This window comes from Polistes dominula, unplaced genomic scaffold (assembly GCF_049000335.1).
Source record: "Polistes dominula isolate Pdom_NZ unplaced genomic scaffold, Pdom_raw_medaka contig_28, whole genome shotgun sequence".
Classification (NCBI taxonomy): domain Eukaryota; kingdom Metazoa; phylum Arthropoda; class Insecta; order Hymenoptera; family Vespidae; genus Polistes; species Polistes dominula.
Window position 1 is genome coordinate 3353109 of NW_028300879.1, and position 61547 is coordinate 3414655.

General features: G+C 37.5%; 1 long non-coding RNA gene across 1 annotated transcript; it reads right to left on the minus strand.

The window, feature by feature from the left end:
• Positions 1-20752: 20752 nt before the first annotated feature.
• On the minus strand, positions 20753-50655 carry LOC149033630 (uncharacterized). The gene is made up of 2 exons (XR_016176517.1): positions 50241-50655; positions 20753-20969 (listed from the first exon to the last, which is right to left on the minus strand). It is a non-coding gene; the product is annotated as an uncharacterized LOC149033630 (long non-coding RNA).
• Positions 50656-61547: the final 10892 nt, after the last annotated feature.

Consider the following 61547-nt stretch of genomic DNA (forward strand, 5'->3'; position numbering starts at 1 on the left):
TGACCCCAGGTGTTCTCCTTCGGTGACTCCCGACACGATCCACGGTCTATATAACAAAAGGTTTCCAGAAGCACGAGAGAGAAGAAAAAAAAGAATAAAAAAGTAAAAAGAAAAAGAGAATCGACTGGAGTCCCAGGACGACAACAACGGGTGGTTAGAGGTATATAGGCATTGTCCAAAAAATATAGAACGAATTGGAGAAAGCGGAAAGCCGCGTAATATAAATGTTAATGTCGGGGGAAAAAAGAAAGAAAGAAAAAAGGAAGGAGTGAAACAAAGAGAGAGAGAGAAAGAGAGGAAATAAAATAGAATAAAATGAATAAGGGTAAGACATTACTGATGCGTACACATTCGTTGAGAAAAAATATGCTGGGAAATGCATAGAAATTCCAAAAGATTTACCAAAGCTAAAATGGGAAAGAAAAAGGAGAGTTGAGTCTAGTCTACGAAATGCACCCGTAGGGATCAAACTTGATAGTGTAACGCGAATAGGTTAGAAAGAAAACGTTGATTTAACGTAGGAGAGTGGGTAGGGGGAGGGTTTGGTGAGACGGGTTTCGCGTAAAAAGCCACGCGAAAGTCAGTCGCGTTTATGTAAGCCGCGTTCTTCGTGCAGAACATGTAACAAGGGCTCCGTAATAAATTTTGGCCCTCTCGAGCAGCCCGCAACAACGTTTTCGCCGCTCACTTTGCGTGGCTGTCCGGACAGAAAAAGAATTCCTCTTCTCTCTGGACCGTACGCGAAACGTTCACTGTTATCTTTTTTGTTTCTTTTATATTTTTCTTTTTTTATCTCTGTTTCCCTTTTCCCTCTTCCTCTCCTTTCCGACACAACACTTACGACCTTTTGAAGGTGGTTGATGGGCCCCCGCCACCACACCACACCACACCACACCACACCACCCCCGCACGCATCTTTTCATTTGCATGCTCACCACGTGATTCATGTCCGTTGAGGCGGACGCGTAGTCTCGCCTCCTGGGGCGGAGGACACGATCCAAAAGTCCAGAGGCGTTCCACGCGGTGAAAATCGCGTTTCGTGTTTCTACGTTTCGTATGCTGTCCCAACCCTACACACATACACTTCTTTTCTTTCTCAAGTTATTTACGTTCTCTCTCTCTTGCGAGTCTTTCGAGGGATTTACAGAAATATCTCTTTCTTTCTTTTTCTTAACACGGTATGCCAGATTTGTTTCGTTCTTTAAAACGACATACCAACCAAAAAAATGTCCAAACCAGTACGAGAAATAATAAAGATATCCCTATGTTTCCCTTTCCATCTCCTCTCCCTCCCACGAGTTTCGTTTCAATAAGCTACTGGATAACTTATCACCGAACAAAAGGAGAATACGTAAAATTCGAGGGGATACGTGAGACGACGATAAAACTATGTCTTTAGTATTCATAAGTATGTCGGTTAGACTCATAGTAGGAGAAGTGAATAAACTATAGAACGATTATTTAGAGACGCGCACGCGCCCACCTCGTTCAAATTACCCTACACCCATCGTTAGACTGATCCTGATTTCAATAATCACTTTGGAAACGATCCTTATCGTTAACTCGTTTCTTTAACAATTTTCTTTTTTATTTTTTTCATCCTTCTCTTCTCTCATTCATTTACATTCTTTTTCTCTCCTTTATTTCCTTCTTTTTCCGTAACGAAAATGACAACGCTTTTATCTCGATCAAAGGTACACGCGTATCGGCTTGCTGGTTGGTTGACTAACTAACTCGATGGGTCTCTCTCTTCTTCCATGTCCCATCTCGAAACTCGATACGACGAAATCGCGTTAACGATTTCCATGAGGAAAATAGAATATTTCGACTTTACCAACGAGGTTGGTCTTGATTAACTCGTCCGATAATCCCTTCGAATGGTCCGTTTTAAGCATCGTTCGGGCCTTCAACAGGTAGATGAAAATTCGAAATGCGACGTACTTTGGACTATGGTGATTCTCATTCTCTCTCTCTCTCGTAATCTCTGTTTCTCTCTCACTCTTGGAGAATGCACGCGTTGGTTCGAGGGAATGAACGAATGTGAACGAACGAATGTGAACGAACGAACGAACGAACGAACGTGTGGCTGGCCGAACGATGGCCCATTGGAATCTCCACGGTCGCATAATCCACCGACAATGGCCCCTCTAAACGGAGATTTGTCCGATGACAATAGAGAGACCCTATGGTTGAACCAACGTAGTTTGGGTAAACCGAAAGCTCACGCGTATACGCATTCACGTACTCACGCAACCAAGCATCCACGCAAAACCTTAATTCTGATTTATCGGTTATCCGTAAACGTTATACTGCAAAACGAAAAGTCTTTACCGGTTGGCCAAATTGTAACTATAAGATAGAGAGAGAAAGAAAAAAAGAGAGTAAAGGATGATTCTTTATTACCCTATTACCTCCCCGAGTAATCTAATCTCTAATGACAATGCTTTAAACCGTATTGCCAATGAATATCGTAAAATAGGGATTGAAAGGGGACGAAGACGACTCTTCCAACTTTTCTCCCTTTCATTGTCTCTCTTTCTCTCTCTTGTCATTTCTCTTTTCTATTCGCAAACGAAAGGATTAAACTTAAGAGCTTGGAATTGAAAAGCGACCCTACCACGGCTGTTCGTTGAATAAAACACTTTATTAGATTTTCCCCGCAACAGTAGCAAAAGGTAAGACTTTTGTGTAAAGTATATGATGCGAGAGAAGTGATACAAGAGTTGAAAATAAATTTTGTCGATCAAAACTACTACCAGGGAGGCGCGTGGCCCTTAATGAAATTTTAGAGAACCAAATACGTTGACTTAAGAAGTAAGCGAACGTACGAACGTATGAATGAGTGAGTGAGTGAACGAAATGAAAATGTGTGTGTGTATGTGAGAGAGAGAGAAGAGAAGTCCAAAAGTTATTACGAAGATATACAGTTTCGGTGGATGCCTGTCGACTCGAAACGAGGAAACCACGTCGTACTCGCGCTAGCACACAGTCGTGCATTACAACTAATCCTCTCCGCGCTTCGAAGTTACATCCTAATAAATCAAGGAGAACCGAGATGGAAGAGGTAGTAGATGCACCAGGCATCACGTTCTTGTTGTCTCTCTCTCACTCACTCACTCTCTCTCTCTATCTATCTATCTATATCTCACTTCTTCTCTGTGGACACCGAACAACCACCAAATTTCGAAAACGTGTCGATGCATACGAACATTGCCAATGCTGTCCATTTCGGTATGTTTCCAGTGGTAACGACAGACACACAACGCGGAACGAATATAATATTCTTCAAATTCGGGAATATCGAGCAACAATGCGTAGTCACGTGCCTGCTGTCTGGATACGAGTTACCTTTCCTGCAATCTGTCTCTTTCTCACTCAACCCCTTCTTTCTCCTCCTCTTCCTCATCCTTCCTCATCCCTCTGAAACTATCTCTTTCTCTCTTTCTCTCATTCTTGTTTGAAATTCATTTCAAAAGCTATACCAAAGTTCCAAACACGCGAACGCAACACTCGACCACGCGTTAAAAAGAGAACGAGAAAGAGTAATAAAGGAAGGGGAATGAGAAATACGCTATGGGAGAAACTCAGCGGGGACACCATTATTATGGTGGAAAATAGAAAAAAAAGGTGGTGGTAGTGGTAAACGTGAAAAAATGCGTCGACTTCTTTCGGGCTTTAATTCTTTGTTTGACCTGGGCACGAGTCGGGTCTTCTGGTACCTAGGTACTGTGGAAAAGCACTCGAAAAACATTCAAAAAGCATTCCTTTTAATTCTCGTTCGTTCATTCGTTCGTTGGTTCATTCGTTCGTTCGTTCGTTCGTTCGTTCGTTCGCTTACTCGCTTTTGCTGGACAACGAGGAAGAACTCTGTGCTCGGTGAATTTTAATGGAAAACGACTCTACTACTACATTCGGGTGCCGATTAAACACAACTGCATTCGAGGCGCGTCCCTTCGATGTAAACTATCGGCAAATGGGTTGTGACCGAAGTGCGATGCGTGCATCCCACTTTTTTTTACCTTTTTTCTGTTTCTAGAGTAACGATGATGAAGCGGAACTGGGAATACAAAAAAAAAAATAAATAAAATGAAAAAAACAAAAATAAATAAAAAAAAAAGATCAAGCCTTTTTTTTGCAAAAGATACGTCGTCGTTGGCATCATCGTAGCAACCGAGCGTGAAGGAGATAATGCCTTTGTATTGTGTATACAACATACACATATGAGTACTCTCTTTCTCTCTATCTATTCTTGTCTTTCTCTACTCTCTCCTATGTCTTTCTCTATCTTCCTGTCTGTATGTCTGTCTGTCTATCCGTTTGTCTCTGTCTCTCTTTAACTTTACGAACCCGACGAGGTACGATAAAGTGGCAGAGATAACAAAGGTAAAATAAACAGTCCGGTGATTTTGACTTTTGGACGTCAACGTCACCCGTTCGCCGTTGCAGTAGCAGCAGCATCCGCTGTTGTCTCCTCTCTTTCTTTCCTTTTATTCCTATTATTTTTTTTCTCTCTCTCTCTCCCTACCATTGTTATTCCTTTTCATTCTACTGGCAGAGATTTTTTTGTCTGTCTTCTATTTTTTCTTTTTTCTTTTTTACTATCGTTTAATTAGCTAATAAAACATTATGACGCTCGCAGCAGATACATTGTATAACGTTCGAACGTTATTACGAACGGCGACTGACTGACTCGTTAAACTTGTTTTTTGTGTGAAAAAGGGACGGTAACAAAAAAATATCTATATATGTGTGTATTTAAAAAAAAGGAATCAAAATAGAAAGGGGATATAAAAAAAAAAAAAGAAGTAAGAGGAATTTAATAAACGAGCAACCAAATGAGAGAACCACACGTATACACTTTCATACACAGATCTACAGAGAATGTTGCTTGTCCTTTCTTTTTATCTCTCTCTCTCTCTCCCCCTCTCTCTCTTTTATTCATCGACGGCATAAAAAATTTTTTAAACGAAAATTAACAGAGTAAGGTAAAACGCCAACGTTCACTCGGGAAAACGCATCACAGTCATTTTTCATTAGGAAAGCACTCGGTAGGACAACCGTACGAGAAAATAAAGAAGCGTGAAGAAAAGAACCAGAGAGAGAGAGAGAGAAAAAGAGAATGAAAGACGAAAAACAAGAGAGAGAGAGAGAGAGAATGAGAGAGAAGAAAAAAAGAGATGTGATGTGATAAAATGTTGGTAACCCTTTCTCCAGAATAAATTCTTTGTTTGACCTGCGCACTTCCACGGCGTAAAGAAAACCATTAATTTCAGCATCGGAATGGATAGACCGTAGTCCACCAGGTAGAAAATCGTTCCTAGCAGACGTATCGACAACCATCCTTGAGTTCTTTCGTCGATGTTTCCCCGTAGATTCTAATGGAACTTTCGTTAAATTCAACGTGAAAGTGTAGTTGCGTACAATACACACCATGTTTTTCTATACACTTTACGAAGGAATTCGTGGGGGGGAAAAAAGAGAACAGAAAAAAGATAAAAAGAAAGAAAGAATGTAACAAAGAGAGAAAGAAGAAAAATTCGATAAAAAGAACATAAGATAATTATTTTACTTTGAAAAAAAAAAAAAGAAATATGAAATAATTTATACATGCATAAAGTTCACAAGTACGAATTAACATTGATTTCGGTGTAATTTACCATGCGCCTACACACGAGAAGTGGTCAATTTATCTTGAGAAAAATTATTTAGTAGTTAATTTATCTACGATCGATAGAATAAGAAAAAAAATAAATAAGGTGAAGAAAAAAGAGAAAGAAGTAGATAAGAGGTAATGAATAATAAGATTGAAAAATATATAGTGGTGAAAACTTTCTAAGCACACTGTACGAATGTTATTTGAGTGTGTTGGTGTTAGATACAGCAGGTAGACCAAGGCGTTACGGTTATACTAATTACAATATATCTCGATCGAGGTACAACACCGTAATCGGCCGTAATTGTTGTCGGAGAGGTGATTAATTGTCCGAAGCCGGTGCGTGAACTCGCATGCGCGTTACGCAAAGGCAACCTGCACTGTGTCATTATAAATAATAAATCTAATCGCGCTATGCGGACACTCCGTTTATCATCAACTTAATTATCGATGGCTAGATTAATTACTATGCTGAGAAACAACGACAGCCATAGAACATCGGGTTCCTCTCTTTCTCTAACATAAGAGGAGGTTCATCTTTTTTTTAAACTCCCCTGTCATATTTCATTGGTTCTTCGTTATCACTGGTAAATATCTACAGACTGTAGAAAAAAAATGATACAAACGTTTACAAAACGGTTAGATTTGATTCGATTGGATTCGACTCGATTCGATTCGATTCGATCTAATCGAACCGATTTCCATGTACAAATATTTCCAATATTTCGTGGTACTCGACCATCCGCAAAATTCACGTTCATCCGACGATGATTCTCTCTTCTCGTGCAGCCATTCCACAAATTTCTAACGACCGCTCTCCGCCATATCGAGCGAGTTAACTTTTGCTCGTACGCGCAATCCAAATGAACGAGGTCGAACGCGAGAGAAATTTAGCCAAAGGTGCTGTGAAATATTCGCGGTCTCTGCTCTGCTGACTGTACTCGAAACGCTTCTCTATGCGCCAGTAAAACGTCCTATTCACTCCGCCCCCTGTTCATCCCCTTTCTTCCCTTCCTTTCCTTTTGCGAATATCTAGGTATACCGTGGTATCTTATAGGTATACGTTACTACGTCCCCAGTACTCTCACACAACCTTCCTTTTCTCTCTTCTACCTCTTCTACTCTATATATATATATATATATATATATATATATATATATATATATATCTACTATGTATTACATTATACACTCTCTACATACTACTATACTCACTATACTATTCGGTAATATGCCAGTAGTAAGGTAATGCAAATAACCATGCGATTAAACTCTAACCGAGAGGGTTACTAGCGAGAAACTCTCTATCTCTCTCTTTCTCTTTCTCTCTCTCTCTCTCTCTCTCTCTCTCTCTCTCTCTCTCTCTCTCTCTCTCTCTCTCTCTCTCTCTCTCTCTCTCTCTTTCAAATGTTACACCAACGTAAATGATTTTGCGGCTGACGAAGAGAAGAGGAATAGGTTGGGTTGTATAGTCGAATCAATGTATTGTACCTAACTACAAGAGAGAGAGAAAGTGAGAGATAGAATGTATAGTAATCATCGTTCACTACGAAACATAACTCGAACTATCAAAATAAAATGTTTATTTTAAGTTTTAAAGCAACAATTATGAAATAACGAATCTCATATATCTATCTTATTTTAAATAACACTTATTCATCACTCACTCTCCATCTTTTTCTTTCTATCTATCTTTGGTGTTCTTTATTTTTCTTTTTTAGAAGTATTACCAACACCGTCGTATTTAGTTAAAACAACCCGTCATGATGAAATCCGTTTTGATAGTGTTGGTATCTTATGGTATACATATGTATGTATTTTCGTGGCACGTGGAGCGAATGTGCAGGTTTAACGCAGCCAGCAGTTTCACGCCAAGCCGGGCAACTATGCGGATCACCGCATTGCACTCGAGGAATTCGAATGGACCCCGAACTACACACGTATCTTCCAGAATTTCACGCGTCGCGAAGCTATGACTTCGAGGTTACTCTTCTTCTACTTCTTCTTCTTCTCATGGCAACAGAGTAAAATAAAAAAAGTATCAAAGATACAAGGATAGGTAAGAAATAAAGTGAGAAAATAAACACGACGAGAGAATGTGTCGGCAAGTAAAAAGAGAAAATAAAATACCTAGTTTAATTAAGACTAATCATTGGAACGAAATAGTAACACCAACTAGTACGATAATTAACTACGTCGTCTAATTAATGTGCGAACCAAAGGAACAGGCTCACAGTCTGCTTATTACATTCGGTATCACGAGTGAAGTTTACTGTGTCATGTTCATTGTCTCTCTCTCTCTCTCTCTCTCTCTCTCTCTCTCTCTCTCTCACTCTGTCTTTCTTTCTCTGTAACTTAACGATACTCGAGAAGAGAACTCTCAGCCTCGGGCTATGGAACTTTATTGTACGACCACAAGCTTACTTTGAATTTATATGTCTCCTCTTTGACAAGTAGACGATGTTCTATATTATTCTTTGTCTTTTCTAAATTTTTTTCTTTGAAAATATAAGAGATTTCGAACATAGTATTATTTATCTCGAGAAATAAAGTTCGTTCATTCGTTTCTTCCTTTGATTTTCTTTAAAAGTTACTAATAGATCGTGATTTTTCGTCTAACTTTTTTCGAACTTGACCAACTGTAAAAGAAACGAAGAAAAAGTAGAAAGAATCTAAGAGAAAGTAAGTTGCTTACTTATAAAGTTCGGATTTTTGGTAAAACAAAAGGGTTACTCGTTCTAAGATTAAGATAGATCACAAATTCCGATATAGATATAAATATCTACTCGCATTTCAACGAGCTTGTTCCGTTTAACTGTCGATGTAACGAATGTGGGCCGAGTTCTACTCTCTTTTACAAAAGCAAAGTCTGAACGTTACTTGGGAAAACATCGTATCGGGCCCTTGACCAAACACTCGTTTCTACCGTCGTGAGTGATGTTTAGCTTGCCGAGTACTGTTTACATAGCTTAATCGAAAAATCATAAGTATCCTAGCACTAGAAGAAGAAGAGAAAAAAATATAAATACAAAAAGATGATTAACGTATCTAAAAGATACCGAAAGTATCATCGACGGTGTAGAATCTTCGTCACAATTTTACAAAACTCTTTGTAAAAAATTTTCCAAATAATTAGATCAAACAAATTACAAAACACTATAAGATTCTATATTGTATAGACTAGAAAATATTTATAAGAAAAAAAAATATATTATCTATCACGAGAAAGCATATAATATATAGGGGTATAGTTAACCGTTAGGTTAAGGATCGATAAAATTTCTATGCCAGCATGTTCTGACCAAAAGATTCTTCAATGAAAATTCCTCTGATCATTACTTATATGCTATGAAGTGGAGAATGAAGGATTAGATTAAGGTGTAAAATAAAACACGTGGTTGAGCCAAACAAAGAAACAATGCCTTTTTTATTGGCTCGTCAGGGAAAAGCCTTGCGGCATAAAAACCCTGGATGTTGTTTAATTATAAAAATGAGAGTCCACCACGTGGTATTACCACGCGGGAAAATACCGTCGATATAAAATGTATATAATGGAAAGATCTCACCTCTCGTTCGCTTCGCTTACTAACTTAACTTAACTCCTTTGATTTCGATATGTATTCACAGGCTTTCTATAATGGACTGGAAGAATGTCCTTTTGTACTGGCCCCGCAGGGTGTACGGACTGGATGTAAGAAGTGGGGAGGCGAGAGGTGGGGGTGACTAGAGGGGCGCTTCGGTAGTTACTAGTAGTTGATCGATGCTCACCATGAGTATCGATCGAGACCTTTAATCGATGGAGGTGGATGCGCGCGAATTTTGAATACTGCTAATTACCGTATGATCCTTTTGGATCGTACATACTCCCCCCGTTGAGAGTGTAACGATCAATGATATTCTTAATACATGTGTTGTGTTGTACGCTTATTCTCATCGATTTACAATGCTTTCGACCTAGGTCATTGAATCAGTTAAGTATATCGCTAGTTGTATAAATTATTGAACATGTTCATTCGATTGCTTGTGATATAACGCTAGACGTATTCGCTGAATCGCTCAGCGTATTTTCGCTGACTTAGTCAGCATTCTCGAATTATCGCTGGCCAGGCGCCTTACTTGTACGTACAAGGGAACCGTTGGGTCTTAAAGACAATGATTTAACAATGAACAAATAGTTGTTACATTGTGCTTGACAATTCCGTGGACCGTCTTCACGGTAACCACTCGTGTGTAGTTGAATTTTGTCAATGAGCATGACGGAGATATTCCTTTGATTTTGTGCTGGATTGGGATCCATTCTTGATGTTTCCTTGAAGACAATCGATTGGCGGGAATCTTAATGTAATAATTTTCCTCCGTCAATATCGTAAACGTTCCTTTAATCTAAAAGAAATGTGCAGGCGTTAGTATGGTTGCGTCATTTAAATCTGACGAAATGAGGCTTAACGGGCGTAAATTTAAAATAACTTCGATTTCGATAACGAATGTGGTCTACTTCTTCGTATGCGAAGAGCAGTTCGCCTACGTTTCGTCTAAAATGATGTTTGAACGATTTGACTGCAATTTCCCCCCAGACCTCTAAAATAAGGTAACAGGGGATGATTGAAAGGTCATGAGATTTTACAATCTACAGCGAAATCATGGCTCTTCGCCTTATACTCGTCCGACTCGAGCAAGGCATACAGTTTCTTTAACTGGGTATTAGCCCCGACGAAGTTGGTTCCATTATCAGAATAAACGTGAGTGGGAATAGTTTTCAACTTACAAACCGCCGGAAAGCGGCCAAAAAGGCATCTGTAGTCAGATCGCTGACTAATTCGATGTGTACAGTCTGGATAGTCATGCAGAGGAAGATGCACCCGTATATTTTAACGCGACCTTTATTACGGTACTTCTTTTCTTTCGCGTAGATTGGACCGAAGAAATCTACTCGGACGTGGGAGAATGCAGTGGCTTCCTGCACTCGCGAGCTTGATGAATTCCCCATTTTATACTGGATGCCGGATGCACGGAATCGAATGCAATGTACGCAATGACGCACGATTCTTCGCACTTGATTCTTACCGTCGAGGAGTCAAAAACGTTGTCGAAGGGCATAGAGGGTAGTCTGTATACCGGCGTGAAAGTTTTGTTCATGGAGCTTTTGGATAAGAAGATCAGTGACGTGATGATGTGAGGGCAATAATATCGGACATCTCTCATAGAAACTTAAATTCGCGTTTCGAAGTCGGCCCCCCACTCGAATTAAGCCTTCTTCGTCGAGGATCGGATCTAACGCGGCTAGTCTTGTGCTCTTGACTCCCCCCGCTGTTTCTACTCTTCCCCTTTCGGCGTGAAATTGTTCGCCTTGTACGATCTTTAAAACGCGTCGTTCCGTTTCTGTTATTTCCGCCGTCGACAATTCTCCCTTATACGAGTTAGTTTTAAGCCATCGTCGGCATCGAGCTACAATTTTCAATAATCGCGCGTAATCGGAGAATCGCTGAAATACATTTCCGGATTCGATTCGCGTCGTTAAAACCGACAATCCCTTTACGTCCGGCAATTAGAAAAATTCCCTTTCCATGCATCGTTCTTTTAGGAAATCGCGCAGAAGTTGTCCCCTAGATAAAGCGTTCGCTGGGTTGTCCTCGGATCGCACATGTCGCCATGTGATATTTTCACAGATATCATGTATTTCGCGCACGTGATTCGCCGTGTATAATTTTAACGTATTGGAGTCTCTTTTCAGCCAACCCAGTACAATCATCGAATCGGACCAAAAGGTTATCTTGTCGGGTTTCAATCCGCCGGCAGTTCGGACTTCTCTATATAATCGCGCGAGTGTTAATGCTCCGCATAGCTCTAAACGTGGTATAGTGGTATTCTTAAGGGGAGCGACACGACCTTTCGCGCAAAGTAGACGTACATATGTGTTACCGAATTTATCTCGCGATCTTACATATAAGCAGTCGCCGTAACCAGATTGACTCGCGTCACAAAAACCATGCACCTGCACGTCAATCGGGTCGTCGAGTGTGACGCGTCTTTCTATCGTTAAACTGTCAATTAATGTCAATTGTTCTGCGAACTTTATCCACGAGGTGTGTAACGTATTGGGTACCGATTCATCCCAGTCGATATGTGTTTTCCAGCAGTCTTGGATGAAGATTTTGGCTGTTAGAATGACGGGTCCTAGAAGTCCGAGTGGATCAAAGATCTTTGCGACTTCGGATAAAATTCGTCGCTTGGTAATTCTTTCGCGAATATCTACTGGCGCGACGGAGTAAATTAAACAATCATGATGTGCGTTCCATGAAATACCGAGTGTCTTTAAAATAGGATTTTCCCCAGAGCAGAGCTCGACATCGATGTTTTTTATGTCTAAATTTTCGAGTACCGGTCGGAAGTTAGACGCCCACTGTCATATATTAAGACCGCCTCGTTTTAACATTTCAATAGTCTGATCGCGTATCCTTCCGAGGGTTTCGATATTATTAGTTCCCGTAATGAGGTCGTCTACGTATAGATCGCGGTTAAGTATTTCGGCTCCGAGTGGATAATTAGCCCCTTTATCCTTCGCGAGTTGTTTGATGGTTCATATGGCAAGAAACGGTGCTGACGCTATTCCGAATGTTACCGTATTAAGTTCGAACGTGCGAATCTGTTCGTTATGTCACCAAAATATCCGTTGATATTGATGATCGTCTGGATGAATCCATATTTGCCGATACATTTTCTCAATATCCGCTGTTAATACGTACCGATATGTCCGGAATCGTAATAAATGTTCTACTAATGTGTCTTGTATTGTAGGTCCGACTAATAAGGTGTCGTTGAGAGAAAGTCTCTTATCATTTTTCGCGGAGGCGTCGAATACGACCCGTACCTTTGTTGTCGTGCTAGCTGATTTGATAACCGCGTGGTGGGGAAGATAGCAACTTCCTATAGGTTCGTTTTTGACGATCGACATATATCCTAAATCGATGTATTTATGTGTAATCTGTTCATATTCCTTCCGGAGTTCGATATTCGCGTGTAATTTCTTCCGGAGATTACGGAACTGACTATACCGCGTAGGTGACTGCAATCGTGGCTTTCTTCGCCGAAGGGAACACGCACGATATATCTTTACGATTCATAGTGTTTCGCAACTTAGACATAATGACTTTGCCTTCTATTTTGTTTACTAAATTCGATCGCGTTATCTTAGGAACGATGAGTAGCGAAAAGTTCCGCCTATATTTATCGTCTAATGATCGAATGGTTATCTCGATAACGTCTTTTGATCGAGTTCCGGTATAGTTGATAGCGTGCATGGAACTCGAATATGATTTGATCAGTAAGCGTGACTCTTTCGCGAAATTCTCAGTAATGAAGTGTGCGGCGGCACGCGTATCTAATACCACCCGACGTTGTCTGAGAGTTCCGTCTCCCTTTCTTACACGATACATGATACTCAGGAGAAATTGATTCAGTACACCGTGCGAATTGACATGAGACTCGGTGTTAGTCGCGTAAGGGTGGGTTCATTTGCGATGTCGACGCGGTCTCTTTCTTCGCGAAAAGGTAAACGCACAATATATCGCTCTGATTCATCGCGCTTGGTGTTTTAGACGTAATGATTTTCGCAGTCTATTTCGTTTTCCGACTCCGATCGCGCAATATCTCTCTATGATTGGAGTTAAACTATCGACTCCTCCTGCTTCGTTGATAGCAGTAACGCGCTTTTCATAAAAGGTTTCGTATTTCTCTACTAGTGGTGCAAGTCGTTCGTAGCGCCTTCTTATTTCCTGCTTATTTAGATTTCCTTCATTGATTAGATTTTCGACGTGCGTTAAACCCAATTCTAAAACTAACCGTTTTTGTTCGAGCTGTCCGAGCTGTTTTTGCGATGCCATCACGAACCGTTATTAACTATTCTACTCTTCGAAATCTACTCAAATGAATTTATGATATTATAAAAATTTCCTTTGCACGAGTATATGACCGCGCGTTGGGTTCTTGATCACGCGAGTACGGTCCTGCTGCCGTAAATCGTTGGAGGGGGTGTCCGTTTATTGTCAGTGGTAGCCCGATGGAGGGGGTATGCGATCGTCGCTAGCTGTATGCCGATAGATGGGATGTCCGGCGATGACGTCACGGCGTCTTCGTTCTAGTCGACCGTTCAAACAAAGGAAGGTGGCGTGGCGGTGAAGCCGCCGAAAATCTTATCGTTCTTTGTACGAGAATAAAGCGATTTCCGCGTGATTAAGAAATGACTATTTCGTGAATCTATACGTTTCTATCTTTGATATTAATAATTAAATTATTCATATATCGATTCAAAGCTTAATGTGAAATTTCTTACAAATGATGAATAAATGAATAATGATATTAGAAATTGCAAACTTCTACTGGATTCGAAGGTGCAGTTTCACTTGAAATATATGTTAATGAACAAAGGTGTGTACGCATAAGCGCACACACGGATAATTGAAACTACTTATCTCGTTTCTAGATCTTTCGTGATGATGGTTGAGCTGAGCGTTGAAGATGTTCGCAAGATGGCGGACTTTCTCGACTTCGTTGTTCTCTAATCGGTTTGCTCGGCGTGGTGATAGACTATTCACTGCTTCGTAAACCAGAAGTCGGGAACTCGCACCTTACAGGATTGCACCAAAATGTTCTGACCAAAAGATTCTTCAATGAAAATTCCTCTGATCATTACTTATATGCTATGAAGTGGAGAATGAAGGATTAGATTAAGGTGTAAAATAAAACACGTGGTTGAGCCAAACAAAGAAACAATGCCTTTTTTATTGGCTCGTCAGGGAAAAGCCTTGCGGCATAAAAACCCTGGATGTTGTTTAATTATAAAAATGAGAGTCCACCACGTGGTATTACCACGCGGGAAAATACCGTCGATATAAAATGTATATAATGGAAAGATCTCACCTCTCGTTCGCTTCGCTTACTAACTTAACTTAACTCCTTTGATTTCGATATGTATTCACAGGCCTTCTATAATGGACTGGAAGAATGTCCTTTTGTACTGGCCCCGCAGGGTGTACGGACTGGATGTAAGAAGTGGGGAGGCGAGAGGTGGGGGTGACTAGAGGGGCGCTTCGGTAGTTACTAGTAGTTGATCGATGCTCACCATGAGTATCGATCGAGACCTTTAATCGATGGAGGTGGATGCGCGCGAATTTTGAATACTGCTAATTACCGTATGATCCTTTTGGATCGTACACAGCACGTGCGAATAATAACAGTTCGAATAAAGTCAAATAAAATTTAACCAAAGGAAGTAATAATATCTTTTTTTTTAAAAAGGGATATAGAGTGAAATCGCTATTATACTTGGTATATAATTCGAAAGAGTTATTGCGACGGGTCCTTTCAAGTTATCGCTTGTAAATCTAATAGCTTCATTAGAACAAGGTACCTATCTATAAATAGATAGATATATCGAAGGACGATAGAGAAAAAGTGTTGTTTTGTTGGAACGATTCGAATAGTATAATATAAACGTAACGTGTTACCTTTTACTACCTACTAGAGGTATGAGAAAAAATAAAAGGAAAAAGAACAGAATAAACAACAAGAAAAAAAACTGCTAGATACGCAGCAGTTCTTCTCATAAATGTATCCCAAAAGAGAGAGAAAGAGAAAGAGAGACGTTAAGAAAATTTCTGACGACCGGTTGTCAATACCAATCAATGTATATCCATGTAAAACAAGAGGAGCTTGGTTTTGGTTCTCTCCAAAGGATGGATTTAGATGAGGGTTTAGATACATAGAGGGAAATCCGGACGCTCGTGTCCCTCATTATCTCGGCATCGGCCACGAGAAACGGGCCCGGTCCGAACAGGTACAAACACAGTGGTTCTCCTTTTTGAACGTGATCGAAGGAAGAACTACCACCACCACCAAACCATTAGGCCTTTTCTCTGGTTCTATTATACTATGCTCTAGGAAGCAAACGATCGAGCTTTCGAACGGAAATCAATTTGCCTAAACGACCCAGTGCCGGACCGAAACGAGTGGTACTTCTTTTTCTATAACGACACCTGTCATTTTCATGCTGAGAGAGACAAATATTTCTTATTGGGCTTTTGGAGTCAACCACAACCACAACCACCACCACCACCATCACCACAACCACTACCACCACCACCACCACCACCGCTACCTACCCTTCACTACCAATGAAACGCACTATTAATAAATCTTATGTAACTATATAACGTGTTTATAATAATAATTATTAGAACTGATGAGATTTTCATAGTCATCTTTCTCCTCTCTCTCCCGCTCTCTCTCTCTTTCTCTCTTCCTTCTACTTCTTCTTCTCTTGCTCGTTTACATCCAAAATACGAGACGATATTTCAAATATCAATGATGAAAAGCGACGATAGAAATCTCTAAATACAATAATTCATTCGTCTTTCATAGTAAATATATATATTATATATACATATATAGAGATACCTTCTTCCTTTTATAGAAAGACGAACAGTTCAAGCAACATTAATTATACAAATTTATGATAGAATTGCTAGCGTGTCGTTCGTATCGTCGCGAACACGAGCGGCTTTTAATCTTTCCCCCCTTTTCGAAAATGTTCGAAAGCATCTTCTGTTGTTCCTTCTCTCTCTCTATCTTTCTCTTTCTCTTTCTCTCAGGAATTGAGTAAAAGCGAAGAAGGATTCTCACCGAAATTCGAAGAGACGAATCGTGCATGCAAATCCTTTGAAACGTGAGAACGTCGGTGGATACGACCAAGATGACGACGACAACGACGAAGAGAAGAAGAAGAAGAAGAAGGGCGTTTTCCTTTCGGATCAGGTTTAAGCATGCATAATCTGTCTTAAGAAGGTATTACGTATTAATGGTTGGAGTTCCTCCTTCTTACCATTCCTGACGTAAAAAAATACGAGACAATTTTGTCCTCCCTCTCTTCCTTCTTTCTTTTTATTTTGTTTCTTTCAAATCCTTCGAACTTGACTTTTTTTTTTGTAACTTTCTTTTACAAAGCAACCTTACTTCTTCCTTCCTACTTATTCTGTTTTTTTTCTTTTGGTACTTTTTGTTTTTATCGCGATAGGGACCTGGACCACCGTACGTTCTCGTTCGCAGCAATAACTTTGCGCTAATGTATTTCGAGGATTTAATTATTCGCGGTCGCGCACGCCGACGGCATATTAATCGAATGCTAATCGAGCCACTGTTAATGGGTCCCTGTTATACTCGAGCGCGGATTTATCGACGTGCGATCTCATACGGCAATTGCCTCGACACCCTCGACGATGAGAACGACGACGACAACAAGAACGACTCTTTAAGAAAAGAAACGAGACAAAAATAAAGTTGAAATCCAACCAAAAAAAAATAACAGAAAAAGCAACTAAAAACCACCCTCTCGTCTTTGATCTTTTATTTTTTTTCTCTTACACGTCGACAGATTTTGTAAACCGTATCGATTTATTAAAATGATGTTACACATCTTACGACAAGGATGAAAGAGTGAATAAAAGAGAAAAAGAGAAAGAAAAAGAGTATGAGAGAGAGAGAGAAAACAGAGATTAAACGCGCCGTCGTTGAGCTCATCTAGATACCTAGTATCGCTGTGTTGTAATTTGTACCAATTAGATTAATGTGCCGATTTAATTAGTCCGTTCTTCCAGCGTCTGGGTCTCACTCTCTCTCTCTCTCTCTCTCTCTCTCTTTTACCCTCTCATACTCTCTTGGCCTCCCTTAACTCGTCGTGTACACGTCGCTATGAATATTTCGTGACGAGCCGTAGTAATGTAAGCTGAAAAAAATCCCTCGAGGTGAAGCAGAGTGTGTGTGTGTTTGTGTGTGAGAGAGAGAGAGAGAGAGAGAGAAAGAAAAAAGAACGTTCATTTGGATCATGCTCGCGTGCCTTTACTTTAGCAACGATCGTACGTAAAGTGTTAAAACGTTATAACATAGCTGCTAAAACTATGCTCAACAAAGTGTATCGACGCGAAGATAAATGCTTATATACGCGCGAGACGACATTAAAACGTACGACGTATGAATATCTATTTTCCCATCATCGTACTTGTAAAACGAACATTCCCTTCCTACCCTATACCTTCTCTTTTGCTTGTGTACACGCACACACACATACACTATTTCTCTTTTTGCTTACTCGTTTTCTTGATCGTTCAAGAAAATATCACTAAACACCTAAGATATTTTCAATGTACCAAGTTGTAATTTTCTTTAGCTACCTAATGCATCTCGTTATGGCACTTTTATCACGATTAACTATTAAAGTCGAGACACTTTAAAACCAACACCGTTTCTAACGATTAGAAAAAGAAAAGAAAAGGAAAAAGTGTATATAAATGGGGTTGGGGGATGTAAATGACATTGGATTAAGTTGATAGCTTTACTGAAGTGGCTCGTGGGGGAAAAAGAAAGAAAAGAAAATAAAAGATCGAGTCATTCACTTAAACTAGAATTGCATTTTATACTTTGATCGAATCCTTTTGAAGAAGAAGAAAAAGAGAAAGAAGAAGAAGAAACATACATGTTAGAGAGTACGAAAAGGGGAAACTTATCGGGGTAGAAGCAAGTGTGCATTCTGTATGCATCGCGTACTCTCATTCTCTCATATTCCACTTCGTAGCTCGTGTCCCCCTTTTTTTTTTATTTTCTTTTTTTTTCACCGTAATAAAAGCAAGACTTTGTTTTCTTTCGAAATGAGCCAAACAACAAAGCAAACAGTCATGAATCGTGAATAACCAAAGAGAGAAGAACAACCCTCTCGATATATCCCACTTGTAACGATGACTCGCTTCAATATCCTATTATTACGCCGAGATTTCGACTTATTGTTAGAAGAATATGAAAGAATAACGAAGAATATGATGACGTTTAACCCGATTCACTGGGACATTTCAAGGTAAACATGTTAATTATAAACGATCGAGGTATTTACCATGTTGAAAGAAAAGTTTCGTTAAATATTCGAAGAAAATGAGATTTTCCGAGCGAAACAGCGGATATACACGGTTATACCTTTTGTTTGTACTTGGTGCTCGGAAAAGCACCGGGAATGTGTGCACACGGAAGCTAGCTGACTTGCAATTAGCTTGAATAAATGAACGGAGAAAGAAAAGAAAATAAAAGTAGAAAGTGGTATGATAAAAATAACTCACAATTTTTCGGCGGGAAGAAGAGCACCCAGGTCGCCTGGTATTTGCGTCAGTCCTCGAAGAGAACAGTCGACCTCTTGACCTCCACAGGAACAAGCCCAAGGACAACTTGCCGTGTTGAGATCGTCCATAGTACCGGAAAGACTTCCAATGCCGAAACTGCCGATGCCGGTGCCAGGACCGTGAGATGCACCACTACCGAGAACTGAGAGTATCAGAAGTAGTCCCCAAGCGCAAACTACGGAACCGCAGCTAACGCTGAGGAAACGTAACGACCAGGAAGGCGTCATAACGCGGATCATTGCCAGCACTTTACGATTAACGTCCTTCACCGCAATATTCGGTCTTTCGAGGATTTTGGCGAAGCGACTCCCGACACGGCTCTTCGGCCGTATGTTATCTGGGTTGTACAGATCGTAGTAAGGACCCTCCGTCGCAATTCCGCTCGTACAAAGTCCACCGTAAACGTAGGGCACGTTTGGGGCAGCGGTAGGAGGAGCACTGCTAGCGCTACCACCAAAGCCAACAACACTAGAAGAACCACCACCACCACCACCACTACTACTAGCAACACCACTAATGACAGACGGTTCCAAGAACGAGGAAATCTCTTGTCCTTCCGCGGGAGGACAACCGAGTACCCGTACCGGACGAAGAATCGGATCCTGATCGAGATGTATGATAGCACACTCGATTTCCTCCGAGTGTCTCAAATCTCGACGATCCTCTGCTCGTTCTTCCTTTGGCTGTTTGTTGTCCCTCGAAAGTTCTCTCCTTCGAGCATGAACTCGACAGAGGCGATAATTCTGATTGATTCCAGGACGCCCTCCTCCTCCACCACCGCCGCCGCCGCCACCTTCACCTCTTCCTCCTTGATAACGTTGATTACGATGATGATGATGATGATGATGATGGTGGTGGTGTGGATGAAGATGATTCTTGCAATAGTAGGTTCTCTGTTGTCTACCTTCCTCGCAAATTCTACCACGGGAAGCCTCGACGTTGTCCAACGTTATTATTCTCAAAGATTTCGTATCGTCTTGGCACTGTTCTTCTTGCCTGGAAGAAGGTTGCTGCTGCTGTTGTTGTAATTGTAGTTGTAGTTGTAGTTGCTTCTGCTTTTGCTTATCGTAATGGTGATGGTGATGATGATGATGGTGGTGGTGGTGACGATAGTCCTCCTCCGCTTGTCTCTTTCGATGAACACAGACAGGGGTGTCCGGTGATGAACGACAAACTCGAATCGCGTATTCCTTCTCGTCTGTGGTTTCTAACTCAAAGTCCGCCAGCGCACTCGGAACAGAACCAGTAATATCTCCTAGTTCTCCCTCCGTTTTCTCCTCCAACCTTCCCTTTCCTTCCTCCTCACCTACTTCTTCTTCCTCTTCTTCTTCTTCTTCTTTTTTCTTTTCGTGTCTCTCTCGATTCGAATCAAGGGACTTAAACAACAAAACTGAAGTGGATGATGATGGCGGCGACGATGGTCGCTCGCAAACTAGACCATCCAGCAGGCCCTTCTGGGGGCCTTCTTCGTGGCCCCCTTCTTGTTCTGGTGGCCTCTCGAGCAAGCTGTCGTCTAACACTAACGGCACCACCCGTTCCTGCGCATCTTGGGCCACAGCTCTCGCTGAGCTTATCTTGATGCTGGTCTTTGGCCAAGTGTCTACCGTACCCAATGACTGGGTACGCGTGGCTAAGCTCGCTAGTTGATTTTATCAAGATAACGTTCAATCTAATATCATCCGTGCTCTGATTAACCAAGAAAATCGACACCGTTTCTCTTTCGATATAAATCGGTAATACGTATCTAATATTATCCTTTTAAATCTCTCTTTATTTCTTTTTTACTTTTCTTTTTTTTTCTTTTCTTTTTTTTATATATTCAATTTATATGAATCTTCTATTTATTTGTTATCTCTTAATAATGTTTTAAAACGTTTGCGCAAAATGAGACAAGTTATTAAACAAAAACACGTTGATCACGTACACGTACTTGGGGATCTTTCAAGAAGATGAATATATCGAATCACTATCAGATTTTTGATGATAAGCAACGACTGTTGTATTCTGAACGAATGTCGTTACACAGGCATTATCGAATGCGGCGAATTTGTTGAATTCCTCGTGAAGATTTCTAAGACCTTGCTGCGAGGCAGATGCATCACCTGGTGATAAGAAAAAGAAATAAAAGGAGTTAGAATAAAAGATATAAAAGAGGGTTTTTTTTCGATCAATCGATCGACCGATCGATCTCTCGAATCTCAAGGTTGTCTTTCCGAGAAACGACGACGTTATCAAGGCTTGCATATCGATCGAAACGATCTGATGCACGATCTTAGCGCTATATCTCGTTTCTCGCTAAGAAAACCGATTATATTATACATATAAAACAGATGTTATCTTCTCGTGAAACATTAATCGAGTATTTAAACGGGTGACGGCACTTTGTTTTGCACAAAAGAAAATAATACAAAATCATAAGAAACATCGTGATAGGCGTGGAAAGAAATAATATATTTTCTTAACCCTTTTCTTTATTAAAGTCTCTCTCTCTCTCTTTCATGTATTTACTCGACGTACGCAAAAATAAATGAGAAAAGTACAAATGGCGTGCAACTAAACGCAAAGATAGCGAAAGTAAAAGAGAATGAGAGAGGGCAAATGTCTCTAGCAAGGTGATTTTACTGCAAGTAATATTCTGTAAATCGGTCGTTTCAGCTAACCCCTCGTTTCTGTAATTTAAAAGCGAGCAAATGGCGTTCTTCGTAAGGCCGACGAAGTGAAATCGATACCCTGAAAGAGAAGGAGGCCTAACACGTTATCGTTCTCATCGAACTTTTCTGCCAACTAACGGGCACAATTTTTACATTAGCTTGACCGTATAGACCCGTAAAAAAAGCTTAGCAATAGGGATAGTAGTCGATAAGCCAAATGGAGCTTTAACCTCTAAATAAGCACGTTATACCCAAACACGCTGGTACTATATGATATATATACGCTCGTTCGTTATTTCTCTCTTATCCGTTATATAAACCTCTACTACCCATCCCTTTTTACGTCCCTTTAACATCGTAAATATTAGAAGAAGACTAAAATAATCAATAGGTCGATAAAATCGTGAGAACGATCGATCGTTACGAGTAAACTCATAAATCTACTTGAAGATGCCTATAATATCTGCTATGTATTGTAAATATATATAGTATATGTAGAAGAGTGAAATATGAGTTTTAATAAATAATGTCTGGAGAAGAGAAGAGAAACGCGTTTCTCTTCTTCGACCAAAGTAATTCGTGGAAATAACAGAAAAGTATGCGAGGCAAGCTTTTCGGACGAGAGCAAGCTGTGATTCGCTCGAGCAGACAGAACAGTTTTTACGTCCTGCAGGCGTACGCATAATACAGAGAAAAGCATATTTCCCTTCTTCGACGGTGTACTTCGTACGACGAAGGGATGAGGAATGGGAGAGGGGAGAAGGGACTACGTCGACGTTTCGGTTGGCGAAGCGAGTTCGTACCGAAGGAGGAAAGTCTGTGAGCTACGGAACACATTTGTATGTAGCTTCGTGGTTATACAACCACAATTCACTTCGCCAGACTATCCCCTATATTATTTTTCTTTTTCTTTCTCTCTGTACCGTTCGTTTCCGAAAAGAAACGCACGCTCCAAAGATGAGGAGACACCTTGCGTTCCTGAAGAAGGACGAGAATATGAAAGAGAGAAAGGGTAGAAGTAGAAGGACCAGTGACGCAGGCAGTTATAAAAGAGGGAGAACAGAAAGAGAGAAAGAGAAAGAGTACAGGGACTGCGTCTCGCTGCAATATCGGAAGTACGAGAAAAATATGCTTCCCAAGCACAATCAAGGACGTGAATGCATTCCATGCACGGTCGCAAGAGTTTCGAAGCATATTGGAATTTTTCCTTGGTATTTTCCACGGGCCTTTTTCCTCTTCCTCTATTTCTTCTTCTTCTTTCTTCTTCCTTCTCCTTATTCCATTCCCTCCCTCTTACATTTTTACCTTCTCCACTTCCTGTCTGAGAAACGTGCCTCGAACAAACCTAAGAACCGATGTCCTTCTCACATACACACACATACAGTGCGAGCAACTCTTTCGTTTTCTACGAAAGAAGCTACGATTTACCTTGCTTGCTTGTTTGCTTGTTTGTTTCCTTCCTTCCTTCCTTCCTTCTTTCTGTACGTTTCGCGATTTATCTCTTCTTCTACGGAGTTTCTTTCTTTAGAATAGAAAAAAAAGAAAGTAACCAACTACGTTCCTCATTCAATTCGAATAATGAAAAAAGGATTATTACGTCGATACGATTCTATCGATAATTGAAATTTCTCTGAATACTATCTGAGTCATCAATTTAGAGACTTTTCGACTATGACATTCTTATAGATTGTTTAGGAAAAGAAAAATAATGAAGGAAAAAACTTATAGATTCCTCCCATACACTTTCTTGATTACTTATAATAAACTAGAAAGTTGCGGTTTAGAAAATATAACTTTGTACTCGAATAAATGCGTTTACGCGAAATATTAGATTAACTTTGTCTTCTTGTGGATCGCTCAATTACTTTAACATAATAATGTCCTGATAAAAGGGTGGGAGTAGATACCGAGTACCTAATTAACTAACGGAGACCAGTAAATTCATTCACGTTGGCCTCTCTCTCTCTCTCTCTCTCTCTCTCTTTACTTCCTACCTTCTTGCTATTTTACCTTCCTGTTTTCTTGTCTTTTCGCCTGCCTGCCTGCCTGCCTGCTTGCTTGCTTGCCCTTTGGCCTCCGACCAGCGTTAAAATTCGTTGAAAATCTAATATTCTGTTGAAGAGGGAGTGAGAGAGAGAAAGAGTGAGTGAACGAGAACAGGGATCGATAATACGTTTAGTAATAGTTGGTACCGAACTTGGTTAGGTTGATGCCTTCCTGCTTCTTCCTCAATAGTACCTACACCATGTCTCACTGTTTAACAGACTCAAGTACCAGTGAGTTAAATAGATAGCCTTTACGATGAGAGATGGGTGAATGTATATATATATATATATACCACACACGTATAATATTCTCGAGCACTCTCCTACGGATAATATCGTCTGTGATGTGATATCGAAGTTAAGTTAAGGTTGTACCCTCCTGCCCTTCTCGTCAGTTCGCTTGCAAGAGCAAGCCCACCATCACCACCACCACCACTACCAAAAACCCTTTTGTTTCGAACACGAGAATGAAGTGTGATCAAGGGTAGAAGAGAAAAAGAAAGATAAAGAGAAAATGTTTAAAAAGGAACTAGGGAAAAGTCTTTCTTACTCCTTTATCATCTCTTTTACGAGTACTCCATATACTTAATTTTAACAACGTTAGGGCATATTAATTGAAGCAAAGTATCGTGCCAATAAATGGACTCGCCATATTTCTCCTACTTATCAACCTTTATACATTTTATCGAAGAACAGAAGAAGAAGAAGAAGGACAAGAGAGTACCGAAAGTACTTAACAAGATCGATTTCCGTTTTTGTCCTAGCAACGAGGGTAGAACCTAGCCATTGACACCAATGACGAAGCTCCGATAAAGGATAATTAGTTGAATTATTTTCAATTAGTTAGAAGTGAGTTCCTAGGAAAGAAGGGACCTTCAATCCATTTGATATTAATCGAAACGATCCTCTTGTAATAGAATGAAATGCTTAAAAGCTCGTATTAGAGGTAAAGAAAGAGAGAAAATTAAAAAAAAAAAAAGAGAAAGAGAGAGAGAGAAAGAGAGGGATTTTAAAGAACGCAAATATTTGAGGTTTAAACGATCGACTGTCACGCATGCATGTAGACTATCTTTTCCAGCCTGGATCGATCCACATGGAACGAGAGAGAATTCAACCCCTCGTCTCCTACCCCCTTTTTCCCGTTCCGTGATTGGCCATATGCGACAAGTTTGCCAAGCCATACTACAGTGCCGTTGGTGACGACTTTTAGCGCCCGATCGCGTAGTTTATTTGTTTAACGTATTAACGCTTTTAAAAATCGAAGGGACAACAAGAAAAAAGCATCGATAGATGTCCCTTGTCGCAAATAGTTCAAAGGGGGGAATAGGGGGTTTTATATTGACAAGTGTTAAAGATGCCACAACCCCTCACTGGATTAAATCACCGTATACCACGTGCGGCTTTATTCTTAATACGATGTTAAACGAGAAAACAAGATGTGTAACGTATGTGCTCATGTGTATCTTTATACAATTTGTAAACGTATGTTAGCTATTTAAAAGAATTTATGCAAACAAGAAGAATATATATACCTACGTATTTCCCTTTCTCTCTTGTTACGGATAAATGTTAAAGGACAGTTGTCTTTTCTAAAGAATGAGATAATATATATATATATATACATATCGAATAAAAAGACAATGTAAATATAACGTAAGCCCGTAAATTCCTGTTCCATTTTCTTTCTCTCATTTTCACGTACGGCTTTCAATGCTAGGTGTATATATATATATAGGTATACCAAAGTATATAAGCTTGAAGTAATAGGAAATAGTCTTTCGTGGCAAACAAGCGATAGATTTATAGTAGCAGACGTCTATATAAGAGTTGCAAATCTCTTTGACGTAGTAAAGGAGAAAAAGGGAGCAAGCAAATCAAAAGATTCAAGAAGAGCCAATAGAAGTGACTTCGAAATATTGCGTCCCTTATTGAAATATATTTGTAAGCCACTCTAAAAGACAATTTCGCTGAGAGAAAATATAGAATAGATCAGAGAAGAGAAAATAGTAGATATGTAAAAGAAGAAAAGAAAGTTAGAATACATATATATATATATCTCCAATAGGAAACCAACTTTCTCCGTATTAAGTAATACGAGACTGGAAAAAAGGGATCACCGCCGCCACCACCACAACCACCACCATCGTATGTAAGTGAAAGAAACATCGTTTAGTTTTACAAGTGGTCCTTTGGTAAGTTTCGGTTTCTTTTAAAGAAAAAAAATATTCCAGAAAAACTAAAATCGTTCGATCGAATTTTTGAACAGTTTCCATAAACCCTCGACTTCGAGTACTTCTCTCCCGAGTACTTTTAATTTTCTTTACTTAATAATAAAAGAACTCTTAAGAGCTATTGCTATAACAGTGCTGTTGCATATTCGCGTGGGAATTAAGAATTCATTGTTATAAGAACCTTCGTAGAAATGAATTCATTCGTTGAAAGGATGAGAATAAAGCTACCGTAGAAATCCCCTACTCTCGTACGTTTTGTTTTTTTTTTCTTTTTTTAAAAAGCGACCAAAGAGTCTCTCTCAGTGGTTCCACGAGTGCGAGAAACGTAACTCGTGCGAGACCCACACGTATTTCTCCATTTTCCACGAGTTCACCGTATGCCGCCTTTCAGCCAGACGCAACCCCAGACGATTCCTCCTTCTAACTTAACTCCATCCTCCTCCTCCTCTTACTTCTACTCTTACTCTTCCTCACCACCACTACTACCACCACCTTCTTTTCCTTCGTCTTCTCTTACAACGCGCGTATCCTCGGATCGGCCGTTCCAAACGCCTTCCGAGAAAGCCGAGAGATCCGAGGATTTTTCGTGAAAAACCTCGCTGCTAGAGCCAGTTTGCTTTGGAACAGGAGATGTTTGGTTAACATGTGTGCCTAATGGCCCGTGCGAAATGGATTTTTAAGGTTTTCGTTTTAACAGACGACAAGGCATGCGCGCCTCATCCAAGAAACCAACCAACCATTCAACGTGATTCGTTCGTCGAAGGAAAAACAGTTGAAAGAGAGAGAAAGAAAGAACGATGGATGCGTGGGAAGTTCGAAAATCGATCATCTTTATGTGAATTATATTATGACATACGTATATAAATAAACTTAGACACACCTATAAACGCATTTTTAATGACACTAACAATAAGTGTATCACATATGAAAAAATCCGATTAAAATTACACGATCACTTGTGTATATGTATATTATACTACTAAAATCTCTTTTCGTTATGATCGATATATCAACATACGTTTCAAGATCCTTTCTAAAGCATTTTCAAGCTCTCTACATAAACCATGTCTTGAAACGACATCTTAGAAATGGAACAGTACTTAACGGAAGTAAAGAAGAGGCTAACGTTCAGAAATACTATAATAGATATTACGATTATTTAATGTATGCTCTCGAGGGGACTTCACGTTATTTGAATCACTCTCATTCAACGTTGAATAAATTACGAGAGGATGAACATGATTATTAAATGAATTTCTATGAAGAAATAAAATTTTATCATCTCCTTTTTACCTTCTTCTTCTTCTTCGTTTATTTCTTTTTTTTTTTTTCAATTAAATTTAAAAACAAAATTATAAAAAATAGATGTAAAGTTGATATTAAATATTTGAAATGTCATTTTTTATTTCTATTTAGAAACGATCAAATGAAATACTTCGAAAACAAAAAGGATATATTTTTAATGGTCGAATTTAGTCGAAAGTAAATTCTTTTTTTCTCATCTAAAAGATAAATTCTTTGACAACGAAGGATATTATTCCTATTAAGGTAAAGTATTTTTGTGTGGTATTTGCGAAGAATACATCCTTATAGTCTTTTCAAAGTAACCAACGTTCTTCTGTATCTTTCTAAACCCTCTTTCTTTCTCTCATTTTCTTTCTACTACATAGTCCGATACCCCTCTTAAAGCTTTCGTGAGCTTACGTCGCGCGAGGAGGGCACGAAAGTAGGAGGAAGAGGAAAAAAAAAGGAAGGTGGAGTAAGAAGAGGGACCCTTTGGATATTAGGTTTCCCAGTGCGGTTTTCAACCACCTACTCGATCGGTTGATCGGCCGACTTTACCCTGGGGAAATCACACTAGATACGAATTGGCCTCCACCCTTCCACCCTCTCTCTCTTTTCCACTTTCTTCATCGGTCCTTCCTCTTTTACTTTCTAACGTACTTAAGAAAGAAAGAAAGAGATAGAGATAGAGAAAGTGCTTAGTACTTTGCGGTACACGGCCCTTGGCGACACCACGTAGACGACAACTACGACGAAGGTAGTAATGGTGACAGTGGTGGTGGTTGTGTGTATTAATCGAGCAAGGATCTTCTTTCATTCCTCACGGCATCCACTCATGTCTCATGGGACAGGAAGAGATGAGAAAGGATTACCGAAGAAGTAGTAGTATTTCGTGGTCGCTGTATCGACACTCTAGTGATTGGCGAAAATCGATATCGTATTTTACAATTTGTCAAAAGCTGACCGTTTTCTTTTAACTCACTCCCCCTTTTTCACATTTTAAGTACCACGAATAATTTCTACTTTTTTTCTGCATAATTTATAATGCTTCTTCTTCTTCATCTTATTTTTCATTCTTTCATTCTTTCTTTTAGTAAAGAAAAGCCCAATTTCGTCGCGAATGCAAAATGAATGAAGCTAGCTAATAGGAAAATATTTCTCTTAGCAAACTCTTTCTATCTCTCTATCTCTCTCTCTCTCTCTTTTTCTAACGTTGGAAACTAAAAGAATTATTATCGCTCTGCGTTTCATATATCAAGCCCTTATACGAATAAGAATTCAGTGTTAACGATGCGGTCGTATCGTAGCTACGCTAGACAAAGTACTCCGATATACTTTTTGCGCGTTAATGTACGCTAGTTCTGAAGCACGTTTCGCACAATCGGCCCCAGAAATCGCTTAATTTACGAGTGTACGATTTAAAAGGACACTTCGATCGATTAACGTTGCTTTATTAAAACGTCAAATTGTTCTTATTAAAAGAGAAAAAGAGAGATAGATAGATAGATAGATAAAACGACACGCAAACGCCGATTTAAATTCATTATGCGCATAAATTAAATTGCAAAATAAAAAAGAAATAGATAAAAAAAGGGGACAAAAGGGAAAATGTATAAAAAAAAAAAAATATACGAGGAATCGCTAATAGATAAAACGCACGATTTCTGTTAACACGATATATATATATATATGTCGGTAATATTGTAGAGCACTCGATAAAAAAAAAGGAAACACAATTAATTCTGAACATTCGAATCGAACGTTTCGCAAAACCTTTTACTTGTATTACTTCCATCTTCGTTATCGTTTTTCGAAACACCTAGTTGTTAAAAGATATTCGCTTAGAACTGCTAGTGTTTAAGATGGTTACCATTCGTTAACGAGTCTGCCTACTTTGTGGAAGCTTTGAACCAAAGCATCAAAGTCTAACTTCTACTAGAAGAAGTAAAATGAAACTCATCTCTCTTTCTCTTTCTCTCTCTCATTTCCTTTCTTATCTTCCTATCGTATGGAATTTCGTATTGCTCTCGGCCCTTTTCCCTAATACTACTACTACTACTACTACTACTACTATTACTACTATCCGTCTCTTTATTCTTTCTTCCCACTCTTGATCTCCCTTCGAGACTCTATAAAATAAAAGAAAAAAAGAAATAGAAGGAGTCTGCAGGCTATTAAATCTTACCGGGCCGGCAAAAACTCCTTCCGAATTCTATTTGTCTTTCCACCCCTCTTCCTATTCTCTACGAGAAGCATGGAGAAGAAGTCCGGCCACTTCCGTCAGTCTTCCAACCTCGGGCTCGAAGTTCCGGTGACCAAACGCTAATCGGTCTAGACTCTTCGTTCCCTTCTCTTTTCTATCTTTTTAGTTTTTTTCTTTTTCTTCTTTTCAATGAAATTCTCAGACCTTGTCGAGTCTCTTATACTTTTTTTCTCTTCCTTACTTAATCTTTCTCTCTTTATCGAGTTTTCTTTGAAAAGAGAGAGAAAGAGAATATGACAAAATACAACTTATCCTGGTAGTTTTACTAAAATACAAGATGACACGTCAGCAATTGCAATGGGGCACGGATGAAAAGTTTGCACGTTTTTTTTTTTTACGAAAATGAAACTAAATAAAAAATAGACCCTTCAGAAATTCCAATAATATCTCTACTACCATTACCACCATACATCATACAGCGCAACCCTTTTTCTTTGGAATGGATATCTCCTTTTTTTCGTTCTTTTTCTATCTATAAGTACTCCCTGTCAATGAATTAGATTTACAATAGCCTGTTCCCTTTTTTTCTTTTTCTATTATTCCTATTGTCCTGTCAGAGAAGCATCCGAACAACGCATGGAACTCGAACCATCACGATCGACAATTATGAGATTAATGAAATTCGTTTGGAACGTGGTTCAAGTCACTCTTGAAATATGTCAACGTATTATCGAGAGTACTCTCTCTCTCTCTCTCTCTTTTCCCTCTCTTCTAATGACCGAATGTTCAAGGTCCATTATCGACCTTAGCCATGACTACTCTCGCCAGTGTCAAAGATCAACACTTCACGAGGCTAATTAGTCGTCTACTCGAACTATACTAAAGAGAGAGAGAGAGAGAGAACTATTGTGCCACCCTGTGTTTCCCGGTCGAGCTTTGATAACAAAAAGAACCTGATTGAGATATTGATCAACATCGTTTTGACAACAGGAAAAGAAAAACCTAAAAAGAAAACCGATGGAAAATCCAATAATTATCTTTCTTTCTCTCTCTTTCTCTCACCTGTGATAATAAAAGAAAAAAAAAAGAAAAGGGAGGGAAGGGAATAGGTCGTTAAACTTTTTCTAAACGTATATCAACATTTTTCACCGCACTGATACCGAGGCACGAACAACGTCTAATATTTAATGTCATCATAGTTCAATATTGACACGACGCTGTCTTATCTCACGCAAGCAACATTAATCACGGTGCTTCTATAAGAGCTCGCGAGCAAGCTCGTAAGAAAATTGCTTCTGACGTCTCTTATACCCCCTCTCTTTTCACTCTTTCTTTCTTTCTTTCTTCCTTTCTCTGTTTCTTTCTCTCTCTCTCTCTCTCTCTCTCTATATATATATATATATATATATGTATATATGAGAATGAAACTGACGGATGAAAGGAATGAGGAGACTGATGGGAGGAACAGGGATTAGTGAAAGATAAAAAAGAATGTAAAGTATGGGAGTGACTCAGAGTCGATACTTTTTTACACCCCCCTTAACATTTTCAAGTTAAAGTACTCCAGCTGTTACGTGCTAATGGCAAATCTATAATAGCCTCGCGAATACCTTCAACTTCCACTACTCGCACCCTTTGTCCACTTTTTTTCCTATACCCTTTGTCCACTTTTTACCCAAACAAGAGGTCATTTCCAAGTGACGTCACTGTCCCACCATCACCACCACCATCACCATTATCTTACATGTATAGGATTACTCTTCTTTTTATACGTTTTTTAATCTACCTTATTTGTTTTGTTTTTTTTTTTGTATTTGTTCGTTTAAATTCTCGAAGAAACAACAACGTCCGGTAAATGTCGTCTCTCACAAAGCAATCGAAAAGATAACTAAGAAAAAGAAAATTCTCGTGGATCGATAGGTACGATTCAAGGTGATAATCTTTCCGAGGCCGAGCAAGCACAAGACGAGTATCTAATCTCGTAAGGACGGATGTGGCAAACACGGATATAGGGAATGGTACCATGTACTCATCGATAAATCGACTTCCTCGAACGTGTATCTTACCTTCGACGTATTTCACCGTGAGACAAGTTGCAACATTTCGTTCTTTACTTTCTTTCTTTCTGTTTTTTTCTCTCTCTCTCTCTCTCTCTCTCTCTTTCTTATTTTATTGAAATCACTTGAGAAAATAAGAAAGAACATATTATTTACGAGGATAAAATTTCTTTTTTTTTTTTATCGAAGATTATACTAATAAACTTATCCATACGATTGCGAAAAACTTGTTATAAAACAAAAAATAAAAATAAAAGAAGTGTATATTCTTATTGAGACAAATCTTTTCTCTCAAATATCACAGTGAGATCTTTTTAAAATGCATTGCACCGAACAGCAAGGTTAAATTTGTAAAACGTAACATGGGCAAAGGTAGAGAACAAAAAGAAAGATATGTGTAAGTACGAACGAGTGAGATCGTACGAAATGTTAAAGGGCTAGCCACGATATCAGTGAGTACGCATCGTTTTCACGGAATCCGTTGAATACCTTGCCAAGGTTTACGTTACGCGTTCCGGATCTGTCCTCTCTCTCTCTCTCTTTCTCTTTATCTTTCTGCATGACTTTATCTTCTCTCACCACAGTGCGTTATCCTCGTTCTGCAGTACAACGATAGTCACGCGCACCGTTATCATTTTATGAATAACAGTTCTCGAAATTGCCTTTCGCAAAGCGTGATACCCTGCTAGCTTCTGACCTGGTATAACTAACTACACCTCTTGTGTATTTAAGTATAGCCAATATCATGGAGTAAGTTTCACTGACCAAGCTGCTATAACGCGGTTCAGATATCGAGTGAAATAAAGCGAAGGGCTCGAGATCTCGCCAAGCGGATGGTTAAGTATAATAAAATAGTATCGATGAAATCGAAAGAAGAAATCTAATAAGAAAGAAACGCGAATTGTTCGAGCGTGTTACATTGGCGTTTACGTTAGATCAAGTATGAAATGGTTATATAGTTAGATGGTTGTGTTACTATTTCTGTTGCTACATGTTTATTACTTTTCTTAAGTGTATTAAAGCGTTTTCTCTCCTCGATATATTTTCATTCTATTAACTAGTTCTCGTTGAATTTCAAATAATATACTTCATAGAGATTACGCGATTCTAACAAACACGTCAGTGTTATGTTAAATTCTTATAATCGATGGTAATACGTATACAAATGGTATAGTTACAACGTTTTGTACAAAATTAACACGTCGATAACGGAGAAGTGTAAAATAATAAGAAAATAAAAATAAAAAAATGGAAAATATTGCTAAGTACCGATGAAAAAAAAAAAAAAACAACTTTTATTTAACATTTAATGTTAGACCGTACTTTGCAAAACTGCCCAACGATTTGCAGTTAACTCGCTTCAATGTTGAATAACACGCTCGTCGAGGTGTCGGTAACGTGTGTAACTTTGCAAGAACGCAAGATACTGCCGTAAGCTCTCTCGCTCCTTCAGATACATTTGATTAAATCCCTCGCGATAACGGACAGGCGTATATGCTAAACGGAAGGTTTTCACTAGGAAAAGGAACCAATTATCTTGATGCTATATGTTCATGAGAAAAGTGAGAAAACGTTGAAAGGTAATTCTATTTTAAACAAGCTGGTTAAGACGAATACGAAGTGTTGCATTAAAATACTATGTTATATATCTACACGAATATTTTCTTAATAAATTCTTCTCGAGAAAAAAGTATATTTTTCAAATTCTATTAAATTTAAATTACAAATTTTTAATTGATTTTAAATAATCTTCGATTTAATTCCTATTGAATTATTTAAAAAGAAAAATTTATTTTTATTAATAAACAAATAATATATAATCTTAACAAAAAAACAAATAAAAAATATTACAAATGTATTTCAAGATAAAGTATTTGCCGAGCAAATGTTAAACATGACACACTTTTCTTAACGTCACAATTAGTGCAACACGTTCCTAAAAAAAAAAAAAAAAAAAAGAAAAATGAGGAAACAATTTGTATACATACTTATATGGGTACTATACCTACATAATAATCATACGTTTTGCAAAAGGTTTCTCTTTGCGTGTCGCGTTTGCGCCGACCTTTTCTTCTTTCCTCGGTTTCGTTCATTTTGCCGATTTTGTCGGCATGCCACGCTCGCGTTTCAATTCTTCCATAGGTACGTACCTACCTACCTACATATACATATATATATGTATATATGCACGAGAGTAGCAAAATTTCATTTCTTTCTGGAATTTAGAATGACAGCAACATTTGCGCTCTTTCTTTCTCCCTTTTTCTACGCATTCGCGCAGAGATTCCATTCCCCTCTTAGCGCTTGGCGCACTTTTTCTACGTAAAACGTTCTAGCATTCGTAGCTCGTGTTACTCTTTTGTATACAATATATATATATATATATATATATATATATATATATATATATATATATATACATCTTCTGGTGAAAAATATTAAAATCTCCTTTGTCCTATTTTTTATATACTGTTCCAACGTTGATTAAGAATAAACTAACGTTATATTTTTCATGTCCGATTTCTCTCTCTCTCTCTCTCTCTCTCTTTCTCTTTCTCTGTAATATTCAAACATGAATAAAAAATAATTGTAAGAAAAATTAAATAAAAAGAAGTTTTTTAAAAGAAAAGGAAAATGCTTGCTTATCAAAAACCACGAGAACTTTTATATATATATATACATTTTTTCTATTAACAATCCCGGGACACAATGTGATTTCCCTTTTTATATATTCTAGCGAGTAGCCGTCATAAAACGAAGACAAACGGCGATCCGCAAATCTTTCGTGTCACATCCGTAACGGATGCATGAGTTTTCATAAAAGTTTCATCGCGACCCATCCAGTGGTTCGGACTGAATTTAGAATATACGCGTACGTGCCGCAAGCCGCGAGCACGAACACGAACAAGACCACGACTACTATCACGACCACCAGTACACATTTTTACGATGGCAAATGTATATATCATCCACGAGCGGACGCGTTTAAATGTCGTTTTAACTTCCTACTAAAAGAGATGCCACGCGTCGTCTAACACTATTCGTATTCTCGATTATTTTCCTTGACTTGAAGATCACATTTTTTCTTTACTTCAAGACGATTCATTTTTATTATTTAGAATAAGAAATTATTGAATATAATAAATATTTGTTGTATTTGAATATCGTACAATATAAAAATTTAATATCACATCGTTGGTTTCTAATGAACTGCGAAATTACTGAACCGATCTTAATGAAATTTTGTTTATTTTGTATGATTTTCTTCAACTTAGTACATAGAATAGATTTTATCGCAATTATTTTGTATTTTTTATTACTAATTTAAGGATTTATTATATAGAGGTTAATTAAGTCTCTAGATTCTGATGGTGCTGTATTACAATTAAATTATTTCAATTTACATACGACATAATCTAACTTTGTCTATTATTTCGTGTAATATTATTTGATCTATTCCATTGTAATTGTGGTGTTAGTTTATGTGTTGTTATAATTCACTAAATAGTTTATAATTATATTGAATCAACATTTTATATAAAAAAAAAACCACAGCAACGCGTAGCCAAAACATCCTAGTATGTCCTAGTATCCATGTTTAATTCGAATATTTCAAAAGAGTCAAACTAAATATAAATTCAATTATAATATATGAAAATATTTCTAACGATTTATATCACGTTTTATAAATTTGTTAATAATAATAAAAAAAATATATATATATATATATTTTTTCTCTTCACAAAATCGTTATCGAAAGTCCCACACGTCTTACAACGAATATTCGAAATACTTTGAAACAAGACTATCTCAGCACGATGTGACGTCTAGAAGCCACTACTATTCTAAGGATTCTAAAAAAGCCTTCGTGTAGTTTCGGCATGATAATAATGCATGGCTCTGCCGTAGGATGAAGTATGTACGTGCCACCGGCATACGTACACCCCCATCGTTCGCACGAATTCTTAGGCGGTTAAGTGTTGTCGTCGTCGCGCTTACATAGACATATGGGGTACACACGTGAAAAGAGAAACAAAGATAAAGAGAGAAGGAGACATGCCAAGCACGAGAAACACGAACGAGATGTACGCTTTTACGGTAAAGATAGCGATCGGGCACGAGTCTCGTAACTATATTTTTTATTCCAAGCAGGGATACTGCGATAACTTGGATCAGCCACCACGTATATTCCGTAGAAAAGAAGAAAAAAGTAAGATAAGAAAAAGAAAAGAAGGTAAAATAAAAATAAAAAAAAAACTATTCTTTTCCAGGAGATATATTTTTTAAAATCCAATTAACAATACACAATAAAACCAAAAGAAATCAAGAATATAATAAAAATGGGTTGACAAGAGTGATGAAGATAAGAAGAGTAAGATAAGAAAATAAAAGGAAGATATAGAAATGTGTCACAACTATAGTGAATTATGATAAATGATCTAACTGGTGAAACTGCGATTTTCTAGAACACTCTAGGATACCTGCACAGTGTATTCCACTTTTAACGTCATCCTTTTCGATCTTCCCTTGGGATTGGTCGCAATACATACGAAAAGAGACCGCGATATTTCGGGGGGAGGTGGTAGAGGGAAGGGAAAGGAACTAGAGAAAAATATTATATGCAGTTCGTGTACGAAAAGCCCGAAAAATAGTAAAGAGAAGGGAAGAATAGAGATACAGAAGCTGACCCTGATGTCAAATGGTAGGATATATACATGAGCTAAAAGTGGTAGGAGAAAGCGTTGATGCATTGGTAACTCGATCGTTCTCGAAGAAAACTGGGCCAACAAAAAAGAAAAAGAGGAGAGAGAAAGAGTGAGGGATAAAAAGAGGAAAAGATAGGATCTGTAAAGATGATAGGAAAATATTGAACGTGCTTATCGAATCGCGATAATTTACATTTTCAGAAAAGAACAGCTCTCTTCTATAACCTGAAATATACGTGCCAAAAATATGAAAGGATCGTGAAACATGTAATAAAATGAAAACCACTAAACGCAATTTCGTGGTGGTTTCGCTTCCTTTTTATATTATTATTATTATTATTATTATTATTTACTTGCCAATATAAAATAATATACTTGTTATGAAAAACGATCATTGAAGATATACACAAAGAACGTTGTGTTTCTTAACATCCCTTTCATTGCTGATCTCTCGCTTAATATCCTCGTATTTTAAACGTACACAGGTATGTACTTATGTTCAAGCATGTCTCGTAATTAACGATTATTAACGAGCTCCTCGGAGACCCGACGAGGGACCGGAAACTGTTATTGCTAAAAAAGAAAAAGAAAAAGAATACTTGGCAAAGAACACGAAGAAAGAATAAGAGAGAAAGAAAGACTATGTTTATCTTCATTTCTAGAAGACGAAGGAAGGAAAAACGTATTAAGAACTACGAGTCTTTTAAAAACCCATTCGAATGCGTTATATTATTTTGCATGGCACACAGAGTTCCTTTGAGTATCATGATCAGAGGAGAAAAATTGTTGCTCCGAAAAGATACGACTTAATACCACGTGCGACCTTTTTTTTCTCTCTTTATCTTAATAGTTGGCATATTCTGATGGGAGAAAAAAAAAAAGAAAAAAGTAAAGGACAGAAAACGTGCTACAGAAACGAAAGGAGTATAGATGGAAGAGAGAAAGAGAGAGAAATAGTAAGAGGAGGAGGAAGAGGAGAAGGAGGAGGAAAATACCCAGGGCAAAACAATTACCTACCCTTGATGCACGCCGGGGGCACATTTTCACCCCTCGTGAAACGTGGGAAGGAAAGCCACCGCTTGAGGTATGCGAACTACCCCCTATAGAGTGGAACATACATATATGTACCTATATACATATACACACACACACAAACATACAAAAACGTGGCCACACGAGTGAAGCTTTCGATGAAAATGAGCGTGTAGGTGATCCTTACGCCTACTACGTATAGGCATTCCTCATCCTCTCTTGTCGAGCATTACCAAGTCCCCACGGGAACCCAAGCTAGGGCTCGTTTTATGGAGTATAGGACGACGAAAGCGCGGAAAAACAGACAGGTGGAATCGTATACGTATATGCCATTCGGTAACGAATAAACGTGAGTAAGATAGTGAAAAAGAGAAGGAGAAAGAAGAACTGGAGAAAAGATCGATACGCGATGGTGAAAATATATGGTGATGCCCTAAAAAGTAGGTAGGTAGGAAGGACTCTTTCAGGTAACTGGACTCGGGCTACGGATGATGCTTAACAGTTTTATAAATTGAAATTTACGATCACCATTCTATCCCCTCTCTCTCTCTCTCTCTCTCTTTCTATCTTTCTCTCTAATACTCATTCCCTATCTTTCTCTTTTAGCATCGGTTCCACGGGGTACCATGAATAATTCAACCCCACCAAACCGGACTATAGGGCGGGCAGGCGACTTGCTTTCCTTTTCTACCTTTTTTCTTTTCCCCTATTTCTGTAAATTAAACGTGCCCCCCGAGGCGACACGTCGCGACGACGTCCGTCATTATCGGGATACACCACTGATCGAAAGAATTCACCCTCCTACTGTTAGCTTTTTTCTACTATACATTCCTATATGTATGTGTGTCACATCATTGCTTGGAAACTTGCCTAAAAAACTACAAAATATATACATATATGTACGTATACTACATACGAAGATTTTTTGAAGGAACTACGAGAGGAAAGAGAAAGGTTTTTTTTTTCTTTTTTGTAAAACCAAAAACGAGAAAAATAGGTAGAACAAAAATAAATCCTCAAAAATATATAATATATGAAAATTTCTCTGACGTTAATAGTGTGCCTATCCCTTTAACGACACCGCGTACTGGCACGAAAGTTCGTGCTTAGTAGAAACTATCATTATAACGATAGCTTATGAAAAAGAGAACGTTTCATTTCCGAGCACGTCTACACACTACCTGTTCTCCCTCTCCCCCCCCCTCCCTACTAGTACTAGCCAACGAAATTTTGCAAATTTTCGATCATACGAAGATTCCTCCTCTCTAAAACCTTACGTACCTTAAAAAAAAAATCTACTTCAAACTCAATGTGAAATAATTTATCAAATGCTCATTTATCTCTTTCCATTTTTTTTATTTAAACCACTTTCAAGATTGTGACAAAGAGTAGAGAATAAGTTCGGTTACGGGTAGTTTATCGACCGCATTGATCTTATGAGAAAAAGAGAAGAGAAGAGAAGAGAAGAGAAATAGAAATAGAAGGATAAAAAGAGAGAAAGAGAGAGAGAGAGTAGAAAGAGAATCACCAGTTCTCTTACTCTTCTATCTAGACTACTTACGATTTCCTACAAGGAAAGTGCCTAGAGTCGTAATCCGCGAAGCGTTTAGCTGTATTTCTCTGCGAAAGCTCGCGACACCGTGAAGTTAAGAAGACGACGAATACGAGTAGAAAGAGATGAAAAGAAAAATAAAGAGAGAGAGAGAGAGAGTAAAAGAGAGAGAGAGAGAGCAGAGTAGAAGGATGAAGGAAGGCGTGCTTGCGCGAAATAAGCTCGTCGTCAAGGGGGATGGAAGAGATTCTAGTATACAAGAGTGAGATAGATAGATAGATAGATAGAAAGATAAAATGAGAGAGAAATACTAGTCGAATCCTCTCGTTGCTGCTCCTTTATCGTTCTCGACTCTTTTCCTATCGTTTCGTACTTTTTCTCGCATATGCGAGTTTCGATAAAAGTATGAGAAAGTTGAACGAAAGGAGTCTTAACTCATCCTTCTAACCCCTGTCTCTATCTCTCTCTCTCTCTGTTCTTTTAGACGTTCGCTAAAAAAAAAATAATATAATAAAAGAAAAGAAACGAAATCTACTTGCTTACTCCCTCAGACGGTACCAGATTTCTTATCTCGCACGCTTCACAAACGTCGTCATTTCGAATCTCTCTTTTGACTCTGTTTCTTTCTCTCTGTCTTTTTCTCTGTCTTACCTTTGTTTGTCATGCGTAGCACGTATAACTTAACTTGTATAGAAATCAAAAGCAACTCTACGAAGAAGGGAGAGAATACTCTCTTTCACTCACAATGTCTGTCTCGTTCTCACGAAAATAACAAGAGAATAACTTTCTAATTTGATTAATTAAAATGTAAAACTTTTGTTGAATTCAAATGTTCGACTATAAATTTTCATAAAATAGACTTTTGAAATATTATGGACTTTGTAAGTAGCAAGGAAAACAACTTAATCATTAAAGAATCATGTATATACATCTTTATATATATATATTATATACCTGCTATTAACTATGCTCGAGATATCGTTTTAGAAATCATTCAAGAACGATAGATCCAAAATGAGATCGAAACGTTCACTCACTCACATCAGTTGAATACCTTCGGAAGCTGTACAACGTACGGTATACTTCGAATCTCTCTCTCTCTCTCTCGCTCTCGCTCTCATTCTATCTCGGTGGTAGAACACGTCGTCGCTTAATGGTATCGAAGTGAAATTAACGCGAACGTCGTCGCTAATTCCGGCAAAGCGCAGCCGCGGGCTGAGAACAGCTTACGAGAATAGAGATGCGTAATTGCATCGTGTATGTAATTTATGCACCAAGTACGGACCAAACAACGTAGTTGCAATTACATGTCCGTTTTCATACGTACGCATAGAAAAATATATGTATATATATATATATACATATATACATATAAATCCATGCAACATATTTTATACCTATAATCATAATCATTTCGTGTTATTCATGTTAAACATTTTCCTCGATCAATTTGTACTAACAGATTTCATTAGAAAATATTATAATAAATTACTTTTTTTTCAAACTAAACTTTATACCTGATTATCCTATAATCTTCATCCTTTTTAATGAACGTTTGTACCTATCAACCTTCCCATACCATTAACTTTCCCATTTTCTTTCTTAAATCCGTATGATCTCTAGCGTCGATAAAAACCACTGTTGAAAATAAAAACGAAAAAAAAAGATTACGAAGAAATAACGTTAACCTCTTTTCCTTACTTTGGGAATAGATAAGAAAAGAGACTTGCACACTTTTTCTTCTTCTTTCTCTTATCGGAACAAACAAACGTTCCAATGAAACGGAGAAAAGAAAAAAGAAAAAAGAATCCTGCTACGGATTCTCATAGTTTTCAACGATGATCACTGTGAAACTGGATAGGTGAAAATTACTCTAATATAAGATAACCCACCCTTCCCCTTCCTCGGTTCAAAGATTTTAAATTTAAATCGAACTACGTAAAAAGCTCACCTGAATATTTTTTCTCTTTCTCTCTTTCTTTCATTCTCTGTTCATTTTTCTTCTTTTTATTTTTCGAAACGTTTTACGACGCAAGTAATGCGAGAAATGTGCCGGTATTAACGTTTGAAGTCCGCCAAAGAAACTCTCTGCATTTCTCATTTAATCCCTTCACGGTTACTATAGTTCGATGAAGGTTCTAATAGAAATTGACGTTGTGTGTTACAACGACAACGACAATGAGAACGACGATGAGAAGAAATGAGGATGACAACGATAAAGACACGCCGTTTGTGATAATCAACCGAGACTTAAGTAAGTAAGTACTACTTAACTAAATAGAAAAAGAAATCAAAATAACTATAACTCGCCTATAAAAGAAACGACAAACCAACCTTTTTGAACCTGTATTTGAATTTTTTATTTAGGTATATATACTTAAATATATTTCATACATTGAAAGTCATTTTTAATTATACACGTCAATCCAAAACCTTATTTTCAGTACGGTTGATGTATATACTCGTCATTGTTTGATTTATATTACGCATAAGGTGAGAAAGTTTTAAAATCAAATTTTACAGTTAACTGGTTGAAAAGCAGAAAAGGAAAAAATGCAGAGAGAAAGAGAGAAATTTTGTCATAGTGAAAGACAAAAAAAACACACAGGGAAAAAAAAACACCGACTGTTGTTTTTCACACCTTTACGTTTGCAAGATACAGTTAAAATCGGCGTCAACATTTGAAACGCGAAAAGAATACATTTCTCTTTGGACTCTTTGGACGATTTTCAATGGTATCGACAAAAAGCACTTTGGTTAAAATATACTCGGCATTCAAATACCAACATAAGGCGTTTCTCATATCGTACGATAAATGCGTGCGATCGACGTATAAACATTTTCAACGTAAATCAAACACAACGTTTTACATACAACTAAACTGCTGCTAAATATATTTTATCAGCTATCACTCTTGCTTGCTTGTTAATTTCATACCAAATTTTGTACGAAGTTATCGTACGATGTATAATATAAAATTGATTAAAATAATTTGAATACTCTACTACCTTGAAAGAAAAAAAAAATAATATTATTCGATATTACGATAGTCGAATATAAATCGAAATAGATTCGCGTAAAATACGATAGAGATATATGTTCGTTCGCTTAACAAATTAATCCATCACGATCGGATCACAATGAAAATCTCTGCGTCAGCTAGCCATCGAATTCGGACTGCATACGCGTTTACGAAAATTCGCGTGGTTCCGACACGTGTCGTTCGCAGCGACCGACGACGGATGTCAGGAACACGTGTCATTGTGGATAAAAAAAAAAAAAGAAAAGAAAAAATTAAAAGATAAAAAAACATAAAATAGAGAAGTAGGAGAAGGATAAAAAAAAAATAAAAAAAATAAAAGTGTGACGAACACTCACGTCGTCTTCTTCCATCGTGACAACTTAGACCTAGGTCTCAATGAATGTGCTTTTCCGGAAGTGCATATCGTAAGGCGAGGCTTGTCATGATGGTCTCGATGACAGGCAAAAGATTTAAGATTCATCATGCATCGTGAACCCAAAGACCATCCATTTGCGTTGGGCATCAAGTGAAATGCCAAAGCGTGTTATACGCGTGTTATGCGAATGTACATGAGCATGATATTTATGAATTACTTAGAAAAAAAGGGAACGCGTTTGAATCTTTTAAGAATAAAAAAAAATAATAAAAATACATCTTCCGTGTTGGGAATTGGTTAAAATAAAAACAACTAAAGAGAAATGAAAAAAAGAAAAAAAGCAAGTAAGCAAGCAAGCAAGCAATCGAGAAAAAGGTCGAAAGAAAAATCGTGCGATCGACAAACCGCGAAAACGGAAGTCGAACGAACGAAAGAAACGAAAGAAACGAACGAACGAACGAACGAACGAACGAACGAGAACAAATCGTTTCGACGATTTTAACGAGCAAACTACCGATCGTTTTCCAACCAACATATCGACTTATAATACACTTTTCCAAGCTCGTAACTCCGATATGGATGGGAACGATTCTTTCTTGGATTATATCTCGAACGGTGGTACAACACACCACTTCTTTTTCCATCCTATATTTTTTTTTTCTGGTTGGTTCTTTACTTTCGGGAAAGATAGAGAGAAAGAAAAGGGAGAAAGTACTCGAGCTAAGCAAAAGTTTGGCGTTATGTCGCCTTATAAATCACAGTACCGAACTTTCTCAGGAGGCAACTGGCTTTAACTTACACGCTTCTTCTTCTTCTTTCTTTCTTTTTTCTTTGCTCTCTATCTTTCTCTCTTTCTTTCTCTTTCTCTTCTTCCTCTTATTTTCTATCTTTCTCTCTTTTTGTCTCTAGCATCCTCTAGCTCACTACGAAAGTAACAACCCAATTTATGCAGATTGCGGACATCGTATCGGAACCCGCGCGCGCGAATTCGAGCCAACGCACAAATTGGCACTTCGACGAGAAACGCCCGAAGCTATGAAATATTCAGGGCTCGGCACTCTAAGGATAGCCATAATATTCTCTCTCTCCGCTATGATTTTACGTTCGACATATAAATTCTTTAAAGTTCTTCAAGTTTCACCACGAGAGAGTGAAAGAGTTAAAAGATAAATGGATAGAGATAGAGAAATGAAAAAAGAAACACAAAATGAAAAAAAAGGAAAAAGAGTGGAGAGAAGAAGGGAAGACGTTCATAGCGAATAATAATTATACTACTTCGAGAACTCTTCTTCTTTTAAAACACATATCAGAGAAATCCCCTTTCCCGTAGCTATTAATTCAAAAAAATAATATACCACCGTTACTATTTGATCGTAACTTCGAATACACGTCGAGTTTAAAGAGCAAGGGGTGTTGGTTAAAATAGGCTTACGGGAAGAGGAAAGTTATCAGGTGGCAAACAGATGTGTGTATAACACATCTGCATATTCTCGCATAATCGTCTTTTTTATCGATACTCTTACCTTCAAACAGACACCTAATTTTAACGAAAATCTCAGAGAATCTCGGTTAATACAATATATATATATATAAAGTAAATATACATATGTATGTATGTATCTATATAATATTATATTAGGTAAATGCAATACTTACTTTTAGATACACGTGTTAAACTATATTTCTCTACAATTTCTTATCTCCTACCATGTTACGTCATTTTCTAAGCTCATAGTCAAGAGCATCACTTACGTCAAATTTAAACGATTCTCATTTAGTTTTCTTCTTACTTTGGTCCTACCTGGTGAAGAAACGAAAGAGAGAAAGAGAGAGAGAGGTACCTTGAAGAATAATCGATCTTCCATTTCGAAAATTCATTCGACCCCAAACGTCGTAAACGTCGATTCGTTCATTCGACTTTGTGAGTACGGGGTTCTTAACGTTTCGGTAGGCTTACAAAAAGGAAAAAAAAATAGAAATGGAAGAGAAAAAGAGAGATAGAAAAAAACCACGGCAAAAAAGACATAAAAAAGAGATAGAGAGAGAGAGAGAAGAAAGCACGAAAAAGTTTCTATTCGGGCCGCCTAGGATGGCGTACATCCTCATTTAAATGAAATAAATCTTGTTACAAGTAATTTTCGTCCGGCCCGACGGGTTCGAGACGGTAAAGAGACGAGATGGAAAGGCCTTTTAAGCCTCGTGTCGGAGTGATGCGAGACAAATGAATTTCGTTCCATCACCCCAAGAAGATTCTCCCTTAAACCCCACCCCTCCCCCTTTCTAAACCCTATCTCGTACTACCTACTCCTTTTCTCGTCATTGGACTCACGGTATTATTGCAACGATGAGTATGTAATGCACGTACTTTCCTATCTTTGTTCACCACGTATACAAAACGCGTTCAAATTTCATCCTTCGTTCACGCGTCAATGTCCATAAGAAAGGGAAGAAAAGAAACCTAAAAAAAGGGGTTACTTAGATGATAATCCTTTTGCAGGGAGACCAGAGCAATGAGAGACAAATAATGTTTCATAATAATTTTACTTCTATCCTTTTATTCTTGTTTATTATTATCTTTTTCTTCCACATCTTTATACAAATCCTATTATAATTTATTATAATTATTATCCTATGACATATCCTATGTCAATAGTGGGAGGTGGGTCGAAATTCATGTATGAACACGTTCCACTATTTATTTAATTAAAAATATAAAAAAAAAGATAGAAACTTCGCATCCGAAGGTGTTGCTAGCCGCGTGTTTGACATCCCCTTGATCTTCTGTCATTAATAGCAGCAAACTATAATATCACGATAGGATATAAGGGACAAAAAAGCGAGGACAAAAGAGACAACAACTTAGCACGCGCACGCGCTCGTTTTTAAACGATAATATCGTGTAATACTTCCACGGAGTTTCTACCCACCTCCCCCTCTCCCTCCCCCTCCTAACCCCTTCGATATTTCATAAAAGCTGCGTCGTTAACGTTTTATTACACGTTCCTTTTTTTTCTTTTTTTTTTTTTATTACATGTCCTACAGTCTGTGTATGTGTGTGTGTGTGTGCGTCTCCTCTTTCTTTTTTCTTTTTTCTTTTTTCTTTTATTAACGTGCTTCGATGCAGCATAAGTAATTAAATAATGCCATAGAATCGATCAGCTTTCACAAAAATGCGGTCAGAGCGTGCAGACCGATAAGTCAGTCATACTTCTTTACAGGATCAAATAACGATAAGCGAGATTTAATTAATGATATGACAATGACGATGCCCACCACATCACAATCTCTCTCTTTCGATTTATATTTTATCTTTTTTTTTTTTTTTGTATATTTTTCTTTTCTTTTATTTGTCGTCGTCTTCGTCATCGTCGTCGTCGTCATTCAAAAGTTGATACTTGAAAGAATTCAAGCAAGAGACGAGACTCGACCGACCGGTCAATCGTTCGATGGCATTTTGCAGTGGAATTAAACGATCCTTCGCTTAATTAATTACACGAAAGGGGCTGCAACTTTTATTCGTTTTTCTTGCTACGTTCCAACGCTAAAAGTGTATTCGCAATAAAACGTATAAGAGTTAAAGGGAACGCGTGAGAGTGAAAAAGAGAGAGAGAGAGAGAGAGAGAGAAAATGTTTTGTACATACCTATACACAACACGTACACATACACACATATCTATATAGATACGAACACTGAGTATCGAGTAGTTCGATGTCAAAAAGCAATCAACGAAGAGGATCGTAAAAGTTTTGTATGCAGTCGTGTTATTCCTTTCTCTTTCTTTCATTCTTCTACCTTTTTCTTCCTACTCTCACCTTAATCTTTTCCCTCTCTTTCTCTCTTTTTATTTCTTTTTTTTCTTGTATCTCGATCGTGACGGTATTTTATATCCCACATTATCCGATTCTTCGTCTCATTCCTTGTCTTCCCGTTGAAGTCCCTCTGGCTACTATATACTGTCTTTTCGCGATAGAAAGAGAAGAAAGAGAATAAAGAAAATAAATAAAGGAAGGAAGGAAGACAGAACAGAATAAAAGAGAGAGAAAGAAAAAGAAAGGTAGGGCAGGTTCCTGTCTTGTGAAGCAAACGGTTTTTACTTCCTTATTTCGTTTTGCACTCGCTCATTTCGCCGCGTTCCAGGACCGTAGTAGCTAACGTCGTTGAAGAAGAAAGGCGACGAAGAGAAGAAGCCTCCAAGCGGTTTTATCGAAAGTATCCACGATGTTTTATCTTTACGCGTTACTTCTTTTTTTTATACCTGCGACACTTTCCACGTAGCCGTTTCATTAGGTTCATCGTTGAGCTCTAACATGAGAAAAGACCCACGGTAATGATGACGATAAAAATAAGAAAGAAAAAGAAAGAAAGAGTTAATATATATATATATATTCTTTAAAACGAAATTTCAATGGGATCGAAGAAGATGAGGCACGTGCTACGATAACGACATGTTTTACTTATCAAAAACGAACTATAAGCTTAAGAGCATCCGCTGTGGAAACCGTCGTCTTGGACGGTCTCAGCTAAACGATCAAGAATTCTTTGTCGATGAACGTAACGCGACCATGATGACAACGAAGACAACGACCAAGACAAAGATGGATAAATAGATAGAGATAAAGAGTAAGAGCAAATGAGAAAAAGAGAGAGAAGAAGAAGAAGACTCGTCTTTAAATTGATCCAAATTGATGAAGCTGCCCTAGAATGTAATCGGCTCGAATAGTCACTTTAAAAAGTGTCGCTAGTGCTCTCTCTCTCTCTCTCTTTATCTCATCCTTGATAAAAATAAAAATAAAAATAAAAATAAAAATAATAGTAGAAGAGAGAATCCATTTGCACTTCCTTTTTCTTCTATTCCTTTTTTCCTAACCCTCGGGTGTTTCTTTTTCCTTCTATCATCCTCTTTCTCTCTCGCTAAGAATGCCATTAGAATTCCCATTCTTTTAAGCAACGTACTTCTTAAGATCGAATGTAAACATCTAAACGCTACGTAGTACGACGAGTAACAACGAAAATTCGAAAAGAAAAAAGATGAGAAGAGATTTGGTAGTATCTAGAAAGAATTCTACCTTTTATTTTCTTCCTACGTTTCTTTTCGTTTCTCTCTTTCTCTCTTTTTCTTTGTAAAAAGGGTCGTGTAAGAACCCTCTTCAAGTTCCTACGTTCTTCTTTCCACGATGACAAAGTGGATCGATCTCGTCAGTGTCTCCTGTACTTTTATCTCGCTTCCACTCGTCATGGGACTCGATTTCGCCAAGGCCCAGTTTCGCGTTTAAAAAACTCCCTATAAACTTTTCACTCTACAGTTCGCGAGTAAGTATAACAGGTTCTTCCTTTTTCTTTCTCCTTCTCTCTCTCTCTATCTATCTATCTATCTATGTCTTTATCTTTCCGTTTTTATATTCTTTCGCTCGAATTTTCTGCGAAAAGATACTTTTTTCCGAGACCCCCTTTCGCGAATCATGCTTTCACCGAAAAAAGAGCTAGGATTCGTTCCATATTCCACGATGTCCCACGAAAGAATAAAAAAGTATAGTATGTTCAACGCGAAACAATGTCATTCTTTTTGAAACAACCCATACCAACGGTACTCTTAAAGTTAATGCCAATGTTTTTCTTTTTAAACTTTTGTCAAAAGATTTGTTTTGTTTTTTGTTTTTTTTTTTTCAAGGTATTGTCATCATTTTTATCAAGAAAATATTCGATAAGTATAAATGTGACTTTTTTGAAAATTAATATTTTTGATGAACGTAGATTTACAAAAATGTTTTCATATATAATAGAAAATATATCATTTTTAATGATAGTGTTGACAAAAGTCTAGGAAAAAAAGTTTTAATCGTAACTGTTGACGGGATTGTATTAACGCATGAGTTTATCACGATCGATTCTATTTTCCAAGTCTCGATGACTCCACCCTCGGTACGTCAATAACCGATGAAAAGTAAAGAAACCCAGGGGTAATCATGATCAGTAAGTAGTATACACATAAAATAGAACATTGCAAATTCACTGACGTGTTCGATAGGAATCATTGAATCTAATATTAAAAAAAAAAAAAAAAAAAGCACACACAATAAAAGATAAAACGAAGAATTATTTTTATTTTTAATATTTACTTTTCCTATCTCGCTAAGAAATTTTATTTAAAAAAATATAATTCATTTTCACTCTTAATCAAAATTGTATATGTATTTTTATCGATTGTCAGATCTTCAATAAGAATGAAAATGCAACGTTCCCTTTGGTAAGCGAATATCGAGTATATCGAAGTCTCTTTCACTGATACGCGTGCCCTTTTGATCTCGAAAGGGAACGAAGGATAGACAGAAAGAGAGAAAGAAAGAAAAAGATAAAAAGAAAAAAAGAGAAAGAGAGAGATGGTTTTAACGCACGTCAGAATCCCAGCCGCTTTTTGAGACCGGAAGGACCCTGCCTATAGCTGCGGTACGCCTGTCAAAGTTCTATCGGCGGATAATCTCCGAGAGCAGAAACGCCAGACCTCCGTTTTATCCGCGTGCCGAGAAACTCGCGTAATGCCATGGCACGTTCATCAAAAGCCTTTTTCCTCAGCGTCAGAGTCGAGTCTCTCATGGACGCTTCGAAATTTCTCGCTTTGGTAGTATCTCTCTCTCTCTCTCTCTCTCTCTCTCTCTCTCTCTCTCTCTCTGTTTTTTCTCTTCTTTTCTTTATCCCTCTCACGATTAGAGAATTCATTGACCTTTCTATACCAAGTAATTCCAAATTTTTCTCTATTCGTAAATCTATTCATATAACGGTTTATTTATTTTATAGAAATCGATGATAGAAACATTTTAATCGATTCTTTTCTTATCTTCCACTTTTTCTTCTTCTTCTTTATAAATATATATATATATATATATAATTCTCTCTCTCTCTCTCATTCTGATTCTCATTCTCATTTTCTCTCTTTTTTTTTATTTCTCTCTCCCTTTTTAATCAAACGAAAATCTTGCTAATTTCATTTAATTTTCTCCGACTTTATACCTCTATTCGAGTTAGTAATCAAGATAAGAAATGTTTCGTCGGTATCTTTCGATCTTTAAAACCCTACGAAGAGAAATTCCAGGAGTCTAACATCACGAACAGAAATATTCGATGTTACGCGTTATATGTTGGGTGATGGGAGTGGACGATAATGGAAGTAAGTGCTCCTTAAAAGCGGACAATCCGACCGGTTTACACGAATCAGCTTATTTCCGAATGCGATTATTACACGAAAATAAGCCGTAAACCACGCGAGTGGGTATTGCACGTAAAACTCATTTTCGCATAACCGGTCGTCTACTACTACTACTACTACTACTACTACTAATACTATTACTACTACTACACTACTTGACAAAACAAACGGACTCGAACTACCGACCGGTTAGACTTGAATGAACAATAACTATTCATGTCGTTATGATAATCCCTACGGTAATCACATTACCTTGAAACACGATTAAAATTAATTTTATAAACATTGACAATTTCTGCGATAATGTAAAATCAATTTCGTTCGATAACTTCTGAAAAATTTCGTTAGTCTTTATAATAGAAAAAAATAAAATAAAAAAAGAGACAAAATTGCAAGAATCATGATCGATGTTGAAGAAAAGTCATTCATCTATTTAAAAAAAAAAAAAATGTTTAAGCGCGATCGCTTATTGCCAACATAATTTAATTTTCACGTAAAATCGATACGTCAATGGCATCTACTCATAAGACGGATTGAACTGTAATTAATTTCCTTTAGTCGAACTATTCCGTGTGTTGAGTCTCTCTTCACGTCAAAGTTTACATCTATACTATCATAAGCTATTCAAATAATTCGATCTATAACGACGAAAGGTGAAAGATTACTTTCCCATTAAAAACGATCATCTCTGAACGACATCAACGAGCAACAACTTTCGATGCCACGTGTCACGCGAGTACGACAAATTTGTCGACGTTTAAAGAACGAAACAAACAACTAACATAAGTGAAATAAACACAATACACTTCCATTTGTTAAGAGAATTAATTATGTACATAAACGAATAAAGTTCAATCACTATTTTTTACAAGAGAAAAAAAAACACTTGGTCATGGACGAACAAAAAGTAAAAAGTAAAAAAAAAAAAAACAGAAATAAAAATTTCAAAAAAAAATTAAACTAACAAACGAACGATCAAAAAAATAAACGTGAACAAGTGTAGTGTACTTACCAATTGTACCAATGAAATCGACGTGTCTGTCACAGCAAAATTCGGATCCTCTTTTCGTACGTTGACGACGTAGAAAAAAATTTGGTTGAGCACGAAATTCGTTAAAAAATGATAGAAAGAGAGAAAGAGTGAGGAAAATAGATAACGTCGAAGAAAATGATCACTTTATCCCACGTTAATGATGATGTTTCTCTTGCTTTACTGATGAACGCTCGATGGTAAAACGAATACGAATGAAATAAATCGCGGACGTTTAAATACGACGAATATACGTAGTTTTTTAAAAAAGTTATGATAATATTTTTATCATTACTGCTATTAACTACTACTAGTACTACTACTACTATTAATAATGATACTAATAATAATAATAATAATAATAATAATAATAATAATAATAATAATAATAATAATAATAATAATAAAATTCTAATAAATATCTGTGTGTTACACGATATTAATTTTTAATAATTTCTAAGAATTCAGAGGGGAAAAATGAATTAAAAAAAATGCCAATTTTCAGCTATTTGTCCGTTAACTTTTTGTAGTTCGCAAATATTGTTATAATTATTACAATAATTATATTGACAAAATTTAATTAATAATAAAATAAAAAGTAGTAGTAAAGAACGGTGTGTGTCGTGTGTGTATCGTAACGAAAAATCGACCGCGTTGCCTATCGGTCGTATAAACGCGCTCTGCTAGGCGTGCACAACCGTCCGGCTCGAGGTCTCGCACTCAACTGGTCTCCGCTCGTTCGCGCGGATTTCTCGAGCGGCCAATCGGATTCGAGACTGCGCGGCGCGACGCTCCGACGACGCCGGCGAACATTTTCTATCTCTTTCTTTCATTCGCCGGTAAGCGCGAGTAGTAGTCGTGCCTCGTGTGCACCGCACCTTAGCTTTAACCCCTCGATGCACAGGAAAAGAGAAGAGAAGAGAAGAGAAGAGAAGAGAAGAGAAGAGAAGAGAAGAGAAGAGAAGAGAAGAAACAGGAGAGAGAAGGAGGATGAGGAGGAGTAGTAGGAGGGGGGTACCACCCTTCGTTACTTCTCCCTTAGGCCCTTCCTCTTTATTTCTATCTCTTTCTCTCTTACTCTTATTTTTTTTGTATTTGTTCTTTTTCTCTCTCTCTTTTACTCACTCTTGTTCATTCTCCACTTTTCTTTCTCCTCCATTTGGTATCTCTTTCCTACTTTAGTTCAACACTCATTCTCTCTTTCTAACATTCTCCAAAGCCACGACCGTGTTCCCTCTTTTTTACTCGCCCTCACCGTGTCCCTCTTCCTCACCCTTATTTCCCCCCTTTTTATTCATGGAAGTATAAGGGTCGTTGGCATCGTGCGTGTATGCGTGACGCTCGAACCGTCCCGTGTACAAACTCAGGTGCGAATTTCGAAACGGATTCTCGCGATAACTCCCCACCCCGCCCTTCCCTCACCCTCACTCGCGAAATACTCTCCCTTTTTTCTGTCTGTCTATTTGTTTGCCTGTCTGTCTCTCTCTTTCTCTCTTTTTTTTTATCTTCTATTTCTCTTAGTATGGTCGTAAAGATTAGGGCACGAGTTTCGAAAGACCAACGAGGAGGAGCAACGGGACTCTTGGCCGTTTGTCGAACAAACGGCCCTTTCCTCGAGGATGTGTTATTGAGTCTTCTCAAGTGGAATTCACTAGAGAAGTTTCGAATACAACGTATATATCCACTCGAGCATCAAATATATACCTATATATATATATATATATAAAGATAGATAGATAGATAGATAGATATATTTATATGTTGATTTTTTCCTAGTGGGAAAGGATCCGAAGCAAACGGCCTTATAGCCTTTCATGAGTCGTTAAGTATCATCGAGGATATCGACGATGCATCTGCCTGTCTTTGGCAATAGGATCGTCGACGTATAGGCGGCCCGACTTTCGCTTCGCTTTATTAACAAGAAAAAAAAACAAAATACAAATAAAAGAGATTTATCCGTGTGTGTGTATGTGTGCTTGTTATCGAATTAAAAATATAGTCTCGAAGTAAAGCTCCGATGACACAACAGGCTAACAGCAGCTTCACGTCTGTTCGTACCTACTCCGAACGGGCCTCAATTTAAAAGGCAAACGAGATCACACGTTCGAACACAACCCTACCCTTCCCCTTCCTCCCTCGTACGCCAGGCATATAGCGCCAGTAACGAAGCTTTTGTTCGAAAAATTCTTTTGGACCCTAGAGAAAAAGAAAGATAGAAAGAGAACAAGTATCTTCACCCTATTTATGTCAGACTTCGATCGTCGATCCACGCATCATTCTCTTCTCTTTCTAGGGTTCTCTCCCTCTTCCTATCTCACTCTCTCTCATTTTTTCCTTCTGTCTCTCCATCTTTCTCGATAATTCCAACGAGGGCTCGACATAATGCTTTTTTCGGCCCTTCCTTTGGTACGGTACAACGAGCCATGTAGTATCAGTACATATCTATCTATCTCTCTCTCTCTCTCTCTCTCTTACTCTATTTCCCTTTCCTTTCTATTACTCGCTCTATTCTATTCTTTCCTTCACTCTTCTTCTCTTACACCCCCGAGTGATGCGAATTTTTCCCCGAAACGACGCGCCGTTCAAGCACACGAATCCAGCCGGTGGTAACCCCAAGGCGCACTCTTGTGAATTATCCGAGTACCTTAGGTAACTCCTTTGGGAATCGTTTTGCATAATGTTAAGAAAATACCGTGAAAGCCTCGAATATATATATGTACATAGTTATGTATGTAAGTATCTATGTATTCTCCTACGAACTCGCTGTACTCCCCCCTCCCAACGATATTAAATCGCGTTACGACATTGTCGACAATGATCGCGTTCCTATAGTGTACACTTCTTCTTATTACTATCCCTCTCTCACTCTTTCATTCTTACTCTCTCTCCTCTCTCTCTCTCTCTCTCTCTCAACAACCTCCTTATTCATATCCCTCGCGAGTTCTACTTCGTAATTTCACTTGGAGACGTTCTATCGCCTCGGGAGTGTCGAAAGAAGAAGAAGAAGAGTTTCTCTGTGAGTCCTAGGTCTCTTAACGAGTCCTGAAGTAGAAAAAGAATAAAGAGCACGAGAGAAAGGAGATATTGATTTGAAGACAGAAGTGTTTATAGAACTCGATGCGACTTCGTAAATCGTATTTGAAAAGCTTTTCTAAGTTCATTGAAGAAAGAAAACGAGAAAGAGAGAGAAAGAAAAGAAATGTACGGATTCTGAAAGAGTCACGAGAAACTAAGAGGACGAGAGAGAAACCCTTGGAAGCGACGCTATTAGTTCCAGTACGTCGTAAAACCTCGACATAGTATGCTGAGGTTTCTTTGTGGCCGTTTTCACGTTGAAAATTTGTCACCGTGTTTTCTCTCATAAATATCAACTAATCTCTTAAAAGGAACTCTTTCATTTGCAACTGCTTAAATATTATCCAATCCTTTAATTCGTGAAAATAATACTACTATATAGGGTGTCTGTGGTTTTTTTCGTGCAAACGTATTGTAAGCTTAAAAATTATAAAATGATGTTCTATAATTATAAGACATTTAATGCTTCATTTAAAAATTATAAAATAAATTGTAGAATTGTTTAAATGTATCGTTCAAAATGATATTAATATAGATATAGATATTGTAGGTTTTTATTTATTTTTACAACTGCATCCCTAATCCGTTCTACCCTAACATCAAGTTTAGCTATCTCAGTTGTACAATTTTTCGTATTACTTTCCCTTACAAATAAAAATCTATTAGGATGAAGTCAGGTAATCTAAATGGTCAAGACAGTGTTCAAAAAAGAATACGCTGAATCAATCCAAGATTATAAGCAAACATATTAAAAATATAAATAAAAAAATAATATAATAAAAATAAAAAAACAATACAAATATAAATAAAAAAATATATATATTATAAGGGAAACCTCTAAATATCATTTTTGTGTAACACATTTAAACGGTTTTACAATGTACGATTATAACTTTAGAATTTAAACAACCTACGTTTATAGAACATTATTTTTCTTATTTTACACCATACGAAAAATCCTCCGACACCCTGTATAATATTTATCGTATCTCAACACCTTTTGGTTCTTTCTTATTTTTGTCAAATCCTCTATAAGGGAAACAAGGCGAGAACAGCCACCCTTATCGTATCCGCGAAATAGAGTTTAAGATTAGATTCAGACCGGTAGCGACCGTTGGTCCTTGCGTAAGGACTTTTTAATGCATTCGGCGTTAAGAACTCGATTCAAACTCCATAAACGAGTTACGAGAAGTTGTTCTCCTCTCTTTCTTTCTTTCCTCGTCGCACGCGCACAAGCCACAACCTCTTTAAACCGCCTCTCTCACCTTATCGGTCGATCTCGCCCGCTCGTCGTTCCACCGTTTACGTCCTTCGTCTTCTTTTCGTTCTCTCTCTTTTTCTTTGTACACCAGAAAAAGGGCAACCGGAAGCCATTGCAGATTCACCGTCCATCTAACGAAGGTCTTCTTCTTTTATAAACAACTCGCGAATAGGCTACTCTCTTTATTTTTCTTATTCTTTTTTTTTTCTTTCTCCTTGTCTTACTTTATACGGCTTTTCTCGTGAAAGATCGTGATTCTCGAAATTTAAAAAACAACCCTTATTTTTTCTACTCTCCCTCTTATTTTCTTTTCTTTTCAATTCTGTAGTTTGAATTCCTAATATTTAGCTTAAAAATTATAGTAAAAGAGAGTCGTTTAACGATTAACATTTTCGAATGAAATTCTTTCATTAAGATAAAGTAGAAAGAATAACAGGATTATCTCATTTTGTCATTTATCGATAGATTATTAATATCACCCTTCGTTTCACCTGTGACTTAACGAAAGCAAGAGTTTGTTAACGACAATCCTTAACGATTAATATTTGTCTAATGTACTACGCGTTTCTAATTACTTTTCTGTCCACGCTTATTATGATTTACGGTCCATTAATATTAATGCTTCGCCTCGGAAGTGGTCGCTTGAAAAGCATTTGACGCGGTATAACGTTTACGATCCATTTCCATGACGGTCCATTTGCCGGCTATAGAGATATGCGAACGCATCGATCGTAATACGTCTATCCGTTGAATGAATAATAACTGAAAATTCGTCGGCAGCTGTCGAATCCGCGTGTCGTTTTGCTCGTCGACAGACGACAGAGAATTTAGTAAAAGAATGCAAAATAAAAATCGATGATAAATAAAAAATACCATGTGTGCAGATCACACGTGTTAGAAGTGAAATCTTCAAAAAACTAAGTTTCGAGAGAATGAGACGAATGCAGAGTTTTAAGTGTAGGATAATTGTAGGGTTTATTTGTTATAATATTATTATTATAATATTGTTACCACACTCAAAAATTATTTTACGTTTTATTGACATATAATACATGACATATTACACAGTAAGCAACATCGTAACCGTGGCCCTACGCCTACGCCGCCACCGTCGCATCACGCCTCCGCCGCCGACAACCCACGAATACACCATTGCCGCCGTTGCCCACCGCCTCCACCGCCACCGTCGCCCCTCACCACCGCCAATTATAATATTTGCGAAATAAAGAATTGAATATTAATTTTTCAATAAAATAGAAACATTTTTAAATGGAAAAGGAGTGACACTTTTTGTGAAAAAAACAGACCACGTACCTTCTTTCTTTATTTGGATCTTCGGTTCGTTTGTACCCTATTCTTTTGTCGAATACCTACACGCTTATCTCTGTTTATTCTTCTACCCTTCTATCGCTCCTACCTACAAACAGATATAGGATCAAAATAATATGTGTCCACGCTTCGTAGTATGCAGTCGCACACAAACACACACATATACAACCAGGAGCGATAACTACGAAGCATACCATAAAGAGGAGACCGAGAATAGGAAATTACTGTATAGCTATATTCTGTCTCATTCTCTCGCAAGCTTAATCCTATATTTTTGTCTCTTTTTCTCTTCTTACATCCGTTTCGGCCCGTTTTCATTATGCCATTCCGTTACATTTTTTTAAATCACCCCCATTCTAAAAAAGATTTCACTTCAAAAATTCATCTTTAATGTATTATATAATATACCTATGTAAATACTTATGTGCTTATGGAAAAATAATAATTCGATAGGTACGTGCCTTAGACGACATTTTTCAAAATTCAAGTCTGATTTCAGAATAACTCGATGCATCCCAACGGACGTTTACGAAGAACTCGTCTTTCTACCTCGAAATGTCTGCAAATAAAATTTTTGCTGGACGATTTTCAAAACGCGAACTGGACTTCGACCATTGAAACGTGTTCGCGAGGTAAATGGAAAGAAAAAAAGAAAAAACAAAAGAATAATAAAAAAATTGGGAAAAAGTAGTAGAACGAAATAAAAAAAAATAAAAAACGAAAAAGGAGAAAAGATATCAGGGTTGCGAATCAAACAATTGTACGAAAGAAAGAAGGAAAGATAAATTGATAGATAAAAAGAGAAAGAGTGAGAAAGAGAGAGTAGGAGAGGAAATGAGTCGTTTTCGTTGTTTTGCGTCGTAAAACGTGGCGAGTGGCTCATTTGTACTACTCCTCGGTAACGAAGAAAAAACAGGAATCCGATTTGGCGTGAGAGCTCGGCCGCGTCCCATTTAAGGTTAAAAAGCTCGTTGAATCCTCGTGTAACGGAAATTCTATTTAAGCTCTCCATTCCCTCTAACAAACCGCGCTTGTATCAAATTCCACTACTTCCTTCCTTCCTTTTTCCTTTTATATTTTCTTTTTCTCTTCTTTTCTCAATATATTGTATATATAAAACGATATTTTTTGTATTTTTCTTTTTCAGATTATCACCATCAAAAAATTTTTAGAACGCTTTTGGAAAAGCTTTCGATCGGATAACCCCTTCGTGCCCTACCAATTGCTTGCTTTTTCCCGTAAAACGCTTCGATCGCGTTTAATTCATTTTGAAGGTAAAAAAGAAAAAAAAATTGACAAAGAGAGAGAGTTGAAATAGCTTCGATTCACTTACAGTTCGTAATAAATTTTACATCACTTTTATAACTAATTAATAACACGCTTTTACCAAAATGAAATATTACTCTGAATTTGGTTCAATATTTTGTTGAATCTCACATGATCCCTACTAGCTTGTTATAATCTTGTGATGACTAAAGGGTCATCTAAAAAGAAGCAAAACTATCAAGAAAAAATATCATGTGGGCAGATCACAGGTATTAGAAGTGAAACATTCGAAAATTTAAGTTTAGAGAGAATAAGACGACTGCAGAATATCAGGAGTAGGATAATTGTAAAGTTTATATGTTATAATATTATTATTATATAATTGTTATCGCATTACAAAATTATTATAAGTTTTATTAAAAACATATAAGAAATAGATAACATATTGCACAGTAAGCAAATTTTCAATTGAAAGAAATGAGACGAGTTGCTTCTGGTAACTAAAGAATGCATGGTAACTAAACACCTCTGTTAGTGTAGTAAACACCTCTATAGTGAGGTTTTTTCCTAAAAGTAGTGACGTTTTTTCCGAAAATTAGTGATAATTTTCCGAAAAGTAGTGAAGTTTTTCCTGAAAAGTAGTGAGGTTTTTTCCAAAAAGTATTGAGAAAGAAATGACCCTACAGAAAGACCCTACGGACTTATCGGAAAGACCCTACGGACTTATCGGAAAGACCCTACGGACTTATCGAAAAGAACCTACGGACATTTCAGAAAGACCCTACGGACTTATCGGAAAGACCCTACGGACTTATCGGAAAGACCCTACGGACTTATCGGAAAAAACCTTACTACTTTTTGAAAAAACCCCACTTTCGGAGTAACTTTACTAAAAGTAGTAAGGTTTTGTCCGAAAAGTAGTGGGGTTTCTTCCGAAAAGTAGTGAGGTTTCTTTCGAAAAGTAGTGAGGTTTTTTCCGAAAAGTAGTGAGGTTTTTTTCTGAAAACTCTGTAGGGATTTTCGAAAAGTCCGTAGGGTATTTTTAATTTGGTCTCATAAAATAGATGTCTAAACGACCCACGTAAAAGTGCCTCGTAATCGAGTTTCTTCTATTTATAAACTTTTCTGTTTTATTGAATAGCTAGTTCAAATTTCCTAAATTCGCAAACATTATAAATATAAAACATGACTTTGAATAATTGTAAGATAAATTTTCTAAAATATTGTCTTATTCTTTTTTTCTGATGTATCTGATAATCTTTTTTTTTGTAAAATATTTCAGACATTACAATTATTATATTCTATATATTTTTAATTGTTAATTATAATATTTGCGAAACAAATGGTTTTATAATAATTTCTCAATAAAATAGAAACATTTTAAAATATAAAATAAATTACACTTTTGGTAAAAAAGAAAACAGACCACGCACCTTCTTTCTTTATTTCGACCGTCGGTTGGTTTTGACCATATACTTTGGTCGCATACCTTCGCACTTATCTCTTGTTATTCTTCTACACTTCTATCGCTCCTACCTACAAACATTTCGAGTATCGAAAGAATACGTGTCCACGCTTTGTAGTATGCAGTCGCACGCAAACACCCACATATATTACCAGGAGTGATAACTACGAAGCATAGCATAAAGAAGAAACCGAGAATAGAAAAAACTGTATAGCTATATTCCGTCTCATTCTCTCGCTGGCTCAATCCTATATGTTTGTCTCTTTTTCTCTCATTATTTAGTATAGCAGCCGTTTCATAGCTCCGTTTCATAGCTTCGTTTCCTGACCGACCGCGTTTATTTACTTTTTAGATCACTCCCATTCTAAAGATGTTTTCACTTTAAAAAGGAAGACTAAAACGGATGTCCTTGGAAGTGACTGCACAAAAGAAGTTGCATTTTCTTTTGGTGATCGTGAAGAAGTCGCGAGTTCGCGGTATCCCTAACCATTGCCGGATGTCACGATTTCTTTTGGCGAAACGTAGAACGTCCCATTGATATAACGAACGTGACCGGCGCACCTTCGACGCTATTACTTGCGTCTCTGAAAAAAGAAAAAAAAGAAAAAAGGCACGAGTGCCATACGTTCCTATCCGGCGCGCCACGATAAATCGGAATTAAGGCGGAATTACGATCGTATCGAGGCTCACAGTAGCAACTCTGTGCGTGCTCCAGCAAACTGTACGGGACTTAAGCCTCCTTCTGGCACCATCTGGACCAACCGGTCGAGCTATGTTCGACCTATTCGACGAGACGTCTGTTCTTCTCTATCTTTCTTTCTCTTTCTTTATCTCTTATTCTTTTTATCTTTTTCCCTAGTCTATATCGATGATAATTGCACAACACCCATAACAACTTTTTTTCTACTCTTCTCATTCTTATCTCTCTCTCTCTCTCTCTCTCTCTCTCTTTCTCTTACTCTTTGTTTCTTTCACTCAACCAAAGACTTCTTTTACCGTTCATAGTTACATCCTATCTATAGATGATCATTTCCAGACTGCGTGGCTCCCGTCAAGGCCGATAGCTTTCAACCTAGAGAACTTATACAATCGCGTGAATATACTTTTATCTTTAACTTCCGTCCAACTTAAAAGCAATGAACGAACATTCGAAATCGATGAGACGCGTTACGAAGGGTGCGCGATGTGCGTGGCATTTATAAATCTGGTATTAGCAAAAGAATCTACTTAAGCGAGAGACGTCCATCAAAACTTTCGCACGATTCTTATTTCAGAATACTGAGCTCATATACTTATATATTACATAGATGTGTTCTCAACCGTATATACATGTATGTACGTATGTATCATCTATACGTAACATTTTGTATCTATCAACTGTATACGACGTACACATTCGAAACGTCTACGGTGGCGCTTATGCTAATTTTCAAGCTTTTATAATCACGCAAGGGGTTCCTGCCACGCGAATTGTTCGAACGAATTCTCGTGTCAGCGTCTCGTCAGAGCGTCACGCCGGATTAAAATCCGGTTTCCAATTCACGCCGGGCCTGTCAATGAGGATAATAATGCTCCTACTACGCGTGCATATGCAAAGGCTTTTGTTAGCTAGAACGCACGTCGATTCAAATCCTTCTCGACAAAGAAACAACGGTTTGTTCGCCCCCAAACATCGCCTCATAATGCAAAGTGTAGCGAAGTTTATGTCGAGCGAACGTTTAACGCAATTCGCCGTGGTCTTTCCATTCATAATTATCAGGGCCAGTAATTAAAGCTGAACTGTGTTCAACGGACCGTTCCATAGCACGTATTATACACCCCGGTAAACCTATAATTATGATAGGAAATAAGCGATTTCTCCTAGAAAATAAATTTATCTACAATGATTGAACATATTTCTTTTCTTCTTTTTTTTTTTTTTGCAAACTCATTTTCGTTCATTTTGATATAATATTATTTTCGATAAGTTTACCTTACAACAATGACAGATGAAATATTATTACGCGTTATTAGATTCGTTGAAATTAATTAATTTTGAAAATTAATATTAATATCATATTTCATTAATATTTAATAATATTCAAGATTACTATCTAGCAATAAGATAACCATCTTTCAATCCTCGTTATATATTCAATTTATTATTTATCACGATATATTGTCTATCGTAAGAATTTACGAAAGGTTCTTACTTGTAGATGGCAGGAGCAACCACGCAACCATTGACGTGGTATCGAGTCTTGTTCAACTTCCTAAACAATATTAAATATTTTGAAACTCGAATATTAAAAATGATAAAATATAATTTCCTACAATAAAATTATTTAACATTTTAATTTATGTTTAATCCATTTTTATATAAATCTCTTGAACTATTACGTCACGAAACATTGTATTTTATTGTAGAAATTGTTTAAAAATATAAATAACGAAAGAACGAGTTAAAAATTCATTAGAATTAAATGTTTTAGAAACTTTTCTCAGAAGATTACATACGAATACGGTTATTGACCTCTCGAGCAATTCTTCGATCAAGTTTTTAAGATCGTATAAGGATTGTTTCTAGAGCAGCTCGAAACCGCAGCTGGATTCACCACTCGTTTGACGACTGGATGCTTCCAAGTGACAAATAAGAGGATCGTTCAGACGAAAAAGGAAATAACTGATGACCAATTGTATATGAAAAAGAAATAGAAGAAAATAAACGAGATAGGTGATTTCTAAAAGTAATGATACCAAATACAATATACAAAGAAATAGGCATTTTTCAGAGTAATTCACTTTTGCTCGGCTTGCTTTGAATCATTTAACTATATCTATTCATCCATTCAATTCGTCGAAACGATTGTTATCGGTCAACTGTAATTATCAAATAGCTTACATAGCGCTGTCA